Source organism: Lates calcarifer, linkage group LG1 (genome assembly GCF_001640805.2).
Source record: "Lates calcarifer isolate ASB-BC8 linkage group LG1, TLL_Latcal_v3, whole genome shotgun sequence".
Lineage (NCBI taxonomy): Eukaryota > Metazoa > Chordata > Actinopteri > Centropomidae > Lates > Lates calcarifer.
The window spans coordinates 20,357,601-20,429,689 of NC_066833.1; the positions used below are offsets into that span (position 1 = coordinate 20,357,601).

At 38.9% G+C, this 72,089-nt stretch overlaps 3 protein-coding genes across 4 annotated transcripts in view; 2 read left to right on the forward strand and 1 right to left on the reverse strand.

The window, feature by feature from the left end:
* Positions 1–215: 215 nt before the first annotated feature.
* On the forward strand, positions 216–37,882 carry st6gal2a (ST6 beta-galactosamide alpha-2,6-sialyltranferase 2a). Its single transcript, XM_018702453.2, is given in 9 exon segments — positions 216–538; positions 14,687–14,743; positions 14,833–15,923; positions 23,600–23,697; positions 24,437–24,448; positions 24,450–24,539; positions 27,875–28,049; positions 33,901–33,938; positions 33,940–37,882. Coding segments are annotated over 7 exon segments (1,623 nt in total). The 5' UTR covers positions 216–538; positions 14,687–14,743; positions 14,833–14,923; the 3' UTR covers positions 34,150–37,882.
* On the reverse strand, positions 31,065–53,946 carry tmtops2b (teleost multiple tissue opsin 2b). Its single transcript, XM_018702454.2, is given in 5 exon segments — positions 31,065–32,462; positions 37,946–38,158; positions 38,160–38,180; positions 43,323–43,648; positions 53,128–53,946. Coding segments are annotated over 5 exon segments (1,200 nt in total). The 5' UTR covers positions 53,495–53,946; the 3' UTR covers positions 31,065–32,189.
* A 5,155-nt stretch (positions 53,947–59,101) lies between these two features.
* Positions 59,102–72,089, forward strand: part of uxs1 (UDP-glucuronate decarboxylase 1) — a 21,585-nt gene continuing 8,597 nt past the window's right edge. Inside the window, exons 1-9 of one of the 2 annotated variants that reach the window (XM_018702462.2) lie at positions 59,102–59,866; positions 60,816–60,843; positions 61,992–62,040; positions 64,788–64,831; positions 65,897–65,957; positions 67,064–67,244; positions 69,128–69,232; positions 70,221–70,280; positions 70,924–71,045. In XM_018702462.2, the coding sequence (XP_018557978.1) occupies positions 59,776–59,866; positions 60,816–60,843; positions 61,992–62,040; positions 64,788–64,831; positions 65,897–65,957; positions 67,064–67,244; positions 69,128–69,232; positions 70,221–70,280; positions 70,924–71,045 (741 nt within the window). In that variant the 5' untranslated portion in view covers positions 59,102–59,775. Of the gene's footprint in view, positions 59,867–60,815; positions 60,844–61,991; positions 62,041–64,787; positions 64,832–65,896; positions 65,958–66,001; positions 66,429–67,063; positions 67,245–69,127; positions 69,233–70,220; positions 70,281–70,923; positions 71,046–72,089 lie in introns of those variants that run through there. The other variant, XM_018702463.2, reaches the window with a different exon arrangement.

A 72,089-nucleotide genomic window follows, 5' to 3' on the forward strand; every position in this document is an offset into this window, starting at 1 on the left:
GATATGAGATCGGTCCCAATCCTCTCATCTAACTTTCAGAGAGAGAGATTAAATAAAAATGTCCTTTCTCCCTTTTGGGAAATTATCAAATTTTACAGCCTACATATAATTTTATTACGCCCTTCCTTCCTTCTTTCCCTTTGCAAATGACATAGGCTGCTGCCAGGAAGGCATCAAATTTAATATCCCTTTACCTTCTCCCCCTTCTTTCTCATCCCTCCTTTACTTTCTCCCTTTCCTCGACCCCCCCCCGCCGCCTAACAAGCCACCCCGGTGCCTCACTGGGAAAATCAGTCCTCGCTGACTCCGCCCCTCATTTTGAGATGTGGATGCGAGAAAAAGGCCAGCAACAATGTGACAGACAAACACACAGCCCCGCCGCTCTGCTCAGCGTAGTAGTGGATATCTTCACAGTAAAGGGAGCGCAGAGGCGAGCCAAACAGAGCCGCATGCTCGCTGTGCAACAAGGCGAACAGGAGCAAAAATGGACCGCCGGGCAGCAGCAGCAGCATCCACTGAGGACCGACACAGATTTTAGGTAAGGCTTTGTTCGCTTTCCGCAGGATTTCCACACAGATCTGCATTTATTGCTCCGGGGCGCTTTGTGCGGTACACGAAGCAGCAGTCGGGAAGGATGTGCATGCACGATGTTTGATTTAAACGATTTAATAATTTAGATCTTATCGGAGCAAATCGGATGAAAATCTAGCAGAGAATCTTTTGTCCTCGCTGGTACTTCAGCGGATCACCGTGATCATTTAAGGGAGCTTATTGAGACAACTGCTCTTTAAAGGTTTGCACAAAAAATGCTTTAACGAACATGAGGAGCAGTATTGATACATGTAGGAGAGTTCACGGTGTAATGACGCTACACTGTAGGGTGCCTTTTAGTCGTTAAAAAATAAAAATAAAACCGGGTTCCTCCACGCTGAAGAGTTCATTCACAGCTCACACAGTGAAGCCAGGCCTGCACACTGCCCCACAACTTGGGGAGAAGATGCAGAGGTTTATTGTTCACTTGACCCTCAGTGACTGTCCAACAGCCTCATGCACATGGTGTAGCCGCCTGCACACAAAACAGGAAAACCCAGGCCACGAAAAGAGCTCCAGGGGAAGACATATGAAGGCAAAATGAATACTATGATGGCACCGTTATGTGTTCTTTTTAGCCTCCTGGTTCTTCTAGCCTCCTGGTTATCATTATGTCAATTTCTGTAATATTTCATTGATATTTGATAAGGGAAAATTGCATGAAGAGGTCAGCGTCATGATCTACGCTTGTGCACGAAAAGTTCATTGTAGCAGCATTGTTGCATTTTCTGAAAGACTCCTAATTGAAATGAGTTTATTTTGCAACCACCACACTTTCATACCCCACAGTAACCCCGATTCACAGCTGTAGCAGGCTTTTGTTTGCAGCAATTCAATTAGTAACAGCCAGATACCATCTCAGCTTTCCGACCAAGGGCTTTAAATTAAACACAAAAGTGTTAGTTCCCAATCACCTCAGCATCACACGATTGAGAACAGTGAGTGTCAAGGCCACTTAAGTGTTTTTTTTTTTTTGTGTGTGTGTGTGTGGGGGGTTTGGAGTGTGACGTCTTTTGAAGTGCTGCAAGTTCTCTGATATCAATAAAAGGGAAATGGAAGTTTATCACTCTGAACTGTGAGGATTTATATCAATGTGACAGAAGCACGTGATTGAATCACCTTCTAGAAAAGTGGTGGAGGTTGAGAGAAGACCGAATACTCATTACAGTAAGAATACACTCACACTTGCGTTCACACCTCTCTGTAGTCCACTTTAATCAAAGGCAGGCCAGTTCTTTGTGTTGTCTTTCCTGTGCAGCATAAATAGCACAGGGATGAAAACAGAACGCTTCTCTCTAGGTTAACTTGACATTGCATCAGAAAAATGTCATTTTGTTTGTGTGTGCTGCTGCTGAATAATTATTCGCTCTCTGGGTTTCAAAGCGTTTTAGAGGTTGTGATGAGGACAGAAGTTGAACTCATTGGATAGTGTTTTATAACATCTTGAGTTAAGATGAAAATATGCACATTATATAAAAATACAGATGAATTATTTATCTTTTGTTTTTCAGGGCATATTCTTTTATAGTCAGTGAACTATAGATGTTGCTAAACACTTTACCAATACATTATGAATGTGCTAATGCCCACCTGATAAATGTGCATACACACCACCAGTGTGTGAAAGGGTTGTGCGTCTCACAGAATGCCCTCGTTATTCGCTTTTACACATAACTATCTAATTACCATGCCACACTGGCTGGCACCTCTTTGTCTCTGCAGCTGGATGTTTATTGTCTCAAATGGGGCGCACTTGCTCTGCGTGTGCAGACAGAGTACAGGTGTGTAGAGGAGTGGTGTTCTTTGTGCACAGTAACAATATACCACCTTTATTCTACCGTTTTGTGAAACACTGCATGGCAGACCTGGAGCTATTTTCCACATAGATCCTATTTTTGTGTCATTTTTTTTCACCAATCCGATCAATATTGACCAAAACTATTTAAAATGCTTCACCAGAGAGTTACTGACTTTTTGCTCGGCAGCTCGATAGTCTCCAGTTTTGTCCCATGGAGCCCAAGGGTTTCTCCAAAAATGAAAGAGATATTGTCTGCACACTTAAATTTTCCAGCCAGCCAATTTTTTATCTGATGCAGCATTTTGACCCACAAGGTCTTCATAAGGCAAATCTATGTGGTTATGTAAAATAAATCCCATGATTCCCACACATTACTAAGCACAGAAATAACACACGGTATCTCAAAGAAAAGACTGTAGCGCATACAGAACATATTCTCCAAAAATTATTGAGCATGCAGCTCAATATCCTATGTTCATGTTTATTTTGTCATTTTATTGTTAGTATTGTGGAATTGATGTGCACACTGGTGCATGTGGACATGCAACACCAGAGGGATAAAAAAAGCAGCAGGCTAAGTTAGAATTAAAATGGACAGTGCATAACAGTTCTATGAAATCTGTGTGAGAATTTTCATTCACACTTTGTTGCTCATTTGTTCCTGTCCAAACACCACGTCACTCAATGGGATGAAAGGGACATTGATTTCCTTTTTTAAACCACAGAATAACAGAGAGGAAATGCTGCTGTTCTAAAAATAATAACTGATGAAATCCATAATTGCTGTCAGTGATGACCCAATAACAGCGTTAAACTCAAAGATTGACTGACTGCTCTCACAAGCATCAAACCAGTGGAGGGCATTACACTGATTCTGAATGATGCAGAGAAGGTGAAATATGCATTTACTTCAAGTATAGCAAATCGTTGTCATGGGGTGTTAATATTTAGGGGACAAGTCCTTGATGTCTGTTATATGTTGCAAATGGGCTGCGTTAGGAACGACATGTTTTGTTCTATGTACATCATACAGATGTTAGGAAATGACAGTGAACCTGAACCTGATCTTACAGCATTGTGGGAAAATGGAAAATAGATTCCAGTACAGAAAAGAAGGAGTTAGGCTTCAAGGACACATTTCTATGCACTCTAAAGGGGTACAGACTTTCTGTCTCTGTATGACAGAGGCATTGGTCAAGCTGATCATTAGCAGCAAAGCAGTGAAGACCATTTTTTATATTGCACCATTACAGCCTTGAAGGTACTCAGAACAACCACACTGATTTTTACCATAATATGATATTGTATATTGTAAAAATTAGGTTGGAAACTGTTAACTTAAAAGTTAAAGTTTTAAAATATATATATTTTTTCCAATCATTTAATATTGATAACAATTTTTTTTGGCCACTTGTGGGTGCTGGAAAGTTGCGAGCACAACACTGATCTGGCAACGAACTGCTGCTCATTTACATATCTTACAGTTAGAGAGGAACCTGGCATTAATTTTGAGTCATGTTTCCGGTCACCTGCAAATATAAGTAAAACTGAAACCAAGCAGCTAGGTTTCAAATCGGACCTGCAAAAGAGTGAGCCGAAACTAATTTTAAATCTCAGTGAAGCCGAAGGGAGCGGCATGTTAATGTCAGAATTCTCAAACACAAACTACCCCATCCACCTTGTCAGAATTCAGTTCTCATCATTTTAAAATTGCTCATGAAATTTCAAGGCTAAACTTTTGGGTCGATACTTGAGCTTCTTTTCAGTTAGTCCTAGAATTGTCATATAATTTTACAGTTGGCTGCAGTTAGAGGTTAGAGTTTCGTTTTTATCTCTTCCAGACTGTATATGTTGAGATGCAGTACAGAAGAGTGGAGGGACTGCGTGGGCAGGGCACTCTGGGAAGGTGGAGGTGTAATTTCAGATGCACACTAACCGACCAGAGCAGCAGTTATCTGAGCTCAGCCTTCAAAAGCAGGAGTGCAGGAGTCATCAAGACCAGCTGTGCCGCTCACTCCTGGCTGAGTGTGTGAGTGCTCAAAAGGACAGGACTTTCCATGAGAAACACATGGACGTCCATGGTAATTAGCTGTCTTCACAAGATTGTAAACTTCCTGAGTGGAGACGTTGTCTGAGGCACTCGTCTCTGTGTGTGTGTGTGTGTCTGATGTATGGTGCTCCTCTCCTTATGTTATATCCTCTTAAAAAGGGACATGGGATGTTTGAGCAGCTTATTGTGGCATAGCTTTCATAGTTGTGCTGTAAGTCTCTGTCTCTGATAGGCTGCTAATCTCAGTCCATGTTTAGAAGTAAGTGTCCAGAGTTCAGACAGATTATAGAGAGGTTAGGCTGTCTGAAAATGGCTGTAAAGCTGTAGATTAGGGGGCTTGTTCTCTAGGCCGTCAAACATCTTTTTTCCCCCCACAAAAACAGCCAGTGTGTGAAATACTGATATGAATGAATCCTGTCAGCATGTTTCTTAAAGCATTAGCATATGTGTTAACCTGTAAGATTTGCTCTCGTTCTGTGTCTGGACCAGAGAAATGATGTTGGCTTTAGCTACTGGAGTAAAAGAAGCTTCTCAATGCAACTACTTTACTGTAAAATAACAGCTTCAAAATCATTTGGATTTTCAACAGTGCGTCTGTCAATCCCACTCCACACCCTAAGCACCTGTTCTTGCACTATGAAACTTTAGTGAGCGGGCATGCTCTCCTGCAAGAAGCACGTAACTGCGTGATAGTCAGCGGCTAAAACTGCCAGATTCAGGCCCAGCCATTCAAGAGTAATGCCGAACTGTCCATTTATTAAAAAGACTTAGAAGTCAGTAAAAATCTGCATTCATCTCCGATATTCAGCGAGGAAACTTTTAAAATATCAAAATTATGAATGGAGTTTGGTGTGTTACAAGCTGGGCATCATGGGTCATATGTTTCAGTTCAGTGAGTGGGGCTAAGCAGTGGAAACTCTGGTCCAAGCGATTGATAGGCTTTGTTTCCTGCACATGAGAACCACTTAACCACTGCAGAGGCCGCTGTTGCTTAGGAAAAGCTATATATTGTCACTCTGAAACACCTCATTTCCATCTTAATTTCTTCTTTCCTAATCATGGGTGAGCATGAAATTTCAACTCTGGTAAATCTATTACCAGTTCAGAAACTGCGTCAGGGTCACGGCAGGTATGAGAGACCAGTCATAAAGTCTGATGGTACAAGCATTGTTATCTCCATTGAGGAGATAGGGGTCAGATAGTGAAATGATCTTAAAGTGGACTTTATCTACTTTCTCACATCAAACGCCCGCCTGCTGTGGTTGTCAGTGCTCCCGGCTGTATTTATGGGCCATAATGTGAGGTGTAGAGCTGCATTTCCTTCATAGGACCTTGCTGTTGGCAGGCTGTATTTGAGAGGGCTCTGTGCACCATGAAAGCCTGTCATCAAGAACCACTGCCCTGTGTGATTTATCAGAATAGGATGTGCTTAGAAGGTCAGGATGATTCAACTCCTCTCTGTCCTCCTTGTTTTCATTAGATGTCCTTTTCTCTTAAAGTGGAAGTTACTTTTTAAACTAAACATTAGTTTCATTTCTTTTACTTTTAAACTTTTATGTTGAGCAGCCAGTGGACGTCTGATAGCTGATGACTTTCTCTTGTCTGTTACTCAGTCTGAATGAGTCAGAGGCTTGTTTCCTCTCAAGAGCTGTGTCAGTAGAGCTAGTTTTAAATGAAACACGTCCTCTGCTCTGGTAATTACAAGGCACATGAACACTTCTCATGGTGCTCTGATAGAAAGAGAGGGGCTAATTGGTAGTTCACTGACCTTGTCCTGGTTTGTGTGTGTGTGTGTGTGTATCCAGGTGTCTCAGTATTATGGTTTGATTTTCTGCGCTGCTCTGTTCAGAATGAAGGCTCACTGTGTGCATGTGTGGGCACATAGATGCAGGATGTAGACCCTGTTGTCTCGTCTCTGCATTGTGGATCAGGTGTGAATTTGCTGTAGCAGATGGACCGTGACAGGTGTGTGTGAGAGACTTGCACCTCCCTGTGCCTCTCGGCCATTATTGGATGTGGTCGCTCTTTCAGTCCAAGATAAATTAGTGTCTAAGCATGCCTCTGCAGAAACAGACATTTTTGCTCTGCTGATAAAATCATCGCTGTGACAGAGGATAGCAGGGGACAGGACAGACCTAATCTGCCTCAGCGGGGATCAGTCTTTAATGGAGTTAGGACTTTCTGGTCTGACCTTGCTGGACTTGGTATTGCAGCAGCATGAAACCATCCCTCTTGAGTCTGATTCTGCAACCACCTGGAGAGAATCTGGATCAAAGATATCTTTCTCTCTATTTTTAAATTGTTTCACAAAATGAAGAACATGTTTTTTTTTCCCTCTGTTTGTGTTTGTTTAAAGATGAACCAGTTTGCTACTCTTCAGACAGCCATCAAACATCAGATACACCTAATCATGGAAATCCTTGAAAAAACATTTTCTATACTTTTCACCTATAGTGTAGTTTGTTGCATTGCTCCCAAGTGACCAAACAAGAATCAATTATTTTTGTTTTGAAGCCTTGATGATACCAATTCTGTCATCCTGAGTTCAGTTTATGTAGTATCTGACAGTACATAGTCATTATTCATATGTTTATTTTCAGGACTTTTGCTAATACAGTATATGCTTATTGCAGATCAGACACTGTGTACATATTTTGGCTACTGGAACTGATAATTGTTTGGTTTATGAACTGTCAGGAAAATCACAGAGTCCAGTTTTGCATGTATGCCTTGTTTTGTCCAAACAACAGTCCAAAACCTCAGATATTCTGTTTACAGTTACACAAGACAACGAAAATCAGCAAATCCTTCACATCGACTGAAACAGTAAAGCAGTTAAAATGGTTGCAGATCAGTTCCCTGTCAGCTGCATCAGCTCTAATTCAGTTTCTTCTGCTCTGTGGAGAACAGATGTGCTGCTCTGTAGCTCGTAGAAGCTCAGTTTGATGACTTTGATTATGACTATATATTAATTATTATCATTATTTTATTCATTAAAGGAAGTGTGTTGAGAGAAGTGCCGACATCCTGGTTGAGAGTAACACTGGTGCTGACTTGCATTACATTCAAGTCCCTGCAAGTTGATTTGTAGTCAGGCAAAGTTTGGAATGCCTGGCTTTGTTTTTTTTTTTTTTTTTTAAAGTGGCCTGCTGCGTCTCCTTTTAGGTTCCTTTCTTATGAGGAGATGGAACTGAAATTTAACTTCTGTTTCATTCTATTTGTGGCTAAAATGTGCGCTTTGCTTTAGGTTTCAGAGCTGGCCTGTACTTAGCTGTGCATCTATATGCATGCATGCAGTCATGCAATGGCATGCTCCAGTATATGTGATTGGCAGGCAGCTGGATGGCTGGAATGAGCTGTATCGCCTGCAGTGTGTTCTCGGCTCCACATGCGAGGTGCCAGGGGTGAGGAGCTGGTTGATTTACTGCTGGTAGTAAGTCACATTTCCACACAAAGATGGGCAGGCAGAGCAGAAGTACAATAACTACACACACACACACACACATTTGCTCACATGGACAGAGATGCAGTTGTGGATGCAATATTAATTCTGATCTTTGCGTGGGTAAGGCATAACTTTAAAATGACTGACTTTGGAGCAAACATGCATAGACACAAACACAGTCAGTAGAGCGATGTCTGCACTTACATCTGCATGCGTAGCACCACAGCTGAATGTAGGTCACAGAATAAGGCAGATGTGGGGGAAGGAGAGAAGGTGAGCACTGGAAGTGGAAGTGAAGGGAGGAGGAAGCCTTCCATTATGTCATCATGTCAGAGCAGCGGGAGGATTAGGGCATGTTATATAGGGAGGGTTTAACCCCAGATTTTTGAAGCTTTTACCTTGGAAGTAAAGAGCAATAATTCTTACATCCATCCAGAGAAACCAAAGATGTTATATTTACACAAACGTCCTCTCCTCTCCTCTCTCTCCAACTGGCTCAGAAACCACGCTACAAAATAATAAGCAGCAATGGCAAATGTGAAAGAGGGAATGTTGGATAAAACTTGAGTGCTTTACACAAAATAACTCTCCTTTAGCTTCAACGTTGTCCTATCTTTAGCAGCTCATTTATATGGGGTTAGGTAGCCAGCCGTTCAGTCTACTGGCTATTCTTAACAGCTGCACTTTGGGGTTTCAAGATGTGATAAAGTGCACTGAACCTTTTGGAAAGCTCGGACGCTGGTGGTATAATTACACAGGGTGAAGTCTTGTGTCCTACACAGTAATAACCTCATTGCCTCTTGAGGCTAAAGCAGAGTGGACATGCAGCAGGGGGTTCATTAAGTGAGGGAACAGAGATGCAGTTCATTTAGTCTGTGCATATGCTTCTTCAGTTCAGGACTTCAAGTGACTTCTGATGTCCCTGTTACACTCTGTCTTTGCTCTTTTCTGCGGTGTCTCATTTTTTTCTTGCCTGATCCGTAACCACACAAGCTTTTACCTCTAGATTATATGAGAAAGTACGGCGGTATATGCTGCACAGTGAAATATTATGCCTTGTATTGGCGGAGTGTGGAAGGTTCATATTATAGCAGTTACCAAAATGGTCCAAGATCAATATCTGTATAAGTACCTCTGCATTAATGACAGTTTTATAACTGGAATTCCTTTTCTAATATCAGAAATGATATTCATCTGACAGGGATCTTTGAGATGTAGCCCAGCAGAAGTCTGAGACATACAGAAGTTTGACTTTCTCAAAGTCAAGTTTTTGCTATGTATGGAGCAGGGTTGATAAGATCACTTGTATCTGTGTGAGCTCTGTCTAATATATAGCGACTCTAAAGGTGAGATTAAATGCTTATTAGGTTCCTAACAAGTTTACACCTTGTTATCTTGAGATTAATTTACAATCTCTTCAGTGCAAAAACAGGTGTAAAAGCTCTGTGTTAGAATGATCCTTTATTCAAACTCTGTTAAGAAAAGTTAAAGTTTTGCTCATCTGAGGTGGCATTTGTCAAATGTGTGAACTCAGAAGTGAGATTGTGTATATTTACTCAAAAAACAATATGATCCTCTACTTTGAACTGGATTATGTGAATACTTAAGGCCCTGGATAGGACATCTTCACTATCTTCACCTCCTTTGTGTTTGGGCTCAAGCATGAAAACATGATAAGCTTTAGGCAACTAAGGGTTTCGTTTTAGTGGAACAAGATAAGTCGCATGATGTATTGGCTGGTCATATCTATAGACAATTGTGGTTATACCTGATGTCAAAAGCAGGGTGAAAAGTTCTCTTTTACACAACCTAAACAGGGGGTGGCATATCGCCCCATATTCCTGAGCTAAAAATTGTTTGAAAAAAAAAAAGAAGAAAAAGAAGTGAAGTTCATATAACTCTGGGCCCCAGTACTGAAGATGCCTACACACACACACACACACCAGCACCCACTTCTGTTTCAAACTACATCCTGTTTCTAAATTTGTCTACATCACATAATACTTCACTGGAAAGTCACTTCATACATGAATCTGTTTTTGAAATTATACCATGTTGCGTTCACATAATCCTTGGAGACTTGGCCAGCAATTTCAGACAAGTTCACAGATGATTTCAGAAATCTAAAATGTCTCTCCTGACCACACAGTTCACACTTGTATCTGTGGGTCCACAGAGGCTTAGTGGACTTTGTCTGGTTGCCTTTTCTTTAATCTCACAGTAATCTGTTAGTTGGTAGCTGCCAGTTGCTGCTTGAACTGCTGTAAGGTGAATATTAAAAGAAACCGCTTTATTTTCTTTAGATGGAGAACAACTCCACTCTTAAGGGCTCAATATTTTATGAGGAACAAGCCCTTTGGTCAGTGTTTTTCTTTTTTTTCTTTTCGCGAGAACGTGCACACTTAACATCCTATTGCCATGCAGTGTGCAGAGAAGAGAAGGACATCATGTTCTCTTTGCAGAACCAGCCTGGGATTTTTATTCTTGTCTAGATTCCTTCGACTTCTTTGTAAGACTGCTTTCTCTTTTTCTTGCAATGTCAGTGTTAAACACCACTGATTAATCTCTATTACTTTAATCAGACTCTATCCTACTATTGTGAATTGACATCTGTTTTCTGCTTAAATTAAGGGAAGTATTGAGGACATATTCCTGTGAGCAAACCTGCATTTAAGTAGTTTTTTCTGTAAAATTCATGTGGCCTTTACTTCCCTATGTTATTTATTTTCTAATTTATTTCCTACAGAAACCTCAGTTCGGTTATTTTGAAAAAGATTTCTAGATAGCTGTGATTAAAGCATTCATAACGTGGCCTCTCCACCCTGGTTCCTCACCAGGGTATAAAAAGTGCACTAATTTTCAGTGAGATGCAGCACGGCTGTATCCTCTCAAGGGCTGTCCAAGGACTTACCTGGCAAATAGTGGCTCAAGTTCAGAATAGTCACCTCTAGCAATGCCTGCACTATAGACACATTGAGAATATTACAATAGGGAGCAGCAGGTCATGCTGGTTTTATTGTGGAGTCATTTTTGCAGTGTTTAGCTTCATATTCATCAAGTATTTTTGTTTCAAGAAATAAATATTGACAGAAATTTATTTGCTTTTTCATTCTTTTCCCAGTCGCAGTCATAAGTCTACAAAGAACCACATACAAATAAGACCACAAACTATCCAGGAAAGCCCATTTTTTGCACTTTGTGCTCGCAGATGTAGCCTGAGAATGTTTTGCCCTTGAGTTAGTCCTTTCTGTTTATCGTTATAATGTTGAGTTTTCTTTGATTTGTTTTGGAGAAGTGGCCCTTAACCTTTAGAGGTATTTTGGTAGCAGAAGTTTGAGGTGCTTAAACCGTATTTCATTATACTGTGAGGTGAGTCCAGTATTTTGTCCTCCAGCTTGATATTAGACTTTAGTAGACTAAATGTAGATGTAGAAAAGGAGGAAGAATAGTTGACATCTACACATTACATGTGGAAGTTGTGTCATATGACGAAAGAAAAAAGGTCAGTTATACACTGAAAAATTACATAAGGTTTCGGTAACAGCCATGGATCTATTATATTGTGTAGTGGTATTAACATCATGTAACATAGGTGCTGAGTGCTCAAATTGCAAAATGTTGTAAGTTGTTATAGATCCATTAAGTGTATCTGGTACAAATAGGACCATAATCCATGCTGTGCATGTTAAGCTCTCTAACACTGTCTAAGAACATTTTGTCTGTTACACTTCCCTTCTCGGTTGCTGCATCTACACATTTTCCTGTATATTAAATCAGTGATTTTCAAAATCAAATCTTGTCTGTGTTCTTGGCCATTTTATCAACTATGTTTAAGGTGTGCAAGTGTTGAATTATCTGTTAATCAGTTTTTCTTGTATAACATCACCAATCCAATTTCTTCCACCAGAGAATGATTTAAGCAAAAAATCTCAACTTGTACAGTTATGCTCTAACAATTGATTATGGAGAATAATAGTAGCTAGTGCCCAGAAATCCTGGTGTTGGCTGGTACACACAGAGAAGAGAAGGGACCAGATGTACAGTGGGGGAAATAAATATTCAAACACCAGCAGTTTTCTCATTTAACATATTTCCAATGCAGTAATTCACATGAAATTTAGACCAGATATTGGTATTAACTCAATGAAACTACACATTTAAAGAAACTGAAACATTCCAATCCATAAAAAAGTTATGTGCAATAACGTGATTATTTTTTTCTTTCATATTGTCACACTCACATTGCTATGAACTATGGCTAATATAGCTGCTGCCACCCAGAAACAGACGCCTCATCAAGTGGTAAACAAGACCTGATTAGTTAATTTCAACTTTCCTTGCTGCTTTTTTGAGAAAGTAAATCGTGCATAGTCTCTCATTACTGTATATTTACTTTGGATTTAGGTTTTGCTCTTTGAAAGATCTGTGCTTTGTGTTCTGTTAGGCTCCTTTTGTTCCCACTAAGTCATTTAGTCGTCCTTTGCTGTCTGGCAGCCGCGTGGTTTCAATGTTTCCTGTTTTGTACCATTTCTTTGTGTAGCCCTCACAAGACTAGCTCTATCCTCCACCCCCGCCTCTCCATCTGTGCCACACATTTATGTTGTTTCACTGCAGTTGCTGAAGCACAAATCCTGATTGCTGCCAGGTGAGGCAAGATAACTGCACACACACATGCATGACATGCCCCAGGGCGCGCGCACACACACACACACACACACACATCCCACAGTGGGCTTCTGTGGAGCAGTGGTGCATATAGATGGCATTTGCATTGGGTTGTGGTGTATTTTCATGCTTGTTTTCTTTGTTTTTTTGTGCATCCAGGCTTGCTATTATTTCCAGGTGTTAAAAAGCCCATTTTCCACTAAGTAACATTTGACCCCAGCGTAGTAGGCATGTTGAAACTGATACACAGGGGATTACTGTCTGACGACTCATCTCACCTGACTATGGCCTTAAGGCCTAAGGCAGAGCTAGTTTATAGAAAGTAATCAGATGTTGTGTGTGTTTGTGCAGATGTGTGTTTTTCTGAGTCTAGTATTTTCTTTCTCCCATACTGTCTCTTCTCCCTCTGGCCCAGTTGCTCCCTGCTGTTTTCCTCCTGCTTGACCAGGGTCAGTGGATGAGCTTTGGCCTCCTCAGTGGCCCCGGGGCCAAGAGGCCTAGATGTCTGAGTATATGGGGAGAGTGGGAAAGCAGGGGCGTCTGAGATCACTTCTGCTGCACTCTGCAGGACCTGGCAGCTACAGACACAGGAAGCTGTAATTAGGACTAGAGGAGGCTTAACACTCAGGAGCTTTTTTCTTTCTTTTCTCCCATCGCACTCTGCCCAGCTCTCAAGAGAAATGCTCCCACATTAAGAGACCAAAACTCATAATTATGTGTGGATGAGAGGATTGTAGTCCTCTGATGTGAGGCAATTTAATGCTTCATTTATTCACCTTCATTGCTGTGTATTTCACTCTGTAAGCTATCAGTGAGCCCAACATGCTGTACACCAGAGTATTACCAAAGCTGCAGCAAAAATAAGTCAGGCTGATAATGATGTTATATTGTTATAATGTATTTTTTGTGGCACAGCAATGAAATAAACAAAGGTTGTCGGAGCACGTGTTGAGATGAGTCCAGGTTTCCGAAGTAGCGTCTTCCTCACAGTGCATCTCAGAGGAGCAGTGAGACAGCAGTTATTATTGTGGTGACAGCAAAATGTAATCAAAATAAACAGTTGAGAGCAAATGTATCTGTTTTTGTCTAGAGAGTACACAGTACTGTGCAAATATCTCTGGCGCTAAAAGTGAAGTAAGGATGCCTTCAAAAATAATGCCATGAATAGTCTCTGTTTATCAATTAACTTCATACAAAGTGCAGTAAACAGGAAAAAAAAACTTTATTTGGTGTAACTGTCCTTTACCTTTAAAACAGCACCAGTTTTCCTTGGTACACTTGCACACAGTTTTTGAGCAGGTTGTGAAATTAGTCTGTCTCAGTGTCTTCTGTCTCTTTAATCCCAGATGCCTCCTTCATGGTACTGTATGATTGATAAGAACCTACATATATAATGTACATAAACTACATAGAGTAGTGTGTATTGATTATCTCAAAAGAACAGACAGAATAGAATGTCTGTGTAGGCCTGTCAAATCTTTTCTTAATTAATTAGTTCATAGTTTGGTGTATAAAATGTCTGACACTTGTCTGAGCAGCAGTGCAAAACCTTAAGATATCATGTTAGACAAAGGAAAGCAACATACCCACACAATTTAATTAAAAAAATGATTGTATTGATTAAGTAATAGTTTGGATTATCAATCTGTTTTTTTTTTCTTTTTTTTTCATCAGTCACAATCAAGTGTTGATGTGAAAAAGAACCTGATTGCTGTACTGCAGGACAGGCTGAAGTTAGTTAATGATAACCATGTGAACGCACCCATAGAGTCTGCATCACGACATGTTCCCGCGGTCATCAGTCAAACCCTGGAGTGTGTTTATTCTTTAGGGTTCTTCAGATAATTTGTATATTGTGTGATTTTTTTTTTTTTGATGTGACATCTAAACCCAAATGATGGGTCAGTGTTTAATTCTTCTTGAAAATTAAGTGTTGAATATTATATGAAGGAGGCTGTACATTTGATTCCAGTTATTAAATCGACAAAGCTCCTCTTTTATGCAATGAGTGGAAAGCAGTCCAATTCTGCGGGAGGTGTGTGGTGTGTCTATGTGAGCACTGTGTTTTCATGCACACACAGCCTCTTGCATGCATGTGCACTCTTGACTCACTAATTTGTAGCTCTCTTCTTCTCAGGGTCCTGTTATATCCTGGCGGACACATGGACATGAAGAAATAAAAGCATCAGTTGAGGTGAGTGTTTCAAACCTCTGCCACAATAATCCACTTTTTTTTTCTTCATCACCCCGAGCAGCTGCATTTAGAGCTTTGTTCTTTTACAGGCCCTCCAGCTGACCTCTGGGCTAAGCCCTGGCCGTGGGGTTTTGTTGTTGGTGGGCCAGCTGCAACAGGCGTGTATGTGAGTGAGAGGTGATGAAGTCCAGTATGAGGCAGTGGCGGAGGCTAGTCCTGGTGGGAATGCTGGCCTGGGTTCTCCTCTTCCTCGCCCTCCTCTCTTACTTCCTGGACGCTCGTGTGAATGAGCCCCTGACCTCTGCTGGCTCTTTACTCTCCCAGCACCCTGACACCCGTCGCCTGGCCTCCATACAGGCCTCTCATCAACAGCATGCCGTCATGGGCTCCCGACCTGAACTGGCTTTGCCGTTAACGACATCCTACCCTGGAAACGAGCCAGAACCCAAGCCTTCCACCAGTTCTATGACCCCAGAGTCCAGCCTGGAGGTGAGCCACAGCCCCAACAGTGCTCCCTATGCCATCTATGGCAGCCAGGAAGCCAGCCGCCAGGATTACCTGGACCCCCAGAGCTTGGCTGCCTGGTCCTCCTTTGGTACAGAGAACGTGGGTTCTCACTCAGACCCTGCAGTCCAGAGTCGAGAGAGAACATCTCAGATCACTGAGTATCAGAACCATGCCAGACACCTCCACATTGGGGAAGAAGAAGAAGAAGATGGGAGGGAAAATGAAGATGAAGAACTGGGAGACAGAACGAGGAATACAGCAGACAGGAAGGCTGGCGGTGACTCCTCTGATCTGGAGGAATATTACTTCTCGAAGTCAGCCTCTGTGGTGCAGCGGCTGTGGCGGGGCCGCGTGTCCGCCGGCATGCTGAGTCCTCGGCTGCAGCGTGCCATGAAAGACTACGTGAGTGCCAACAAACACCATGTTTCCTTCAAGGGGCATCGCAAGGCTGCCCAGAGTGCCAAGGAGCTGCTGTGTCAAATGAAAGCCCAGGCCCGGCTGAGGACAGTGGACGGGTCAGAGCAGCCCTTCTCCTCGCTTGGCTGGGCTCGTCTTGTGCCATCCCTTCCTTTGGAACAACTGTACAGGCAGCAGGACCGGAGCAGCTTCAAGACCTGTGCAGTGGTCACCTCGGCTGGTGCCATCCTGCGCTCAGGACTGGGCAAAGAGATTGGTGAGTAGAGATATCAGAGAGTTTGAGTAAGAGCTACAAATAGCTACAATTAGCCCTGATAGGAAAACTTGTGTCTGCCGGTCAATATCTGCACTGCTTGAGGCTAAACTTTGCCACATTGTACTCAAGTGAGTTTTTAAACCCATTTATGTTTGCAATGCTTTCATTTATATAACTGTACGACTGTAACATAATAGTTGAACAGTCAGATGAAGGTGAAAGCTTTTGTCAATGTCAGGTGTGACCATAAGGCTACTTCCTTAATGTAGTGCATACCAGTGTTAAAGCAATTTGCAAAAGCACCAGTAAAAAAGATAAGTTCTTTCATTTTGGACCAGCACTAATCACATATTCTTGATCTGTTATGCTTTGTGCGTGGTGGCCCATGAAGACATTGGATTTTAAAGTTCAACAAATATCCATCTGCACCTGCACCTGCTTTGCATTCAATCAGGTTTTATCCTGGCATTTGCTGATTAACTTGTCAAGCTGATTGTAAGCAGGGTTGAGTGTGTGCCTAACAGGCTATACATCTTTGCATTAGAATGTGTGTGCTCTTGGTTTAGAAATGTTGGCAGCTCTTTGGTAAGTGGGGAGAGTGTGAACTCAGTGACAGATGGCTCACAAGAAGAAAGCAGAAACCCCTCTGGTAACCGATCAGGCTTCTTCACATCACACATATCTTCCTTGCTTTTCCTTGTGAATTCAGCTGCTCAGAACAAACAGTAGAATTAATATGGTGGGCTTCAGCTTCATGCATCACCTTTTTTTTTTTTAACATTTCTAAATAGTGACAGGGTTATACAGACACCGGCTGTCCCAGATTGCATTGACCTAGAAAGAGAAGCAGCTCGAACGCAGTTCACAGAAAATCAGATGCATGCAAGAGATCCAAACCTGCATCTACACTTGACCCTGTTGTCACAGTGGAATTAACTTGTACTGCTGTGTCAGTGAAAACATCAGTGCTGCAGGCTTTCAACACTGATGCCTCCACTCACTGTAAGAAAAGTTCCCCTGCTGTGAAGGAATTGTGAGAATTATAAGGTCAGATTTATTTATAAACCTGTAGGTATAAACAGGTTAGCTGCAAAGTTACAGAAAAACAAACTAAACTAAACTAAACAGACTAACTAAACAGCTACAGTGTGTGTGGGCATGTGTGTGTTCAGAGAGAGTACATATATTGTTTAACTCACTGATGGATGTTGGAATTTTTTGTAGTTACACTATTAATACTGAAGTAGGAAGAACAATTGACTAAGTAGCACAGAAAAAAGAGGCAGTCCTCACTTTTGGGCACTCGGCCTCGGATTTAAACTCTGCAGGTGCTTCTAAATCTCTGTTGATGTATCATCATCCCTCATGTTTGTTTTTGGTTTCTGTCCAATAATGTGACCCATATGCACTTGTTCATAAACAAGGGAAGTGAATGTCTTTTCAGCATCATACTTTAATGAGCATTTTCCCAGTTTCCAACATTCATAGCTTTTATAAAAAGCAATTCTAAGAGGGCTTCAGAGTCAATATGTCAAATTGATATTCATGACCATCTCTTCTCTGGGGGCTATCGCACACATCTCTGTGTTAAACAGAAGCAGGATATTGGTTCAGTGTGTCATCATCATGCTATTCAGTTCTTAAAAAAGAGGTTTTTCTTGAGAGGAGATTTAGAGACTTAGTGACTTGATGAATGAGATAATTGTGACAAAGCCGATTAATTATTAAGTGGCCTCACAGTGTTGGAAAAGCTTGACTTTGTTACATTATTTCTCAGGCTTAGCTTCAAACAGAAATCAAACTGCATTGATCTCACTCTGTCTACCTTGTTCTCACACTGCTGTACACAATAGGCTGCACTGAATCAAAACCACCATTATGCAGCTGTGAGTGGTGACAAATCACCTAAAAAAAAAAAAAAATGAATGTGAGAATCACACACCTTCTCTGTGACACTGGCATGGTGAGTGACATTTAGATTATCGGGTTTCTCGGCACTTGCAGCACTGAGTTCACTGTGTGAGGGCTTCCTGACGGAGGTTTGAGTTAGTTAAACGTCTGGATATGAGAGGATGTGAGGCTGCCATCATGTGGTGAATAAAATGAACAGAATCCCCAGTACAACAAAGGGGATTGAGAAAATACTCAGTGTGCACACATTACAGAATTATTCTGTTGGAAGGCCCTGCAACAAATATTCTCTGTATGAAGCTTATATTATTCCTCTGACTGTTTGAGATGTTTTGAGTAAGTATCCTACTAAGGATCCCTCAGTCTGTGTTGATGACGCCTCTGACTCCTGTCCCTTTTTGTTCACGTTATTTCTTCTGCAAATGTCAGGTCATTATTTCATTTCTTTCAAGTGATATAATGTCTTAATCTTTGTCTGTGACGGCTGTGGCTCTGGAGGTAGATCAGGCCGCATGCGTGTGTCAGAGCGTTCTATATACATAGAGCAAGCGCTGTATCAATGTGTGTGTGGATGGGTGAGTGTGACCTATAGTGTAGCGAGTGGTCGATATGACTAGAAAAGTGCTATGTAAGCGCTGTCCATTTACTGTTTACCATTTGTCTGCAACAGTGATTTAGTCTGAATTGGTGCCCTCTAGTGGAAGTATTAAAAAATACACTGTGGATCTGACCTGGAGACACACAGATCAATAAGTTCACTTAGTGTGTGCCAATTTTCAACGGGCTTATTACGCAATAATAACATAAAATGTGAGTGACAGTCATATTAAACATTAACCAGATTTAAAGCTGTATTGGTGTGTTACACCAGTAAAGCTCTAATGTCAGAATAAATGAAAGCATATAATAATTTTGCTAGATCCAAGGTATGGTCTTATCTTTACAGAACTTGCTGCTGGGACTTAGAAGGATATAAATAATATTCATTATTGATGAATCTATTGATTTACTTTTGACTAAAAGACTTTTGACTAGAGCCTTTTTCTTTATAAAATTACAAAGTGCCTCACAGGTAATAAATACAAGGAATCAATCAAAACATGAAACAAATGAAAAAGAAAGAAAATGATATCTATTATCTATAATAATGACAAATATAACATTGTTAAACTAGAATCTATGGAAAATGTTAATAAAAGCTTTTGTATAAAGATGAAAAAAACAACTGATATGACAGCATGCAACAATATGTACAGATCTCTTCCCACCAGGGCCTCGTCTCCTGATATTAAAGGACTCTCAGATTTACAAAGTCACACTACACATTATAAACAGCTCATGTCAGTGTCTGTAGCTTAAATTTCATCAGTCAGAGTTAAAAAATATTAATGGCACCTGAGATCAAGGGCTCCTTAAATACATTTGTAGTTGCCAGAGGGACTCTGAGCGCCTCAGAGCACCTCCCAGAGTTCAAAGGTTCATACTGCCTGAAGAGAGGATTGGAACTTTCTGCCAGGATAGTCCTCATCTTTTCCCTTGTACTCTCTGTAAAAAAAAAAAAAAAAAAAAAAAAAAAAAAAAAAAGGTGGGTCAAGGGCTTTTGGAGGTTTGCCAACTGTTTTACTTGCCACAATCATAGAAAGTTTATTCTTAGATATACAGTTGAGGTGACTGTACCAGGCAGGCAGGTGAAAAGTTAAAACACTCTCAACAGTAGTTTTGTTCCCAATAGTTCTAAAATCTGCTGACTAACACTGAAGCTTAAGTTGCTGGGAGCATCTTTTAAAAATAATATAGCTCTCCTGGGGAGTCCAGAACCACACCAAGGTATTTAAGGTTTTCCACAGTTTCAACATGTTGTTCATCAGGTGAAACTAGCTCTGCTTTCAGATCTTGCTTGGGGCAGATAATTGATTCTTTTGTTGCATTCATTTCTAGCTGCCTGATGCGACACCATGCTTGAAAGGCCTTAAGTGCGAGTCTTCGGTTGAAGGGTCTGTTTTTCTGTAAGTCAACTAAGGCCATGTCATCTGCATTAGTAAAGGATCTGTAGTGTTTTGATCATAAATTGAGTGGTAAAAAGAGGGAAAGAATAATGCCTGTGCCCACACTGAGTACAGCTGACATGCTCCCCTGATGCAGATCCTCTGTGGGCAGCAGGAAAGAAAGCATTCAGAGAACTAACCCCATACTGATGTTGAGATCAATGAGCCTTTTCAGGAGAATATGTGTCTTAATTGAATGAAGAGCTGAGCTGATATCCACAAATAGAACCCTGGCGTTTCCTTTAGGATGCATAAGCTTTGTTGTAACTGTATTAACTAGAGTCAGCACAGCATCTGTGTCTCTGTTGCTCTCACATGTAAACTGGGATGGATCAGGCCTTGTGGCCACAGTGGTGCTTGCTCCATGGTTTTCCACAGCATGGAGGTTATTGCAATAGGCTGAAAATCATTTGGCTTAGTTGCATCTGTCACAAGTCTGATTATTGAGAATGTCCATGGTTTTGGCACAGTGCATATGTCTGAGGGACTGAAATGGCGCGATAGAATAATAGCTGGAGCCACGATTGATACCAGAACAGTGCATTATAATAGTTCAGGTAAAAACAAATGCATTAGCAGATGACAAAAGCAGCCTAATCTTAAAAGATTCTTCGCTGTATTTACTGCTAGACAACTACTGTAGCAGCTTGCTCATGACATCAGCTGCCTCTCCCAGTTTGTATTTGTCAGGCATGGAAACTGACATGCACCCTTTTAGACATAAAAAGATACCTAACTTTGAAGTAACTGAATCATAACTTCAGAAGCAGCTAAACAGAGTCAGATATATTAAGTTGACACTAGCAGTTGTGTCAGCTGCACAAGAGGTCTAACAATCAGCATATCTTGATCTACCTTGATCGATGGACCCTTTGCTTTACATTAATGAATCTCTCTGTGACACAGTATGAGTAATGGTGTTGTAGTACTGCAGTGTAATCACCGCAGTATATTTCACAGGCTTCACTCTACGGCAGTTCTGCCACTGAACTGAACTGAAAATTCTGCTGGTGAAGAGTCAGCCCGAACCTGTTGTAGTCTGTCTTCATGAGTTCCTTCACTCTCTCTCTGTTCCCACAGTCTGCTTACATTCGGAGAAAGCCGATGTTTACTTTCAGCCATTAATATTAACATCTCCCAGCTTGTAAATGTGCTGATCTGTCTGTAATGCATACACAAAGTCAGCAGAAAATTAGAAACCTCTGGTCCTTGTCATTAATACTAAAATACAGGGGAAGCTCGCTCGTGACTTGAGATCAGCTGAATTTATGAATGAATACAGCCTGAATAAGATTTGTGAAACTAGTCACCAAAATGCAAAAGAGTTGAATCAAGCTTCACAGGGACTGTTTGGCTTTTCTGTAAAACCAGTTTTTAAATCCATCCTGAGCTCAAAATGTCAGTGTATGTTATGAAAAGCTGGCGGTTTGCAAGTTTTTAGAGGCTTGGCTAGTTGTTTTTTCAGTTTGGGAAGGATTGCATCGCCAAGAGAAAATAAATGCTTTGAAAACTAAAAGCTTGAGGATAATTCCAATGTATTTGAAACTCCTTTCTGTGAAGGAAAATCTTGTGAGCTGGAGAAAAGGTGATCACCAGGAATTCATGTCTCACGCAGGAGCATTTCTCATAAGCTTTACATTGACTGAGAAAATGATGAACAATACAGAGACAAGTGTGCCAGAGTAGTGCTACACCACACTTCTGAAGATGTCACGTTCAACAGGACGTATATAACCCCAGGTACCACATGGTTACCTCACCTTGCCTTTATAACTATAGATTTGAAGACCCTGTCACTGGGCCACTCAAAGCTTTCCATTGTCACATGTTCTTACCTACTAACTGTCACATGTATCTTGTCCTTTCCTCTACTCAACTTGACTGAAGCTGGATTTAGACAGTACTGTCTGAGTTTAGGTCTTTGTCTGCATCCATATCTATATGACCTTGGTTACCCCAGCAACAGAGAGGAGAAGTGTTTCTAGATGTCCACTATCAGTCATAGCTTGGTCTTTATGACTTGAACATCTGGAATAATGAGACCTAGAAAATAGAAAAACATAAGTCTTTCACTTACTTTCAGAACAGTTATATGGGGTGAGATCTCAAGCTTGTAGTCAGGTAATAATTTCAGTCCGTTGTGAAGAGCTAATTGTCATTATCTACACTTTAATGTATTTTTGAACGTTGACAGTTTGATTCCCTCTCAGAGGAGAAGGTTTAAAAGGAAATATGGGGGAAAAAAGGTTTTTTGATTAAACTGCTCACCTCTCCGCCTCCTGAAAAGGGGGTCACGAGTGAAACATCAGGTGAGTCACAGGCAGACGAGACTGAAAATCACTGGCTACCGGGGGAAAAAAAAAAAAAAAATCACAGAAATGATTTGTCCTGATGTCAACCAACCAAAGTCTGCACAGATTTCCCAACAAGAACACACATAGTAGGCACAAGTATGCCCAGTTATTTAATGGATAATATCAGTAAGAGTAATAAATAAATGCATAAGAAAGTAAAAAAGTAATAAAATGACACTGATTAAATGAAGATACTGAAATAGAGATAAGGAAATGAAATAGATGGAGATTAGAAAGCCATTTATAAAAAACTAAAAAGAAATCATAAAATACCAGTGGTATAAAACACCAATAATGTGAGTTCCTGCTCCAGCTGAATTAGCCTCTGGCTTTATTATGAAAAACATTATCTGCTGGATGTAGGCAAATATCTCTGCTTTAAGAAAACCATTTGAAAACCCATTAGTTTGGTAGCTCTGTAGGGACCAGACGTGTTTACAGGATTACATTGGAACAGGAGGGAAAACTCAATGTCAAGCTTGTGAGCGCACATTTCCTGTAGGTAGTGTTGCTCTGAATGCCAATCAGTGTAACAGTTGAATGGTGGCAGTGATTGAGTATCAGATCAAGAGCTGGAACATCATCTGTAGTGATATCAGATCAGGTCGCTGGAACTAACGGATCGATGAGCAGACGGGCAGACATTACAAGTTTGTAGCCTAATTATTACTATGACCATCCGTCAAGCTGAGGATTTCATGTTGGTGTGTGAAGTGTGAAGAACAAAACTAACAAAATGTGGACTTAGAATAAAGTGTTACTTGGTAAAGCTATCTTTTTTTATCTTTATGTCAGTGGTAGCACATCAGTCACCTCAGCTAACCACTAGAGAGACATTTAGTAATTTCTGTAAGCCTGCTAGACATCATTTTGAGACAATGTATATCAGTGCAGTCACCTTGTTGTCATAGTGATTCCTGCTATAGACACTTTTGATGGTCCTGGGTCATTGATCTGACTATCTACAGAAAGAGAGTTGGGAGGCATTTGAAATTTCTGTAAAACTGAATCAGAATCAGACTTTATTGCCAAGTAAGTTTGCACATACAAGGAATTTGTCTTGGTATATTGGTGCTAAAGAACAGTAACAGTAAAAGAAAAGAGCGAAGAGCAAAAACTGTATTTACAAGGAACATAAATATACATAATTAAAAAGTAAAGTGTGAAGTGTAGAGTGCAAAAATGTTAGGAGTGTGATGTGTGGAGTGTGATGTGGTGACCACATCAAGACCTAGACAAACACTGGCTGCTAGTGAAACATAAAACAATATTCTGGTGTTACATTGAGGCTCAGGTATCTTATTGGACAATATCCATCCGTAGTATTAATATAACTCAAGGTCAGTTCATTACCTTTGCCTTTCAGACACTCATGATGCAGTTTTACGGTTCAATGCTGCACCTACAGAGGGATACGAGAGAGACGTGGGGAACAAAACCACCATCCGCATCATCAACTCGCAGGTGAGCGAGAGTCCGTCCTTGTGTGATGCATAATAATGAATCATTAATAGATACATAATTCAAGGAGCTGTAGCACTCACTGAAACACATGTAGGATGTGGACGTGATGTGGCAAATGATGAAAATCTAAATGATTTATGACTTGGATCCACATCATTTTCTGACACTGTGAATGTTGTTTTATTGATGCTTGGTTTTCATTGTCTGATTTCATTCTTTTTATTTATTTCAGCTTGCACATTTTGCAATTTTAGGTGCATTCTTATATTATTGTATGTTTCTGATATATTATTTATGTTTGCATTTGAGGATGGCTCATGTTTGTTTACGACACATGTTGTCAGCTTCATGATTCCTGAAATACAATTTAAACAAAGCAAGAAATACTAAGCTAGACTGTGGTCTGTCCGGTACATAAGTGCCCTTATAATCACAACTTGATGTGTTTATGGCAAACAAAATATAATGTGCTAATGAGCCTTGGATGTAGATTTTTATTTATTTATTTTTTTAACATTTGGACAGAGCTACGCTAGCTGTTTCCCCCTGTTTCTAGTCTTTATGCTAAGCTAAGCTAATTGACTGCTGCAAATAAGAACGCTTCCCAAGATGTTAAACTATTTGATTCTGCCTGCGCTGCTGGTTCAGTTAAGTTAAATGTTTCCAATACGCCATTTTGTTGGATAATCAAATACATACAACTGGTTTGAATTTGTCACTTTTAACTATCCCTCTGCAGATTCTGGCCAATTCCTAAGCATCGATTCAACACGAGCTCCATCTACAAGAATGTGACTCTGGTGGCCTGGGACCCTGCACCTTACGCTGTTAACTTAAACAAGGTATGTTTTCTCTTTGTATCAAATGAACCACACAACAAGTTCATCAAGCTCTTTGTTGACCTCCGCTGCTTTCACTTTTCTTTTTGTGCTTTAAAAAACAATGAGCAAGAATCAGTTTGAATATCACATCTGGTGTCCTCTCTTTTTAGCCACCATCTCTTCCATCCTCTTCTTGTGTCCCTGTTCTCCTTTTCCTCTCCACATCCTTATGATTGTTATTCAGGGAATGATTTGCTGACATAGTCAATAAGATTCTGCGAGGGTTGAAGCGATCAGGTTAATAGCCTAAAGACCACACGTTGCAATTAAAATCGATTTTAATGCTGCAAGTGGCCTGCTCTCTTAATGATTTAAATTATCTGGACAATTGGAATATTAAAAACTTCCTTGTGTGTTCATATTAACTTTCTTTCACAGGTAAATTGTTTTCTACAGGTTAAATCAGGCTTTAACTTTCTCTGGAGGAGAAGAGTAGAGGTCATTGTAGTGCAAGCTTGTCACATCATTTACATCATTAAATGATGGATTATCACACAATAAAATACGTCTTCATGGAGGTGAAGTCCTTCTATGCCATACTTGGAACAGCTTATTAGTGTCATTCAGTTCATTTCTATACAGCTCTGAGGTGCTTCATGATCCTGAACAACAGACAGACAAAGCTGCACACAAGCACCATGACACAAGACGAAAGAGTTCTTGTAGAGACCGCCAAGTTTTTTTTTTTGTTTTTTTTTTAATTAAAGGAAACAATATGTTTCAGTGATGCCTAACCTTCTACAACACTTTTCTCAGTTAATACCAGTAACTAGTCTGTGGATATGCTGCTTGGAGTGTGTTGTTAATAACCTGTAGTACCTCACAGTCATTCTGTCTCCTGACCTTGATGCTCTCACATAATCTTAATTTATTAATCTTTACTTCAAATTTTCACATCTTCACAGTCATTTGGTTTGTGTTTCACATGATTCCTCATTGTACTTATTTATGTTGTCTAGTTTATTTATTTGCTCAGATTAAGAGATTGTTTTCTGTTCCAGTCTCAGATGAAATGATGAGTCGATTAATGAATGGGTCAGTCGTCTGATATTTGATTGAGCAAAGTTGACCAAAAATTCTCTGTCCCCAGCCTGTCATAACCAGATATTTCTGCTTTTCTCCAGTTTACGTCATTGTTGTATTGTGTAATTTAAAGACATTAAGTTAGATTTTAAAGACCAAACAATGAATCCATGAGAAATGAAAAAAAGACTCAGCAGATTAATCAAAAATGAAATCAATAATCAAACTGTTAACTTGCCTCAAGTAAATACAATGCATGTATTTAGTAATATAAAATGTGTCATATATTGTATGTAATTGATTTGATTGATCATTTAGAGGCAGTCAGAGTCATTCATAAATCATGTTGATTATTATGCATCTGTGGGGAAAAAACATCTTTTCATGCAGCTCTCTTACAAAAACATAATATGGACAATGACTTGAATGTGTAATACTGTTTTATGTCTAAGAAGGATACATTTGACTTGAGATGTTATTTATGTTCACATGTTAGCTGTTCTTTTTAGTAGCTCTGATGAAAGCAAAGTCTGTCCTTCAGTCCATTAGATTTTTTGAGATGTTATTTATCTCTTGAGCCTATTGTAACTGACCTTTTACATACACAACACTCTGATTGTGTCACTCTGCTTATGGCTGGATACCTTGTACTGTACCGTACATATACAGCACGTTTGGTGGGTAAAAAGGCAAAACTACAGAATAAAGTCATCTTGATAATCCACTAGTGCAGAAAAATCAACCAGTAATTTGCATAATTAGAATCTGCCACTTGAAGACAGTGCTGTTCATTACGTTGATGGCCCTCATTGCAAAGATACCTTGCACATATTTTTGAGGTGTTCATAAACATCGGGCAGAGGCATTTTCCAAGTGCAGAACAGACATTTTCAATCATAGTCAGAGCCTGTATACAGCTGTGTTGTTTTGTCAGTGCTTAAATTTCCTGAGTGTTTTGACAGCTCTGGTCTGCTTGTTTTCATTTTCCAATGTCAGATTGTTGAACCAAACTGACTTTCTGATACAGTTTTTCCTGAATATTCTGACTGACTCCAAACCCTTAAACATGAAATAGTCTCTGACAGGGTTTCTTATGCAGATCAAATAGTCATGGGTTTCTAGAAAAAAAAAATTCCATGGGCTCTGGGCACAAATTCACTGAGGGCCTTGACCTATTCAAGGATACATACTGTACATACACTGCTCACATCCTCCCCCAGCGCACCGGACAACGTTTTGTTCTTAGCACAGTATGTTGGTTATTTTGGTATATTACATGAACTATGTTTTAGTTTTATTTTGTTCTAGGCATGCCATGTATAACATACATTATTTATTAAGAACAACAACAAAAAACCTATGTGAATAAAACATCACCCTACTACTAACTGTTAAAGAATAGGTAAATAAGAATCAAATGTAGTACAGAGCCACAGCTACTTTTTCCCTTTTACTGTATTGTTTTCCCATCACAGCTGGCACTGTTTCCACTCAGCTATCACATAAATTGACTACTTTACACGTACAAGCACATAATTACGCTACATTCTTTATTTACATGTAATCTAAATCAGATATTTTCACCAAGCTAAAGACAGTTAAAATGCTCTGCTTTGAATACTAATGTGTTTCATTAACTTGTTAAAAATTCTTTCAATTACATCTACTCCTTTTTATGGCATTGAAAAATCCAAATCTATGAAAATCCATTCCCAGTATATGTGCACTATGGATTTGAAGGTTTTTCATATTGGATTACTATTAACTCCAAACTAGTTGTAATGCCACAATGTTATGCTTTTACGTATATGTGTGAAACTGAGTGTAACTGCCTCCCTTCTTCAGATGAATGTGAAAACTTCTAGTGTCAAACTACATCTACAGCACTGTGCCGATGTTTTATGCACTAAAAATAAAGCAAGGATGCTTTCAAAAATCATTCAGTGAACAGGGTTTATAAATCAAATAACTTCATACAAAGCACAGTATATAAATAGAAAATAAAACTAAATCTAATCAGTATTTGGTGGGACCACCCTTTGCCTTTAAAACAACAGTAGTTCTCACAGGTACATTTCGTCCAGGGATGCGCACAACCTGGTCATCCTTTTGATATTGTGGTGGAAGTGGTCTGGAGAGCGACTTAAATCCTGACTTTCATATTGATTTCATCTTATTGTTTTAAACTGGAGAAGAGTTAAATGAACAAGAATGGGACTCAGTTGTCTGTTGTTTTTTCTCTCCTCCTCTTCCCTCTCTCTCTTTCTGGCCAGTGGTATACCAGTCCAGATTACAACCTGTTTGGTCCGTATGTGGAGCACCGCAAGCTCCATCCCAGCCAGCCATTCTACATCCTTCACCCCAGCTACGTGTGGCGACTCTGGGATGTGATTCAGGGCAACACTCAGGAGAACATCCAGCCCAATCCTCCCTCATCTGGATTCATAGGTCAGTACAAACACATACATGCATACATACAGTTGATATGCATGCAGTTGATGTCTGTTCTATTGCAGTTGCCTCTGGACTCTTATCTTTTCCTTGCCTGCTCCTGATACAAACACACACACACCAAGACATGATTAAATTTTTATCTTCAGTATGCACAGTGACATTATCAGCATGCAGCATAGCTATGCAATGTACTACAAAGAAGCACATCCATACAGGGGCTGGTGGAAACGTGAACACTATAAGCCCATTTTAGAAACTCTCCAGCATGTCACCATCTACGTCATGTTGGCCTCTTACTTCCACTATGATTTTCAGACATTTCAATGTGCTTTGCCCCATCATGCAACATAAAACATTCAATCATGGCAGGAGTCTTTCCTCCAAGAGGCAGAATCTGATGATATTTTCCACTCCTGATGTTGAATGTATACATTCAGGAATATATTTTTAACAACAGAGTAGGATAAGCCTTTGTGTTGTAGTGTCTGTATACTTCTTTTCTCTTGTTCTTAAATAAAAATGACAATTTAAAGAATTTTGTCACTGTGAATGTAATTATCAATGTATTTTGTACAAAATGAGCCACCAACTACACCTAAAAGAGATAGTATGAACTGTACACATTTGATTTCAAGACCTGTTGTTTTTAAAGTCATATTCTCAAGCTATATTACCGTGTACAAGCACTGTCTGTCTTTATATGTCAGCAATTTAGCAAAGAATCTTAATAGCTGTCATGGAATTGGTATAGATATGTTGGAAGAAACCTGAGCACTATATTTGACTTCAGATGCTGTGTCTGCAAAAGTATACAACAATGGCTAATAGCAATGCTGATAGCACTGATTCAGACTATATGTGGATATTTGACAGGAAAAAAACAGAATAATTACTAGGATTATTGTTTACATGTCAGCAGACAGCAGGCTGAGCATCTGTCTTTAAAGAAATCCACCTAACTTAAAACTTTAAAAAATGTCAACAGAAAAACACAGAGGAGAATTTAAAATAAAAAAGCAATCGAACATAGACGGCAGCACAGAGGACAAAGAGGCCACACTTTGATCTGTTGGAGCTACATCAGCCCTTCATCAAACACAGATAAGCGGCTGTGCTGTGTAACAACCAAGGCAGCAGAGTCTTTGTTTGACCTGCAGTGGTTCTTACCTGCAGTACGGCCGGTTTTCTGCTGTTTTCTGTTTGTTGTAATTGCTAGCAGTCAAAAACATAAATCCTGTTGAACTGTAAGGCTTCACTTCCTGCATCCTCGCTCATGAAATTAAAATGTCTTTTGTGTTTACTTACTTATTATGTTTCTCTCATGTTACACTACAAGTGCTGTAAATTAGATGGCTTTCTGATTGATTCAGGTATACAATGTGTATATTTCGAACCAGCTGTGAGAGTCCAGCCATAATAAGGCAGAAACACCACTGTCCCTGCTGCTATTAAAGGCATGTTTATTGTTTGAGGCATTCTCTTTTTAGAAAATGTAAATCCTCTCAATAATTATTAGCTGCCACCTATCACTGTGTTACAAAGGCATAATAATAGGCCTGTGTTTTCTTTCCAAACTTTCACCACATTACACTGCATTCATATGGAAAACGCATTGGTTCAAAGCAACAAGCAACTCAACAAGAGTAAAAAATTTTTTTTTTCCACAGGAAATCAGTAAGTACTAGCCTAGGGTGGAAATTACTCTTTTTAGTGGGTCACATGGCTAAATTCTAAAGGAAGGTTGCCCTGCTCTTTTGTCTTTGCAGTCATTATGGAGAAGAGAGTGTGTTTGTGTGTGTGTGTGTGTGTGTGTGTGTGTGTGTGTGTGTGTGTGGAGGGGGGCACTGTACTTGGCGCAGATGCCATTGAGGGATTTTTTTTCTTTTCTCCTCAGAGGGAATTCTAACACTATCACAAATTGGTCCTTGTCCACCAATATTTCTGTTTTGTTACATTTATGTAGTTTATGGCGATATGCTTCCACTTCTTCAAAAAATAAATCTTGCTCATCTGAACAAATCCAGAATGGATGCACAGTTGAGCACAGTTTTCCACATTGTCTTGGCATGTGCAGGTCTTTTCATCAATTTATTGAGGAAGTTAAAATTTCTTACATGTACTCTCTATCTCTGTTTTTCAGCCTGACTGATGGTAAAGACTGGTGGTAAAGAGTCAGGAATCAGTTGACAGTACAGAGAGTCATAAAGTTCATTTTGTCTTCATAACTTTCCTCACATGAGCCTTCAGCATCTTTTAAAACACAGCAATGCAATCATTCTTTTCCACAGCAATGATATTTATTTAAACAATTAGATCCAACAATAAAGCACAGTATTGTTGGCTATAATATCGTCCCTTTGAGTCAGAAGAAAGAAGAAAGCATCCACATCTATAGTTTGTATCAAACATGCTTAATATCTGCATTATGATTTGTAAACATTCATTAAATTTCAGAATTTCTGTCCCCATTAAGTTTATGTATTCCAATTCCCAATGTTGCATCCTGTTTTTTCTGGTCTATAGCATTGTCAGCGAAGTGGAAACCCGCTAATCTACTCGTCAGCTGTTGTGGCAAACTTGTGCATACGCATTCAAGAAGCTTTTACAAATTTCTTAACGTAGCTCTTTGAGTTTATTGCATCACAGCTATTTCCTCGAGTGGGGTACGTTTTCCCCTCAGCCAACACATTGTGCCCTCTTGGCTGACTATTACTCGTCAGCTGGCCTTGCTGCACATCTTGTCGTGAAGCATCACAGCTTTTCTCCCACTTCAGACTGACCTCTCTCCTCCTGGCACGGGGGAAACCTCTCCTTGTAGTCCCCTTCCCTTAACCTGTCGTGGCTGTAGTGGTCAGCGATTGTCTCACTGGCCCTCTGCCCCCATCCCATGGCCTCCTGTCTCTGTCTGCTATGTCCACAGTTCTTCTTCTTTGCCCCCAGTGAGACTACAGATGTGACCAGTCATTGCTAGAGAGGGTAGAGCTCTTAAGTAACTGTCTCTCTCCATGATATCTGATAGATATTTAATGTACAAAAAAACCCAACAAACTCATGCAACACAAAGTAACCATATCAAAAGACACAAAACTGACACATTCAGATCTAAATTATTAACTTTGTGTACATACAAGTTCAAAGTTGAATGCAGGATATGGTCAGTCAGAGCAGTGTGGAGGTTGGAGTAAGAGTACAGAAAGACAGAAGTAAAATGACAAAACCATCAATCCACTTAGACACAGATTGCAGCACAAATCTATGGTTGACTATCCTTGGTGTTTACAGCAGCACAATGACAAACTGACTGAATAGCAACAGAGAATAGGCACAAAGATTTTCATTTGAAGAAAAAAATGGATGAAAAAAAAAAACATGCTGGATTTTAGTAATCATAATGTATATGAATAAAAATGGAAATGTTCAACCTTCAACTTATTGTAGTTACATTATAGCTGAGTAGAAACAAGAATTTTGAGGAACCATAAAACCCTTGAATATTCCACTTATTTGTAGAGGCAATTTTCCACAACATGTTTACCCTGTTTCTACTGCATACATAAAATAAGCTTAGGTGATAATAAAATTGATAGTTAATTTCATAAAAATGATCAAACATTTGGCAACAATTTGAGGAAGGTCCTCTCCTGTGTCAACATGGCAATGCCCCATAGAGGAAAGTAAGAGAGAAAAGACTATGCTCCTGAATTTGGTAAGGAAAAGCTCGACTGGTCTGCACAGAGCCCTGAACTAAACCCATCAAACACATTTAGGGATGAACTGGAACGTGTGAGTGAGTCAGGCTTATGGGATCAAATACCTGCAGCCAGGTTCCAAAATCTTACAAAAAGCCTTCTCAGAAAGGTGCAGGCTTTTATTGCCACATATTAATGTCCATGCTTCAGGAATGAGTCACATATAAAGGGTAATGATCAGATTTGGCCATATGGTGTGAAACTGTATTTCTAGAGCCATCTCGTTATCTTTCACATGTAAACATGTAAACAAAACCTAAACTGTGAGTGGACACAAGAAAGATTCCGTACAAACACAGACTCACACAAAAAATACATTTAGTGTCTAAATGCATCAGGCTTGGGGCCCACAATTCACTGTAGTTCACATTGCTAAGTGTAGCTATTAAGCAGAGTTATTCATCATGACAGTGTGTCTTGTCCAGTTATTTTGAGTATAGTCAGTCTCAGATGACCCTGGGGGGGCTGTTTGCTTGCTGGCTGGCGTGCTGCAGCACTGGTTGAAGGCATCAGTGGAGATCTGGGCGGTGCAGGCCACCATGTTGCTGTTGACTCTGCGGTTAAGCTGGATCACCGTAGTCTTGGACTGCACTGAGTTGTTGCCGTTCCCCGCCGACTGGTGATCACAGCCAAACAGAATCCGAAAACACCTGTAGAACTGAGATGGAGAGGGAAAGAAGGACAATGTGAAAATAATATTAATACACCACCACCAAACTTTGAAACATCCAGAGTGGACTGGCCTTTGTTTTACACTGCCAGAGAGACTCTATTCAGAGATGCCTTAGTGCACTTTCATGTCCTCAGAGTCAACAAGTAGCGATGCTTGCGAATAGCCCCCAAATGGCCTGTTGCACTGGCAGTAGAGTAGAGAATGTGGCTTCTTACACTTAGTGGCGAGTTTGACCTTGCAGGTCATTTAACACATTAACTGGAAAGGTCTGAGAGCTGTTCCCTGAAATATAAGTGCTTGTAGTTTTTTTTATCTATGTTTCCTGCATATTTGTGAGGGAATGAATCATAGTCCCATCAATTTTTACTTCTGTTGCATCAGAAGTAATTTGTGCAATTCCAGGCAGAACTTTTCAAACACTGACTGCCTGCACTTAAATGGGACATGACTGTTAAAGAGTTAGGGTTGTTTAGGGTTAATTTTTGTGAGGGCACCTTTGTTTTAATGCTTACTTGGTCATTACTTGATTGTGATGATTCTGTGGGCGTACCTAATAAGTGCAGTAAAAATTATCAAATTATAATTATGCAAAGGTACAAACATGTTTAAAACATTTTCATTTCCACTGGTTTTTTTTAGACCTGTGTTGTAAAGGCAAATGAGACATAAAGTAAACAGGTCTAATACAAGTTGCAGTTGATGAGATTTTATTTACAACTGATCTACAGTTGATAATTGTTCCAAAATTAATTTTAGGAAGGATTAAGTATGGATTTTATTAAGAAAACTGTACTTGGATGACTGGCTTCCAGCGCATGCCCACAGCAATGGAGAAAGAGCACAGCTGTGAGCAGAATAACAATAACCAAGGAGAAAATGATGAATAGAAATCATTGGCAGAGTACAAAGCGAAAGTGGAATGAAAAACAAAGGTAACTCGGTGTATGAGGGGGCTGATTTCTCTCTGTTGGCAACATATCAGAGTGTATGTCAGATACCATACAGTGCCTGCTGAGGCAGGAAAATTTACTGTCTTCATATATTATGTATTCAATTCTGTATTTTTATCTTTATCTAAGGGGGGGCGGGGAGTTGCTGAACATGCACTCTGTCTTTTTCAGCACAACTGAACTTCACATTTGCACTTATAATCTTATTTATACTTGAGAACTGCAACGGCTAACCACAGTCCTTGACTTTTGACATTGCTCGGATCCAGTGGAGATTTAATAATAAAAGCTTTTCCCAAGAGAGCACGTGCAGCAGATGCTGAAATTTAGAGGCTTGTAGATGCCACCAACCTTTTTGGCGATGATTTTTTTTAATGCTAACCACAGTTGAGAGTAACAAAAGGTTTTAAAGTGAGTCAGATGATTATTTGAATGTGAATACCTGACCCTCTCTCTCTTTGTTTCCATCACAGGCATCCTCCTGATGATGGCGCTGTGCGAGCAGGTGCACTGTGTATGAGTACATTCCCTCCATGAGGCAGACAGACCTGTGCCACTACCACGAGCGTTATTATGATGCTGCCTGTACACTGGGTGCCTACCATCCCCTCCTGTACGAGAAGAGCCTGATCCAGCGGATCAACACAGGCCCCAAGAGTGACCTCAGGAGGCGGGGACGAGTCACTCTCCCAGGCTTCAGCACCGTCAACTGTGACATCTGAGACATGAGATCTGACTCTCTGAGCCTGAACGTACACACACACACACACATACTCTGGCCTTTTCTGGCTGACTAAGGGAGAGGTGCAATAAAACCACTGGAGACAAGGAGGTTGAAACTTACAAGTTTCAAATTAGACCCATGAAGAACATAAGCCATACCCCTCGAGGGAGGGATCAACGTGAAGGCTTTTGAAAGAACTTGTCTTCATCAAGATGGTTTACTAGACCGGAGACTCCCAGGAAGAGTCTCTAGGATGGTATCGAAAAAGATGTTTCTCTCTGCTTTAGCTGAGCCACGTTAGCTGTGGAGCTGACTAGGGTAGCAACAGATCAATGTTTTTAGATAGTCAAGTGAATTTTCAATAACTGGGATGTGTTTCAGTGGTGTAAAATCAGTGTTTTTCAGTAGTATGGGTGGTTCTCCACTTAAAGGAAATACCACTGTTTACAACGGTGGATATTTGTGATTTTCTTTTTTACTGGTCCAAAGGGTTGTGAATAAGCAAAGAAGTCATCCGTGCTGAATGTCACAAATGCAACACACTTTGACACACACACACACACACACACACACACACACACATTCAATTACTTACATAAAGCAGCAAGATATGTAGTAGAATGCACAGTGTAAAAAAAAGCAGATTTAGCGTCTCAACAGAGAACAAGGTGAAGCTGTCACATTAGTCATATTACTGTACATTTCATTGCTCTGTTGCGGGTGTTCCTGTTTGACATTCCTCTGATATCTTGTGAAATCAGAAGTTGTGTATTTGTCACAAGGGGTTTATTTCACACTACTGATGTTGTTACGCTGAAAACTAATTACTTTCCTGTGCTAGCTAATTCACAACTGCTAGGTTGTGGTACATGCTCACATGTTTTGGATGACTCCTCATTCAGTGTCAAAAAGCCTGTCTCTCAGTAAAAAGCTCACAGGAAGGCACTGCTTGTCCTTTTTAGGAGTAATTCTACCTATAGTAACATTTTTCTTTTGTTTTACAGAGGGTGTAATTAAATCAAAGTAAATGGGGCCAAAATGGATCAACAGAAAACAACAGGTGCTTAGAACAGCCGTAACCCTGTGCCTGGTGGTCGACTGAACACTTTCTTCGGGTTGCCTTGTGACTGTTCAGATACATGCAGTACATACTGTGGCAGGACTGCAGTACCATGGAGTTCAGTTGCCGTGTGAGGTGTGCAGCACTTGATATCGCTGAAGTATATCAGGGGATTCTCAGCTCTGCCTCAGCAATCACCAGCCCCTGTTTTTGACGGTCAGTTTACTCTTAATTGAATGTAATTTTACCACAGCAGTGGAATGGCCAAACCCTTCCTGGATCTCACTACTGCAGTCTAGTCTGCCTATGTGCAGTCCATTGCTAGGGTTATTTCTTTGTCATGTAACAGCATGAAGCTCATTTCCTACAACTATAAATGTCTCATATTTTCTGAATCCTCTGATATTGGTTTGTACCCGTACACAGCTCAGAGTGGAGATGATTATAAAAGAGGAATTTGAACCAGTAATATCATCAGATTTGCTTTGTCTCTGGCTAGGATGATTTTTATGTTTACACTGAGTCAGTGCTACATCTGCAGCAAGCTTTAGATGTATTAGCTCAGTGTGGATAAGAGGGCTGGTGGGGGTGGGGTGGGCTGGGTTTGTTCAGTTGTGTTTTTTTTTTTTTTTTTTTGTTGCTCACATGCAGTCAGAAAAATCTTGCCTATAACAGAGATTTTTATTACTAAATGTGCTATTTTACAAAATGTGCTTGTGCCATTGCTTGTGGTTCAGTATAAGATGTGAAAACTTGTCACAGAGATGTTGCTTTGAATAGTCTTATGGATGTTGAAGAAAATGGTGGCTCTGTCTTGGTAGTAGGACTAGTGGTAGTATGTAGATGATTCTGGGGTTGGTATCATCCAACTGTAACAACTATAACCTACCTTAAAGGGGAGAAACAAGCATTTGACCAAATATTTGGTGCCAATTTTTAATACTTCACAGTAGGGGTGGGCGATATAGATTTAAAAAAAAAAAAAAAACCTTCTATTATGCTATTTTATATTGCAACACTGATATACTGTTTATCATGATTAATGAGTAATTTTCTTTTGAAATTCGATTGAGAAACTATGTATTGATTAAATAACTACCTGATAATAACTAATTCAGTGAATTACATACATGACTAAAGTGTTTCATCACATTGATGCAAAGTTTTGCAAATCAAATATTGCCGGAAAAGCAGTTCTCCTCATTGATGTGCAGCAGCTCCCACAATGCTCCTACGATATTGAAGATGTAGCCGTCTCAGTAGGAAGGGAACAGAAATTGATATTTCTAGCAGCTGACAAATGGTCTCATATATCGCCCAGGCCCACCTGACAGTTTCTGATACTTGATGCTTTGGACACATTTTGTTCAGAATGCAGAACGTACAAAGGTTTGATACCCAGCCCCAGTTTCAAGTTGAATATATGGCATGTTATTTGAAGATTCTTGGAACGAGGACCCCAGTAAGGTCAGCAACCATTAGAAGACTGTAACAGAGGTTTAAAAAATAGACTGAAGAAATCATTTTTAAAACTTAAGGAGATTCCAGTGTTCATTTAAAACCGTGCAGGTTTTTAGCTCTGCGGTAGGTTTTCCTCTTTTTTTTTTTTTTTTGGTTTTTCTTTTTTTTTTTGTTTAGTGCTTGTGATTGTAACACACTGAAGGTGCAGAAACCCTGGACATATTGTACATGTATATTTCTAATAACTTTGATCACTTTCCAGTGCGCAGAGCATGCAAGTCAAGATCAGGGCTAAGAGTCTTAAACTGTCTGTGCTGTACTGTGCTGCAAGTAGACACCATTGTCGTTAATGTTGTGAGAGGCGATTGTACAATAGGATTTTCTTTTTCTTAAGTGGTGTTAAAACAGATTTTAATGCATGCTTGTGGTTAGGGAAATCACATTGAGCTGCAGTGTAGCTATCATGAATTCCCTGGAAGCACTTGAGAGTGCGATGGTTTCTGGTAAATTCATCTTTGCATCTTATATAATATTTTGCCAAATATAGTGCCAAATTCCCTTTTTAATTATGTCTCCACTGGGCAGGTTAAACTCATGACAATGAATTGTCATGAGAATGAATGACAACTTGAGTAATAGCAAGACCTCTTATGTGCTATTGCATCTCTCTGGGACGCTTGAGATGGAATTTAATAGAATTTCGGATCTCCTTCAATACTACAGTTTTACTGCCGGTATTAAATACAGGATGTTGTAGTGAAGCTTGACATTAACTTTATTGTTTGACCAGTGGTAAAGTGATGAGAAAGAGCTTAGAAAACATGTTTGGAGACACTGTTTATTATGTTTTGCTCTCTCAGCCTCTGTCTCTGTGCTCTTTTCTCTTGAGGCCTGTTTTTCACGTCTTGTTTTTATTCAGTATTGCGGGAATTGCTGCACCACATTGTTTTTTCTACATTTCCCTCCTGCAGCTTGCTGCAGCATTCCCAAAATGAGGAAGAGAAAAAGAAGCATCTGTAACTGAACATGGTAAGAGTGAATGTCATTTTTCACTCCCAACAGCCTTAGGGTGTTCTTCTTGACTTTGATTTGTCAGTGAATTCTCCTCTTATTACACTTGAATTAATATTTAAATAGACCATTTGTATGATTTCAGCTGTTGTAATTTGTCTTTTTTTACTGTGTAAATAAAGCTGTTGGTCATGTCAAATTGTCCTTGATTTTAACACAAAGAACAAACAAACAAAAAACAAAACACCTATTGTTGACTCACCTGTTTATTCATAAGGATATAGATGAGGGGGTTGATGACAGTGCTGCTCTTTGCCAGTAGTGAGGGCACCACGCTAGCCACAGGACTAATGATGTTGGGTGGGCCGAATGTTGCCATCATGGCCACAACACCGTAAGGCATCCAGCACAACAGGTAGCAGGCAGCTGTGGTCAGAACCATAAACAATATGTGGTATTCTCTCCTCCGGGCTGCCTGTCTTTCGGATCTTACCCACCTGTGGGTGAGAGTAGGAGAAATGTTTCTATAGTTTATTCTGTTCTGTGTGGAGGTGCTCTCTTCACTTAAATTAGTTTTGATAAACTCCTTAAGGGCCTTAAAACGTGAAAAATATTTATAAGGACTGTAAGCTTTCCTTGTTTGTGCATTCAGGGATGTTCTGAACTCCAAGTATCACTGAATGCAAAAGCTATGTTGCTAATTAAGAGAAGAAAATACACATGCATTTAGTTAGGTTTCCATTTGTTCCTGCCTCTCACCACTCTATCATCATCAATAACAAAAGTGATGGGGGAAAAAAAGTCACTACCTTGCTAATTGTGATGTGCTTATTATTTTTATGTGGTGGTAAAATTGGAAAGGCATAGGCTCTCCAGACAGTAGAAAATCAATTATTTAAAAAAAAAAAAAAAAAAAAAATTTTAATTTAAACAAATTTAAATATAAATGAATACCTGCACGCTGCTATCATGCTCCCATTCTTTTCTTAATTCTACGTAGACATGACAATGTTTGGACTACAACTGGTCTTCCTCAGGCTGAGAGAAAGATTAGACTGTGCAGATTAGTAGCAGTAAACAAATTCAACAAATCTACTTACACAGACTCTTGATTTAAATATATTTATAGCTGTATCTTAATCCTAATCCAATTAAAGTTCTCACTCTTTGGTTGTCATCACACACAGATGGCTCTTCTTTAATCGTAGCCCGTCCTTCACCCTTCTGTTATGTGGATAAATATAGATGAATTGGATTGAAGTGGGGGGAGTTCTCCCAGCTCACTGCATGACACACTCAGATACTCTATGTAGTCCACTGAGCCCAGTACTTGTTAATAACTGTATTTTAGACTCAGGTGCACTTCACACAAATGATCCTCAGTTTTAACGACCACAAGGGTTTTGACTGGAACAGAGCCAGCAGGAGCTCCGCTTGGCTCATGGGTGATATAACTTCAATTGCAGTTACTCATGAAGGACATATTGAATACACTTCTATTCAAGAAACAAGTGTGAAATAAAATTTCACTCTTCTCTTGTAACACTGACGCTTGGGTGAAATGTTTTAATCTGACTGACTGTCACTGATGAGGAAGGGATTTAACATTCATGGATTTCTACTGAGTAATCATTAACCTTGTCTAACCACCAGCTGTCTTTATGCAAGTGCACACTACTAAGTGCTCCCTACACCAGAGCTTATGATATTACTGACTTTACTAAGATCTAATATTCATGTACATGTGAGGGCTTTCACAAGACCGATGATGTTGTGGATCCATTGTTTCGCCAATGTAGAGGAAAACAACCACCACACAAACGCATGGCCCAACACAGGAGAGCTAACTCCTCAGGTCTGGACTCTGCTGTCTATTGCATCTGGAGATCAATAGACATCTGGGAGTAATAGACAACAACAAAGTCCACATCTTGGACAGATGGTTTGAAAGAGGAGTAGAAGAAGCCATCTATGTAAAAGTAGAGAAACCATCCCTCAACAGAGGAGGAGGTCTGAGACACCACCTATCTCCAATTTACAATGCTGCCCTTTCATCCATTCCCAAGGAGACTCAACGATTTGGCCTCTAAGAAAAACAACGATTCACAAATGGCCTCATGTGACTCCAACGACTGTCATTATAACACAATGGGGCACTAACGAAGTCGAAACTAATGTTTTCTACCAACGACTGTCACCCTAACGACTGTCGTTGGCACATGGAGCACAAAGGATCCACGACATCATCGGTCTTGTGAAAGCCCTCACAGAGGTTAAATACCTGGGTCTCCACACCAATTTAGTTGGACCAGTCCCAGCCTGGTCAGGTGCGAGCATGAACTGATGAAGCCTCTTGGATGAGAGGTGAAACGTCTTCCTAGACTACAACTAAGTCCAGTTGCGTTTAAAACTTCCTCGAGATTAGCTGTTAGTTTGATTTTCACAAGCATGCAACAAACTGGAGAGCTGAGGTACAGATGCAGTTTTAAAAAAAGAAATTTTGCTCTGAAAAATATCCCCTTGATTTGTGTGACTCCAACAAATGAAGACATAAAATTAGCTTTGGTAGAACTTTAGGATGCAAAAGTACTGAGGATTTTGTCAACCGGTGAACATTTCTCAAAAAGGAAGGGATCTGTTTTCCAGTCAGTATAAACACTAGAAACATTTTCAGCAAACTTTTAAAAATCAGTGTACATGTGGCACATAGGTATTATTCTAAAATAGTCTTGAAATGATGTGAACTCGGCCTTTACAAAAGATCTAAATAAATATAATCCCTTTAATACTAATGAAATGAATGCACAATGTATGTATGGTGGCTACAATATTGGGAATGCATTGCAGCATTAAACAAGGTGTTTGTGCACGTACTGACTCATTGTAACCATCAAGGCCTGGTCTGATTATAAAGACATAACGCAGGTTTGTGATATATTCTTTATTTTACATAAAGAAACTGCTTTCTGTCTTGTTTGTTTAAATAGCTGAAGCCTGGCTGCTTCTTGACACAACCAGAAAATGAATTTCTCATTCATTCTCTACGTCAACTGGTTGTATCACAGTCTACAAAACACTCCCAGTGTGTGACTGTCAACTGAAAGCAGTGGGTGTATGTGACATATGACACACATCCAGATCCCTCTCAGTCTATTTCAGCTTTTCACAGATTTCTTTTCTGCTAATGTGACCCACACAGTGGTAACCGTAGGTGAAGAGCATTTTGCAAAAGCTGCTTATTGACACTGAGGGGGTCAGTCCAAACAGATAAAAAGATTTATTTAGGAAAGAGCCTGTAAGAGCCCAGCAACATTTTCCTTCTTAAGGGCAGAGGTTGTATATTATGCCTCTGTGTTTGTGTGTACATGTCATATTCTAATAATCTTTATGTGTAGATCACTTTAAAAACCGAGGTCCAAACTGTAAAGTGTGAAAAAAAACCCAGAAAACAATGGATTATAATGACAATTATAATGACATGAAACAAGAAGACATTTAAGTGGCTTACACTTTCTCTGAATGCTATGATAATCCCCTGCCCTGTTAACTCACTCTGCTCTCAGGATTAAACAATCTAAATCACTGGGAGTTCAAAGGATTTATCTTGCTTAAGGCAAGTGAAGTCACTCCCTAAAATTCAACAGACCCCCAGTGCACCAGTCACTGCCAGGGATACTTTAGATCTACATGACAGTGATCGATGAAAAGACGTCTAAAAAGTCCAGCTCTATAACCTCTCGCTGTCCCTAGAGCTGGATCCACTTACACTATTAAGATAGTATCATTTTTGCTGTGCTCAGTGCAGTCTCTGGGCTCTTTTGTGGGCAACTATTACAAGCTACTGCTTTTATTTCATGTATTTAAAAATACGTAGTGCCTCTTTTTCCATCATATGGTGTATCTGCATCTGTTATCTGTGGCTAGTAAGAGCAAGAACCTCCTCTTTAATGTTTCCACATTGGTTTCCACAAAGTGCATAGTGCAGACTGTGCAGGAACAGCAACATCTGTATTACTCTTTTAATGTGTCCCGTTATTTTGCATAATAAATCAGCTGGAAAAAAAAATCACTATTTAGAGAAGATTCAGTAAAATTGAAAGCACTAATGATTTCCTGTACTTTGTTGTCAGATTTTGCACAATCCCATGAAGGGGTGCAATTAAAATTCACAAATTTTAATCAAAATGGACAAAGAAGCACAGATACAGTATCTCACCAGCTACAAACATCTGTGTGTGTCTGTGAACATCTTCTAGCTGCTCTGCATTCTGGTCTAATAGCTGAGAGAGGAAACCATAGGTCTAACATTTCTCTGATGGATATCTCTTTGATTTATAGACTGTCATCCAAACCTGACATTTACTGTTGATGTATTTAGTCAAGTAAGTTCTTCAATCAAACTTCATTGTAGCTGTGCTGAAAGTTTTAGTTGATGTCACATCATCACATCATGTTATCTGTCAGCTTCTCTCACCTCTGCCTGAGAGATGTCTGAGATGGATGTGAGCATCCCAGGATTTCATTATGATTGACGGGGAGCCATTGACCTTTCCAATGTGGCACCACATGGGTTGGACATGTCCAGCTGGTACATTTCAATGGTTTCTCAGGTATACTACATTATCAGGTGTGTTGCAAACTTGAATGGATGGAACAAACCCTACATCTGGGTTGCTTGTGCCAATTTTGGAATACATCACCTTACCTCACCATAAAGGAGCTGTTTCTGTGGTCCAAGCAGGATGGAACAGGGAAGCTGTATTTCTATGTTCTTCTCTTGCTATTCTCTGCCCCCTCCCCCCTTTCTCAACCTAACTGGTCGAGGCGATGACTGGTCTGCTTGAGGTTTCTGCTTCTTAAAAGTTTTTCCTTGCCACTGTCTCCTAATGCTTGTTCATGGTGGGAACTGTTGGGTCTCTCTCTGTAAATACTTATTTTAAAGAGTATGGTACAAATCTATAAATAATATATAAATAAAACTGAATTGAATTGAATTTCATGGTCCTCAAGAAGACCAAAATATTGCTGAAAATGCCTCATCCTCAGCCTCTAGGGGCAGATGTGAATGAGAGGCCATGTCTCTACCAGTTAGAGCTTTGGCACACAAAGATCTGGACCATGGTGGTGCAATTTCCTGAGGGTCTGCAAGCCTTTTCACTTATTTTATATAAGCTCATTAAATACTACATGTTATGGTTTGCTTTTCTCAGGTAGAGATTTGTTTATATGACCCCTCGGCTCTGCCTTTGGCATGCAGAGTCGTCAAGGGGTGAAACCTATGAGAAATAAGTTGAATATTATAATTCTGCTTCTATGAACACAGGAAGAGTCTACTGTCCTGGCACCCAACTGGGCACTGAAATTCAGTGATACAGTACTACAGATGTCTTGAAACATTTTTTTAACCTTAAAAAGTGGACACCATTGGACTCAAATGGAAGTGATATGAATTCAAAGTATTCACCTGATATTCTCTGTGAAAAAGCAAATTTCATCTATTTAAGCCAAGCCTACAATGTTTAATACTTAAAAGGTAGATTTTAATGGAGGGCACATTCAAGCACTTTGTGGTACTGCCCTCAACATCTGACAGGAAAACAGCAAAAACACAAGCACACACACATACACATACACACTACCTGTTTGACTGCCCAGAGCAGCCTGCTATAGCAGTAGATCATCACCAGGACAGGTATACCCAAGCAGAAAATGAAGAGACAGATGATGTAGGCATGCGACTGGGCCGTCTGAGCAGTCCAAGATACAGAGCAACTTGTTCCTGCCCCTTCAATGCCATAGCTGCTCCAGCCCAGTAGGGGGGGCACTGTCCAGAACAAGGAGTACAGCCAAGAGCCCCCGACAGCCAGCAGGGGCTTGTGGAAGCTTGGTCCACGCTTGTTGTATACAGTCAGAGTGCTATAGCGGTCATAGGAGAGGATCACCAGAGAGATCAGCGACACAATACCTGAAAAAGACAGCGAGGTGGAAGAGTGAGAGTGGGTAGCTAAGTTATCTGACTAACCAAGACATTTAACAGAAACAAAAACATATAACAAAGCGCCACCAGAAATATGGCACTTTAACATTACAAATAAATAAATAAATAAAAATAAATCAAAAAATAAAATAAAATAGAATTAAATTAAAAATAAAAAAAATACTTTCTTCTAGGAATAAAATAACATGAGTCTGCAGCCACACTAGCAGTTCTGTGAGCTTTGAGCTAAGTGTTAACATCTGTATGTTAACATGTTTAAAATGACAAAGGACAAAACTAAAATGCTGACGTTTTCGCAAGTATAATGTGTACCATGCCCAACATTTTAGCTTGGCAGGAATTTGATCAAAAACAACAAAGTCAAGGGATCATCACAGTGATAACAATTGTTTCTGACGGGTGCATAAATGTGTGATCCAGATTTCATGACAGACATTACAATCTGACAAATAACTGTGACAAAAAGTCAGGGTATCACCAAAGTCAGCTGCATCAACTGTGACTGTCTGTACAAAACATCACTGCAATCCATCTGTTAGTTGTTGAGATATTTCAGTTCACAGACTGTGCCATCTCTAGAGCCACTGCATTAGTGTATTACATAAACTGTATTAATTCTCTGCTTTGTTTGGGGCTTCTCATCTATTTTACTTCCCAAGCCAACTCACTGTGCGATGTTAGATGTGTGTGACAGTGACATTCAAGTGTCTTAATGTACCTGATCTAACATAAAGTCAATCAGGATTTAGATGTTGATAGATTATCACACTGCATGACTTAACAAACAACCACTCCTAAGCCACCAGCTGATTTCTTCATTTGAAACGTTTCTTTACTGACACTTCATTTAATAATTGATCATTGAGTAATTAATTGAATTTGATTCACCAGTGCCAAATATATGCAGCAGCAATTCTCATTATCAGGAAGCTCCAAAGAGACAGAATATAGCAAGAGAGGAGTAAACTGTGGGTATACTGATACTATATACAATGTTATGATTCATCTCAGGGATCTCTTGTTCACTCCCCTGGACCTACCATACCTTCTCTTATCATTCCTGTCTCTGCCCTGTTTAGTTTGGCATCAGTCTCCTGCCACTCTCAATCTCCCCACCAGATGTCCCTAGACTTTCTTTCTGTCTCTATATCCTCCATTTGCAATCACCTGAGCTTCCCTGCCCACCTGTGCCTGCCACCTGCATGTCCATATGTCTGCAAGTAAGTCTTTGTATTTATGATCAGTTCCACCACCAAAGTTCCTTCACTGTACGTGCCTGCCTTTGTGTCTGCATCTGGGTTGTCCCTGCCTGAGTTGCTACCCTCAGTTGTGACATAGAAGTCCTGTTTCTGTGCACACTGTCGGTGTTTTCACCACTGTGCTGGTTTGAGGGGAAAACCCCAGCAATCTATCAGAAATGCAGAGTCAGGACATTTAAACATTAATGCCTGCATTTCATTAGATTGTGATTCTCAAGAAAAAACTAGTCCATCCAACCATTTTATTGCAAAACCCTGTTCATTTATCCTGAGTACAACGCATGCTGATCATGTCACAGAGTGTCGTGTCATTTGAAGTGCATCGATTGACATGTATGTCAATATATGTAGTACATACAGAAGCAGAAATGTGCTGATCTGGGCAGTGAAATTACTGCATGCTCTAAAAAAACTAAAGCACAAAAGCCTGCAATAACGTGTTCACTACACTGCCTGTGTGTTTAGCTGCTTTGCTGAAATTAGAGTTAATTTAGAGCACGCTTTACTGGTGATGTTTTGCCTGAGGACAACCAGCCTCAGGCAAAACATCACCAGTAAAGTAAAAAGATAATGTAATATAATTTCTACCTTTGTTCGTTCCATTTTTAACAAGCAGTAAAAAAAAAAAAAAAAGATAGTACGTGGGCTACCTCAAATACAAACTACAATATGTCATGTATTGTCTAAGGCTTACATTGTTTAGACCTCTCCAGCTCTGGAGTGCACTAACAATTAAAAAGATGTTGGAATAAAATCCAAGATTTGTTAAATTGTTTTAATTCTGGAATTTGTTATCGTCGGATGATAATATAGATTGATTTTGAACTACTGGGCTGATTGTGATGGTAATGCAAATACACTTAATTTCTCAGTTACAATGATTGTTTCTCTGCGTTCTTTATCTGTAGCTTAGTGGAGCTGTAATCCCCTCTGTGGAATGTCACTGGTTCCCATACACTGAACTAGCTCTTGTTATGAGTCCTCTGGCTGTGAGGTCTATATTGTGTTTCTGTACTATAGATTAGTCAGAACATAGCAAACTGATAGCTTAGAGCAGTTACCATTTATTTATTTATTTCTAAAGAATTAAAACTCCTTGGCCAAATCCAACCTTGTGATCCACCTGTCACTATGCATATCTTCCTCTCTGTAGCCGTTGACCCCTCTCATTTTCTCCCATTTCATGGCATCATGATGTTACCAATATTTGCCACTATAACTCAACAAAAACAAGGAAGGACTAGTGACAAAACCTTTGTACTGGAGTGGTCATAACGTGATGGTAATGTGGAGTTCAAAATATTGCATCTGGCATTTAAGGAATGGTGAGTTAGAAGGCATAAAATCCTGGACCTCTTGAAAAGAAATACACACCGCTTTTGAAACCAGACAGACAGACCATTCGAAGCATGACAAATAAAATGCTTGAAAGCCTCTTTTTTACTGTTTCTAATATAGAGTGAGGATTAAAATAAGCTCTCAGGGCAAGAACTGAATTTTTAGAGGGCAATATATTCCACCTAATAGAGAAATGCATGCTTATGTTCTAAAAAGGATAAAACAGTCTATAAAGTAGGCCGTCACACAGTATACTGACATGTAGGAGGAAACACATGAAGGAAACTTCGGAAGGAAACGAAAACAGAGGCACAAAGAGAACAGAGGCACAAAGAGAACAGACAAATGCCACACATAAAAGCCCCACCTTCTCTTCAAACCTTGTTGATGTGAGCCACCAGAAATCACACCTACACTTACACAAAAGAGTGTTGGAGAGGTGTTGCCTCTCCAGCAGAAGCTTCACCATAAAACCTTAATTTTGCAGAAAACTAAATCTATAAGGAGTGTAATGAGATCAGCTCAGAAAAAGACAGATCTTTCCAACATTTTTTCTACTTTCAGATATCAGCTTGTGATATATTCCATCAATCATATGGTCATATTCCATATGCACTGGGTTTCTGTAGTTTGCTTACGCTGCTCCAGAAGCTGACTGAGCAGAACAGAGTGGACTCATCCGGAGCTAAAACAGCCTGTTTCAGACAGAGGCTGAACTGAGGGGGTGCAGGGATTCATGCAAAGCTACTGTAGTGTAACATTCAAGAATAAAAACATAGAGCTATAAAGTTAGCATAATGTCCCACTTGGTACTTCATAATACACAAGTTCCTGAAAACCTAGTATACCTAAGTATACCCAGCTCACTTGCGGAATTGTGAACTCATGTAGGTTCACAACACTTGGGTGGTGATTGGAATTTAATCATCCAATCAGTATACCAATCAGTATAGGATAAGTCTGATGACTTTTTCTTTTTGTCATCAACTAATTCCATGAGAAGACCAAAACCTGTGTTACCTGTATAGGCAAAGTCCAACAAAGCTTATTCCTCTGTGCCATAAACCTCCATTTTGGACTACTCTGTTTTTGTTGTTCATTACAAAGAGCATTTGCACTAGAGTTTATTTTTCTACTGTTGCATTTGCTCTGTAATGTCCTAAATGTATATTATTCCATGGCTGAAAATAATCCCTATCAAATTGACTGTTTACTCCTGTTTGAGTGACATTAAACTGCAGTGCCAAACTGCATTAGGAAATTACTTAACCCTTGGACTTTTCATGGGATTTGTTGACAGTAAGAAGAATATCCGATGATCCCAGTCCTTTAAGGGGGCAGTAGATCAGATAATGCTTGTTACATTTGTTACAAGTGACTGAGGAGCCCACACAAGTCAACCATGATTCAGCAAATTTATTTTGCACGCGCACACACATACACACACAAAACAAACAAACAACAAAAAAAACAACAACAACCTGGAAATCAGACAGTCTGTAGTGTGGTGTATGCTTGAGTGAGTCAGGCATGAGCATGTGGTAGCCAAGTAGGGAGAGAGAGAGAGAGAGAGAGAGAGAGAGAGAGAGAGAGAGAGAGAGACTGGCCATGTCTGCTCTTTATATATATTATAGGTCCAGTCAGGACCAGATAACAAACAACTGACTGAAAGCCCATCCCAGCTCCACCCATGGGTGTCCTACAAAGATAAACTCAGAGAAGGTAATCACACGACAAACAAACATACTATCTGACATTACTATCTGCTGGTTTAGATGTTTGCATTTAAGAATCAGTGTCAAGGACATGTAACATACTTTGCTGTTTGCATACCGGAGGAGACTAACGTAGCCAAGGATTCTTTCTTATTGATTAGTTTAGGAGAGGATCCTGTTCTGGGTTCATTTAATGTCATACATACACTATTCCTCCAAAAGACAAAATAATGCAGTGCCCCTGTCTTAGAGCAACCCAGAAAATAAAGAATGGTGCAAAGGGGGATGTTTTAATGTATGGAGGAAAAAGATCAGTCAAACCATAATGTAGAAAAATCTTAAGCTAAAAAAAAAAAAAAAAAAGATTCTGGTTCAGGTTCACTCCACCTGTTTCACTCTGAAGGATGATTAGGCCATAGAAATTAACACCTGCAGTCTCATTAAAAATGAAGATTATAGGATTTTACACTCATAACGCCATTACAGCATTTTTTTAAATATCTTGATGTGTTTCTAACTCACAATGCCAAAAGCCTACTTCAACAGATCATTCACCAGCTGGAGATGAGCTAGAATACCATTACACAATAGTGATAATCAGAGTTATAATCATCACAAAAAAATAGGGATAGTGATAATCATCACTATTGACAGGCAGCACTAATCCTGGAATTGGTTTATCTGGAATGAATATGGATTTAGTCTGAATATTATTGAACTTCATATTAACCTTTGAAAAATACAGAGATTTAAATTTTTCATCCTGTTCTTAACCATCTAATTGGAAGACACGTTGCACAGCTAAAACATTGCTGATGGCTTTCCTGATTTAAGAGCAAGGATTTTAACATGTGAACCTCATAATGCTTGCGATAAATATACCAATTCAAGATTAGAATACAACTAGGAAACACTTTTTAACATTTAACATTCCAATTACTTGTAATGTTTGTGGGTTAATCTCTCTGGTGGGACATAATAGCTAATTACCACTAAACATGTTGCTCTAGTCAATTTTTTTGTGAAAACCATCTGTTTCTCTGATTCAGTGTAATGAAAAACAGCGAGCACACTTCCACTGATTAACTCTTTCATTTTACTCTCATGTATCATTAGTGTTCTTTGTCTGGCTGGAAAAGATAGGAATTGATTATTTGCATTTGAAGCAGCATTTTTTCTGCCTTAGTGTCGCTCTCGCTCTAAGATAAACCCAACAGACAATCTAAAGGCAACCAAACAGTCTATTTGTTGTTCTGAGCTTAGCCTCACTGAAATAATTTTTTATGAAACAATCTGTGACTTACAGGTTTAACGGCCTAGAAGTGCATGAGCCTTACTCCCTACCCTCATATATTATGTTCTGCATAGTGCCCACAATGGAAGCAGGTCACGTCTGAGCCAACACGTGTACTTGTCGTCAACATCCCTCACAAGCAATGAAAGAGTGTGGACCCTGGAGTTAAAAGCCCCTTTCAGACATACACCGTAATCTAACATGTTTGCACAATATTTTACAAGGATGCCAGCTCACTCTGCTTACTTCAGACCTTACAACACACTATATTAGGCTGGGCCTACACACAGCAGTACTTGTATGCTACTGTGTGCAGTATTAACAATATGATGTTTAGCAGGAATAATATTTCCCATGGATACACCATCTTGAATATGTCATGGCATGACTAGTACCAAAGTTATTACAAATTATCCTGCTGTGTGTCAAAGGCAGCACTCAGAAAACATTTGTAAAGCTACAGTGAACTACATTTATAAATTGAGCGAATGAACATGACTCATCCTAAATAATGTTGGTGTCGGGCAATTGATCTTCAAAAGGTAAAGAGACAGGAAAGGTGATTTGCAGAAAGATGAGAGATGACGCTGAGGCTGAAAATGAGATATCTAGAGTATCCAAAGGGAATTTCTATGTTTTAAGTGCTCACTGCAATATGAATGTCATCCTTTGCGAGCTTTTTAAAAAAATTAGATTGTTGTTTGAAACTTGCCTCGGTGGCGCAACACCAATTAGTGCTCAATCATGGTATTACATATGATGGTGAGTTTGTGCTCTAGGAAGGACATGTAGAAGCAGTCCCTCTTTTATCTCATCTGAAGGAGAGACAACAGGGTGGAAGGGATACAGTATTTATAGAAGGAATAAATAATCCAAGTCAGACATTAATATGCTTGTTTGTTGTTTAACCAGAGCCCTTTGTCATTATACACATTAAAACGTAAGCATGCATCCAATGGAAATGTGAAAGTCACAGTCTTTTAACAAGGCCATTGCTGGGGAGAACAAGCTGTACTGAACAAGGTGAGTGTGCTGGATGTTTGTGAACATGTAAGCACTGTAAATACTTATTTCATGTATAGCACAACAATTGTAAATGACACACAATTGTCTGTGAATGTTTTTTTTGTGTGTTTACATTTGCACATTACAAACTGTACAGTATTTTGATCCATAGACATCACGTCAAACAAGAATAGAAGAAAAGAAAAAGAGAAATGATAATAACTAAGACACATGGACAGAGGAGTATCCGATTGAATGTTTGTCTAACATGAAGGCTGAGAGATGGACGTATACATGTAGATTATATCTCTATTATATCTCCTGAATTTAATGAGCTTATTTGAGAAATCAGAGTCTTGTCAATGCATATGTCATCAGCTTTTCAGAGTTTCTTGTCAAGTCTGCAGGTGAACAACAACATGGAATACATCTAAGCTACATTCAATACTATACCAAACAAAGAAAAAACTGTGCACCACTGGCACAGAAGGGAAGCCTGGGAGGGGAACAAAATCAAAGTCAAAATAAACACCGAGTGACGTCCAAAACACAGTAGGAATTATTTCAGTTCAATGGAAATTCCTCCACATCAAATTCTCTTTTTTTGGTGAGGCATGACAAAACACAGGAAGTGAATAAACAGAGGTAAACATAAGAAAACAAACAGACAAACAAGATATTACTGTCAAAGGATATGGCAACAGAGGGGTGAATTAACATGGCACAATTACTATTCTGTCAGTCACAGTATGAATGTATAGTGGATGACTAAAGATTGGCTGTCAAAACAAACAAGAAGTATATTGTTCTAGTTTTTTTAAAAAAAAGAGACTGAGAGAGCTATCTGTTGTGTTTGCTGTAATGTGCTTGGGACTGGAATCATATTGAGTGTTCTGCACTATATGTTGACTTAGTAGTAGCTACTGAGTATGTACCTGAGTCTATAATGGAACAGACACAATTAGCATTTGAGTCAAGCAGAGTAACCAGTACATGCATTTGCCTGAATGGTCTCAGCTCAGTGCATTGATTTGGAAACTTGTACCCACCAACATAATTAAAAGTAAGTTACAATTAGAACTTGTGAAGTGAATTTGTAACAGCAAATTAAGGTTGTAATGCTTCTGTCACAGTTACAGTTTATAGTTGGTCTAAATGCTGACTAGGCCACAGTTGATCAGGATTTGGCAATACATTCAGTACTTGTTAGTAGGATAAATACACTGTTGTTTTTGTCTTTGCATGGGATTTGTTGATTTGTTGAGAAACATATAGAATATACCCAGGAGATTTGTATCTTAAGTGAAGTTATCTAACCATACTAAGAGTAAGACAGAACAAGTGCCTTTCCAGCTCCAAGAAGTGATAAGATTCACTTTTGACATGTCTGTCTTTCATCTAATGAGTCACTTTGTCTTTCTTTTTTCCAAAGGTTGAAGGTTATGTGATTAAGCAACAAGCAGCAAGACATTATGAAGGTTAGTGCATCCAATTTCTTAAATTATTACGCACCATCTCCTGGTGGATGAACTGAACAATAAAATGCAAGCCCTCCATCCTGAACGACTGTATAGGTTGTTTGTCCCACCCATGGGAGCATCTCCAGAAATAGCCCTGAATTGTCATCATGGTTACAATAATAAATGTGTGCATATAAAACGGACCCAGTTTGATTAGGTTCAGGCACAAAAACCTGCATTCTCCACCAATTTTTATTGTAAATTTCACATTGTGGACTAATAAGGATTATCTTATCTTATCTTATCTTATCTTCTGGTCTTCTGTCTGGTCTACCCAGACCATTCAGCAATTGCAGTAAGGCAAAAAAAAAAAAAAAAAAAAAGGAAAAAAATCATATTGTTTCTTTTTAAAGAGGCTTATAAGAGGCCATAAAAAGGGTAATGCAGGTACTGATCTGACTGCAGTCCCTGTTCTGTGGATGATTTTGTATTTGGTGAAAAAGGCAACAGTGCAGAGTAGAACTAGACCAATAAATTGGCTGGGATGATATATCAGCCAGTGTTATTAGAGATATATGGTTTTGTTATATTTGTCGCTTGATAAATCACAAAAAATTTCAGTTCAGAAATGCCAACTGCAGGTTTCTCGTCATTTAGTGAATTACATAGTAATTAATTTAGTACACATTACATAGTTTGTCCACTAGAGAGCAGTGATAAGTTGATTTTTCAATTGTACAAAGTCCCTCAGTATGTTACTCAAAATTCTTCAAAAACTAATTATTTTAAAATAAACATGACAGACATCAATATCAAGAATCTTTGTTTCTGTTGTATGCCCGTTGTCCAGCTCAGAGCAACTGTCACATCAGCAGCAACAAGCGTAAATGTTTGTTTGAATGTTGCTCGGACACCACTTGTCCTTTAGTACTGCCATCTGCCAGCAAACGAGCAACAGAATAATCTGATCACCAGTCACATTATTTTCCCAAATGAATATTTACAAATGTAATTTGTGTCAATCACCCCTGCAAACTCTTTAAACAGATGGTGTAAGGAGAGACTGCCATACTCTGCTGTAAACAACGTAAATGCATCTAATCCTCATCAGTCCCCACAGTCAGTGATATACTGCAGCTCGTAATCTGTAGCACATAACTAGATTTGGGGAAAATAAAATCGATGGAGATTTTCCCTGCTATTTAAACCGAGAAAGCCTTTCCTACAAATCTCAGGCTGCTCAGGTTGTATCTTTTCTACTTTTCTTACATATATAGATGTAGATATAGATATACATATCTCTCTGACTAAAACATAGCAGCTGGAATAATGTTGACAGGCATCTGTAAAGTGTCAAAAAATGTAAAGAACATACCAAAGCAGGAGTTGATGAAGCCGTACCAGTTGCAGCCGCTGCGCCCCAGCAGCCACTTTCCGCGGAGACTGGAGGCGAAACTGAGCGTGGTGCCAAACAAACACACCAGCATGTCACTGACACTGATGTTCAGCAACATCATGTTAACCGGTGTCCGCAGCTTCTTAAATTTGCAAAACAGAAGCAGGACAACAAAGTTGTTAAGAAAGCCGAAAGTCATGATGAAGCCCAGCACCACGGACAGCACGATGAAGCCCGTCGGGGAGAGTTTCCCTCTGCCCGCCGGCGTGTCCACCAGCTCCCGGTCATCGCTCAGGTTGAAGCTGTAATTCAGACTCTCCTGACCAGAAAACATCCTGCGGTCCATTCATCGGCGCTTGTCTTCACTCTGGAGCCGTTGTGGGTTCTTCACATTGCTAAGCTGCAAAGTTTATGAAAAGCAGCTTCCTTTAGTCTTATTCCATGCCGTCTATCCCTTTAGAAACGCGATAAATTCATGTTTTGTTCAAAACGCACGTTCCTGCACTGATGTTGAGAGCATGTAGCTGCTAATTCCTTCCTATAAAACTGACACAGACACAGATGCGAAAAAACATATTTTAAAGTGCCACCTGTTACCTTAACGCATCGTGCAAGTGAGCGCACCAGCTTCTCTTCTCACCTTAAAATGTTAAGTGTTATTATTCATCCCGGTTTACACAAGACTCACCCTTTTACATCTGTTTATATTATGTTTGGGAAGTCTGGCGTCTCGAAGTTGCTACTTTTGAATAAATTGTATTCCGTGTGCGCAGAGGAGACTCATTCAAGCTGAGCGATGTTGCTGTAAGTGCACTCTGCTCCTCTATCCAGCATCTTTTAAAGGCGACTCATACGTCATGAGGCATTGAGATGACAGGGGCCACGGGGGAGGTGTGCATGTTCCTGGGTGTAGCTGCTTCAATTGAACCTTCATTTATTCAATCTCTTTCTTTTTTACTTTTTTTTTTTTCCCGACAGCAGAGTACATATTCGATTTAAATGCTGCCATCATCACCTGGACTGAAATTGCTGTGCAATTATCACGGGGTTAGATTGTACCTTGGCTGCACATTTTCTCTCTGAAATCCATCTGCAATAATTGTAATATCTGCCATGTAGCTCAAGCCATGACCAGCTTTAGAAGCCGAAAAGGGTTTGAGCAATATTAAAATAGTAACTGAAAGAGCTACGTTGAGTAGAAACAACGTTATCAAGGCCACGAGTGCATGTTCCTTTCACAGATAATTCTCATTAGCATCTGCTCTGAAAATTTAAATGTATTGTATTAATAACAACAGTATTTACTTTACCTGCTGTCTGTCTTTTATTTTGGCACTGCATTTATGCACACTGAATGCTAATTCCTCATACACAGTAATTCCTCACAGTATGTGTAAAATGATTTGTTGCTTAAACTTAATTAGTTTAATAAATTAGCTCATAGATTGTAGCAAATAGAAAATCTGTAAACACTAAAAGCTCTCCTGAGAGCTTTGATGGATAAGTTGTTTGGACTGAAAGTAGAAAAAGGGAGGCTGTGTAGCTGTGTGCATGTTGCTACAGGTAATGATGACAATTACAGACAAAATTCCAGCTTGAGTCATTCATTCATGATTGTGATGCCGTACAATTATGGTATTCACAATATATGTCTGTGAAGGTTCTCAGTCATCCAAGCCATGGTAGTGCTGAAGTTGAAGGCACAATTGTGCCTTATTCACAATGTAGTCAGCAAAGTCCTCTTGCCAGATGACCTATTGTGTTGCTGCAAACAAAGAGCCAGGATCTGTTTTTTTGTTGAACTATTTCTGCAACTTTTTGAAACTGAGAAATCCAACAAGCACAATGACTTCATGTTGGTTGGAATGCGTCTCTCAAGGCCTCCCTTTGTCACACTTCACACAACCATCACTTTTTGTGTATAAAACTCAGTGCAACACTGTGAGGAGAGACTAAAAGGTCATTAACTTAATATCTGTATGGACAATGTCTTAACATCTTAGCAGCCTTGCTGACCATTTTCGAAGGAATGAAGTAGGAATGAAATACTTTTGCTCACTATTTCCTCTTTTAGGAATATAATTCAAAGCAACAATGTAAGGCAATTTAAAGCGGGGCACACATCCTTTGAACAACGAGTATCTTTTGATTGTACTTCAAAGGGCTTTAAAGGCACAATTTGAATATGTTGTAATGAGAACTGCAAGCTAAGCACAACCTAATAGTGCAGCAATGGAACATAACCTGCTGCGGTCACTACTTTCCAAGCCTGTCGGAGAGGCTATGATGGCCGTCATGTGACAAAATGGCATCAATTACCACATCAAGTAATTTGTCAAGTGACAAGTATATAGCTATTCAATTTCATTGTACTTAACAGTACAGTGACAATAAAAGCCTATTCTAAAGCTATATTTCACAACAAAAGATAGTTTGCCAGCAACAATTTTCCTGTTCTTCCTCTAAAAGCCTTACATCAACATAAAAACATGAAAGGCACTTGGTTTGTCTGTTCTGGGCTACTGTAGAAACATGGCAGCGCAACATGGCAGACTCTGTGGAAGAGGACTTGCTCCATATGTAGAGCATTAACATTCTACATTAATCTCACAAAGCACAAAATTAGGTGGTACTGCTGTGTCTTTGAACTTTGCAATATCTTGGTATATCACAATATTTTTTTCATATTAAGAGAAACATGTATGTGGCATGCAACAGATCACAGTGCAGTATGTAACACTAGGCAAAATGGGATCTTGTCTGTTGCCTCTTATTGTCTCTTAAGTCCACACCACTGGTTTAACATGGTACTTTTAATGTCTCCACCTGCTGTTGTTCTACACTATCATTGTTAGGTACATGTTATAATATAACAGTCTAGTAAGCATGTACATACTTCTCCCAGCACCTCTTATTAGCAGTGACAGTAATATGTCTACCAGCAGTGATGGGAGGGGTCATAATTGGCCTTTGTCACAGCAGACATTGTAATTATCATAATAGAAAAAGCATAGATATACTCATAACATTAGCAATGGCTCTGTTCTATTGTATGGTAGTATGTAGATATTGCAGATAGTATAGTATAAAATGATGACACTGATAAGAAGCAGTTAAATAGAATTCAAACATCATTAGTTTTATTATTTACACCAGTGCTTTCCTCACTGTCAAAATGTCTGCTGAGAAAAAGGCCCATTGAAAAAAGAAAGAAAGCATTCAAAAGGAATCATTATAGAGGAAAAATACATTTCTTTGGTGAATACAAGGTGCTTGGCAAATGTCAATCAACACATCAAGCCAAGTGGTGGATTGACAGGCTGACATTGTCATCAATTCTATCAAAATGTACCTGTTTCATTACGATACACTGGGAGATCCAGGTGTTTATAGGCGCATGATGTCCAGTTCTTTTGATCATAACTATATTTTTACTCTGTGTTGTCCAATTCAGCTCTGGTATTCAGTTTCTCAGGTTTCTACTTTTGAAAATGTAGCAGGGCCACAAATTATTTTCTGTTTTGGGTGTTTTCATACTAATCCCCACGATTAACAGTTGTTAGATGGTCCATCTTCCCCTGACAAATGAGTTGTTCTGGAAACAATCTCTGAAAATTATATAAGCACATTAAAACAAGCAAATAAAAAATAAACAAAGCAAAGAAAGACAAGATAATGTCTCATAAATGCCTATGTTAATAAAAAAAAAAATGGTGTCCCTGTTGTTCTCACATCTAATTTGCATTCAGCAATTTTCTACTTCATTGATCAAGGGATGTTATTTGATGTGAGCAACTTGCTATTAGAAGATGATACAGCAAATTTGCTTTTTCATTTCCATCAGCTCCAGAGACTACATAAAACCTTCTCATGTGAAATTTTAAAAAACGTTTTAAAAAAATAATCATGCTGTGATTATGTAGCTTCCAATGGGTTTTATTTTGTTCGGTGGACTTTACTGGATTTTGTGAGCATGTTTTATAATCTTGAAATATAACATCAATGAATTGTGCTATTCAAGACCTGAACAACTGGATTATTCCCATCTGAGAGCTTATATCTGTATCATTCTTACTAAGCTTGAAGTTCAAAGCTAGTCAGGAAATGAAATGAGCACTGTGACTTGTCCTCTGACCATATCTATCCAGTTTTCCTCCTAATGGTGTGTTTTGTAGATTGAAGTAATGTTTGAACGTCACGTGTGAGTCTCACTTAATCTTAGGATTATGCATTTGTTTGTGTTGGTCAAGTCACCATCTGATGCATTTACAGTCAGCTGGGAGTTAAATCATAAGAATGTTTACACAGTATGTTGTGTCTATATTTATTTGTGTGCTTTCTAACAGAGAGTGTGGTCCTTGACTCCCTCTCAAAAACTTCACATAAAGCTAACTAAAGTCAGAAAATGTTGTTCAGTTTTCCATTTTAATTCATCAGCAAAACCGACACAGTCCTTTTTAGGATATCCTATGCCTGTTCTTATTTGTCATAAAGCTGCGTGTGCATGTAATTCTGTTGTCAATTCAGAACTCCCTAGAGCCTCCAACTCTTAATATTGACTTGACAAACTGTCTTAGAAGATAATTTAAAGTTAAATCCACCCGTTATTTGGCTATTAACGTGACTTAAGGGAGGCTGAGTGTAAAAAAAAAATCAATTTGGTAACCTTTTCATCCTTCTTTATTTTTCTGTTTATTAAGCTGTATCAAGACATGCTATTCTTTCTCTCTCTTTATTATTACAGTTGTTGTTGTTACCATTATTACTATTATTATTTGACAAAAGTGTATATTTTACCATTTTGTTAAACATGTGTAAAACATGTGATGTGATGTGAAATGCCTAATGACATCAAAAGTCCTTCTGTCTGTAAGATGTCAATGGAAATTAAATTGTAGTACAGAAGATCTGCAAGCTAACTGTGATATTATTAAGGACAACAGTGATGGGAGGCACTTTTAGATCTTTTACTCAAGTACTGATACAACAGATCAGTTTACAGAGAAAGTAAAACTCCTGCATTTTAAATCTACTGAAATAAAAGTACATAATTATTATCAGCAAAATTTACTAACTTTTAACTAAACTTTTTAATTTGAAAATACCACAAGTAAAAGTAATCATAAAATGTCTCCTGTGATATATGATGCTGATACATTTAGATGGTTAATACAATAAATCTGAAGGGTTATGACCTTATTGTGTAATATTTTTTGTGAAATATTGAATAATTTTACCTCATGTTATTTATATGAAATCATGTAAAAAGTTAGAGGAAATTTCTAATTGGTGACATCTGAAAAATGAGAGGGGTCCCAAACAAGATACTGTTTTTAAGAGGTCACAAAAGGGCCAAAAAGGTTATAGAGTAAAACTGAAGTAAAAAGGAACATAAAATGAACATAATCATGTAAAGTACCAAGAGAAAAACTGTACAGTGCTTCAGATAATGTCTAGTTATTTTCCACCAATTAAGTAGCTACAATGCTTGTCACTGAGATTCTCAGGGAGACAATCTCATTATGTGGCAGTCCTAAAAAATCCAGGTCTCTCTGGTTGTCTTACTCTAAATAAGTGCAAGGACATACAGTACTCATTCAGAAAATGCAAACATATATTTCCAGACAAAACGTTTACAGTGCCAAACAGGGTTCAGTGGCTGAAATGGGAAAATCAACAAAGTAAGTTCACTGCACCATGGAAAGTTTCGTGTGGTTGGAATGAATGAGTCTTTATGTCAGTGTCGAGCATAGACGATTCTGGAAAAAAAAAAAAAAACAACAACATAAATATAATACAGAGTTGCTACTACAATTTTATATTAAAGTGCTAAAACTACAAATGGCAATGGTCTCGGCAAAGGCCAAAGTAAAATAAAACAATTATGATTATTATTAAAGGGCTCTCCAAGTCAGATGAGCGTCACACTGTTGCTACAGGAAAAGTCAGGCTCCTAAATCGAGCTCCGAGTTATCGCTCATTTGATATTCCTCGGCCCAAGTAAGATGAGAGAAGCAAACTCCGACATGTGTGCTGCGTTTAACTGAGCACCTGTTGTATTTCCCCAGCACTTTGTAGAGTAATTTTCGATAAGGCTTAAGTCGCATGTGTTATTTTTCAGCAGCCATTATGAACGGAAGAAAACTGCGCTGCCAGTTTTGTCGCTTGCTAGGTGAACGTTGCTAATTGCTAATGTGTTGCTAACGGCTAACAGTGTGTGATTTAAGGCGTTAAGGCAGTTTGCAAATGTATCTTTAAGATATCCGCCTGAGAAAGAAATGATATCTAATATTTGCATAATTGGGGGGTAAATGGCGCTGATAAATAAATGTATATATAGTTGTTAATGTTGACACGCAGTGTAGCTTGCTACCTGATACTGTTTGATACCTGTACAGTGTGTACGCTGCTAGCCACGTAAACTGCTCCTGCTTGTGTTGACGTAGCAGGAGCAGCTAGCTCGGCTGTCCTGTGTAGCTAGTTACATTTTAGTGTGGGTGCTAAGTCATTGCCAGCCTGTCGAATAAAATCAGAACATCTTAAAGACCGAACTCCACCGAGGACATGAGCAATTTTAACTCAGAATGCTATAGCTGGACTTAAACGTGTTGCTCGTTGCTTTCCTGGATGATGAAGCGGGTCATCTGGCTGTTATCAGGATTAAACAGAAGAATGATGAAACTACTTTTTGCCCTCGCTTTGATCGCTTACATTGCCTGTAAGTAGACAAATCTCTGCATTTGAATGTATCGTACCTGTTAAACTGTCATAATCCCTGTGACAGTTTGTTTGTTTTAGACCATGACACCCAAACTGTAAACTTCTGTGAGTAGTTTAAGGTGACACTGCATCATCTTAAATGGTCAACCCTCCACAGTGCACTTTTCAAGACTGGTTAGACATAATTTGAAAACAAACAAGAAATAAAGTCATCTCAAGTTGAACCGCTGTCCTGTAAAAATAAATGAAATCTTTATTATGGAGTTACATGGGGGCCCATTTTCATTAGGGAGAGAGACAGTTTTATGTGGTGAAGTGACAGAGAGAATTTTGACTTTTCATTTTCAACTGAAGATCTTGTGTTTCCGAGGAACTCTCTTGATAAAAGAGAATTGATTGCAAACACATGTTTGCACTGATTCACTTAATTGATTCATAATCAATCATAATCACAATAAGCAATAATGCTAAACATTCACAGGTTTCGTGAGGATTCGTTGTTTTTTCTGTCACTTATAATTGTAAATTGAATAGGTTTAATCTGTTGTTTTGATAATGAAAAGTATTTTCAAGATACCAGTTTGACTATTGAAAATTTTGATGGACAATCAAAATTTATTGCAGCTCCATCGTATTAGATGTGAAGTAAAATAACATTGTTGTTCATTGTAATAAATCCCCAAACTACAAATTTTGTCCATTAGAGCATCTGGACTCTGTATGGTTAATGTTTGTAAGAAACCAAAGACATTGATGGGTGAGACCAATGCCAAGACCAGTTGTAGGAAAGAAAAAGGAGACAACTGTCAAAACATCTTTTCCTCAGTTGGCTCTCTTTGCCGTCTTTGTTAGACTAATATTGCTGAATGTGACATTGCCCTGTATTTCCCATGCATTTCATTCATGATGCTGCCATTTTTATGATAAGTTTTCTCTCTCTCTTCCAGCTGTCTGGGGAACATTTACGAACATGAGGTACAATGATTTATTTCTGTATTACCTAACTGCCTCAGTCTCAGTTGAGAAGCTGAAAAAAGTAGTTTCTGTTAATTTAAGCTTCAAAATATTTTTAAGACAAATTTGTAATTTCTCTCTTGTGTGTGAGAGGTAAAATGCCATGTCAAAACTAAATAATGTGAAAAATATATAATTAAAATTAAATTATAATTAATGTACTATATAATTAAAGTGCTGCAGGAATTATTATTCTTTGTCTAAAGATCACAACTTTATCTTTTCTTTTTATTTTGAAATGCTGTGTGAATTCATGCAATGATTGTGCTGATTAAGTGCATATTATTGATGTGCAATATGAATTTGTCAACCACTTTTATACCAGGGTAGCTATCCCTTATATATCTCTGGTCGTGATAGGCCAGTATTGACAGTGTTACAAACCAGTGAGCTGGATGGCAGTATTTTATTTTATGTAATGTTTTTTATCAATATTGTGTTGAATTACCTTGATTAGCTGAATTGACTAAAAACAGATGTTCCTCTCTGGTTAGTTTATCAGTAAACTGAAAATCACCTGTTTCAAAGTATACTGTTATTATACTGTTTTATAAAACATATACCATAATAGAGGATTTTATTCATATATCCAGACAGATAGATAGATAGATAGATAGATAGATAGATAGATAGATAGATAATTTATTAATCCTGAAGGAAATTTAAGGCATCCAGTAGCTCAAGAAAAGTACACAAGTAGTAAGTACACAACACACACTGCACCCACATATAGCAACAGACACACATCTCACAGGTCATAACAAACATGTAGCAATGTAAAGACAACCCACAAGTACCTACATATAACAGATACACAATCCGCATATAACAGATTACGCAACCGACATTTAACAAGAGCATACTCCATATATCACCCACATAAAAGTGCAAATAATGATAAATAATAGTAATAAAATATATTAAAAATATGAAATAAGAATCTAAGGTAATGGTTGGGGGGGTGCAAAGGGCTAATAATCCTATTGGATGGGTGGCGGTGGTGGGTCCTGTGGTGCTACACAGGAAGCTTGAATTCAGCAGCTGTCTGGTGGTGTGATGATGGCTCATGTCATCCCCCTCTCCTTGTCTTTGTTTCTCTCTTACCATAGATCAATACAAGAACATGCGGAGATGAACATTGAGCAGAGAATTGATGAGGTGAGTTTGATTAAAAATTTTAGTTAAAATTTCACCTTGTTGATCTGCTGTCACAGGTCCAATGAGCTCTGCTTTAAGTTATCAGATGGTTTTTCACTTTAACATTTATATTGTGCATTTCCTAGAATACCCTCTTGTAAAGACATACATGTGAGGACATTATATGGTGCATGTGCTCCACTGCCTTAGCCTAACATAGATTTTTGAATTGTTTTACATAATCCTGGCCTGAATCGCTGTGTGGCTTCAGTCTTTGCTTGGCTGCCTTGCCAACCAATCCTGCTCCTAAAAAAGAAAAAAATAAATTTGATGAATTTTTAAGATGGCATTGCTGTGGAAAATGCTAACTTCATGTCTTTCTATACCTTTGATTTTTTTCACATTTATCAAAGTGCATATTAGTTCACAGCTAATAGTAATGTCACATTAACTCCACTTCTATACATCACTCCTTTTCTGTCTGGTTGCTTTCTGCTTGCTGTGCGTTGTTGTTATTAGCACTGTGCTAAGAGTGGATGTGATCCAAAGATTATTTAACTTAGGACCACAGTTATTTATCATAAAAATTATTTAACTGTCACCAAATGCTAAAAACTGGCCTTTTTTTTGCAGGTTAAAGAAATAACTAATTAATGGGCAACCACACTTCAAGTAAATGCAAACAAGCACAGCATGATGAGTTTTTAAAAAGTTTTTAACTATAAATCTTGGTCTTCATGATGAAAAAGTAGTTTTTATATCAAGTTTTCCTTCATTGACCGCATCCAGCAAAGTAAATGACACCTGATGTCAGCATATTCATTTTTTTATGTAACAGAGAACCCATGCATTCATTCGCATACACACATTGCAGCTGAAAAGTCAAATTATAATTACCTCAGTATTGGATCAAAATGTTTGCTTATCATCTGTCACCTGTGCTCACTTTTGTAATCAGGTTGACCTTAGAGTTTAAAGAGTAGGCTTGCCTGTGAAATCACATTCCTGGTAATCTTAAAGGCAGTGCTCTGCTTCTCTGAAATCATTTTGATGTACAAACTATAATGATGACTCTACATCATGATAATGACAAGAAATATAGTTTGCAAATGGAACTGTTAATTTATGTACACAGTGAAATTAGGAAACGACTGAGAATGGCAGTTTTTACATCAGTGCTCATCTGCATAACTTTAAAGGAAGCTATCATTGCCAACTCCAACAGCATATACAAGGACAGTTATTATGATATTTTTTTTTCCTCAAGTAAAGGTTTGGGTTGAATAACCTTGTTAATCTAAACTGCAAAAATAGATTACTATTGGTGTAGGAATGTTATATTTCTGCTGTCTGTGCAAATTTAGGTTCTCATTGGGTCATGTTACTCCCGCACACCCTCTTACCCATTATAGACATAACACAGTATACACCGATCAGCCAATATGGTATTCTGCTGGGAAACATTGGGTCCTGACGTTTATTTAGATATTATTTTGACATGTACCACCCACTAAATGTTGTACACCAAGCACACCCCCCAGGGGCTTTCCCCAGCAGGACAGTGCTCCCACCACACCATAAATACTGCTCAGAAGAGCCTAAGGTGTTGACCTGGCCTCCAAACTCCCCAAATCCCTATCTGATTTAGCATCTGTGGGATGCACCAGAACAAGCCAGATCCACAGAGGCCTCACCCCACCCCTCCAAAGGATCTGCTCCCAGTGTCCCAGTGCCAGAAATCACAGATACCCTCAGAGGTATCATGTCCATGCCCCAACGGGTCAGAGCTGTTTTGGCAACATGAGGGGGACCTACGCAATATTAGGCAGGTCCTGCAGCTGTGTCAAAGTAACATCCAGAAGAATGTCAGGACTCTCTCTCCAGATGGTGCCATCCCAAGGATCAAACATTGCCTTGGGTCTGTAAATTCTTCTGTAAATCCAACTTAAATAACCTTGGGGTTATCTTGGACAGTTTTCTGTCTTTAGACAATTTTGTCAAGCAGCTGACTCAATCTGCAAACCTAAGGAACATTGCTAAGTTGAGATCTATTATTTCCAATCTAGAATTGGAGCAAATAATTCATGTTTTTATCTTTTATTGTCTGGATTATTGCACCTCCCTTTTTAACTGTCTTAACAAATCATTTTTAATTCGGCTGCAGTCTGTCCAGACTTCAGCTGCATGTCTTGAAATTAATTCCAGAAAGAGATCTTGTTTTATTGTTTTAACTTTTAAAGCATTGAATCTGTCACCTGTCAGTAGTTTTAATGTTGTGGTTGATCAGCGTATGTGCTTGTACATGATGTTACAGGCTCCATTGCACTTCACTGTTCATGCTGCTATGGCATTATAGTCAGTGAGGGAGTCACAGTGACTTTTTAAGGTAATTTCTGTCATATGGGTGTGGAAAGTGGCAAGATTCTTTAAACATCAATTGCAGAGTATCAGTGGAAGCCGTGGAAATCTTTTTTGACCTGGTCTAATGGTAAAGTTTGGGTGTCTTTTTTACTCCCTATGTAATATCACTTTTCTCTCTGTTTGAAGGTGGATTTGTTGGATCTCTTTCCATGAAATTCGTATGTTTGTGGTTAAGGACTACTTAAATGAATGAACAAGAAAATAACATGAACTTTACACGAACAGTATATTAAAGTGCTGCTGTGGTAACTTTGCCTTCAAGATGCTCTGTAAGATCTATTTAATATTTACTAAGCATTGACTTGTACTCTCAACTCACTTATCTCTCACTTTACATCTCACTTTAGGCTGTGGCTCCTCTCCGAGAGAAGATTCGTGATCTTGAACAAAGGTGTGTACCTGAGGGTTTTTTTTCCTTTGCATTCTCAAAGCACACTCAAATTTAATTCCGTTTAATCAAATGTAATTTTTGAGACTGATTGACAAGGCTTTCCTCCCCAGTAACCACATGTTTCAAAAGGGATACAACAAACAATATTGGACATCATATGTGGTTGTGAGTTTGTGACCTCTGTATAGCAAGCTATCCATAAATAAAGCCAATAATGACTGTTCTGTTGACTGACAAATGTATTCTGCTTTGAGGATTTAATTATTTGTGCTTGAATGCTAGTGAGCGCTTGTATAGATGCATTTGTGCACCCAAATGAATCCCATGTCCCTGTGTGCCTCTTTCTATAAATATACAATATGTCACAGGATCAAAAGAACCTTTGAAAGGGTCCATGTAATCCTCCTGAAAAGCCACTGTAGGGTGTTACAAGTGAATGGCGTAAACCATTGTGCATGCACATGCATATTAGTGAATGAAGCCCCTGATTTTCTGTTCTGTTGTACCTAATGATTAAGGACAAATTGTGCTTTCAGAGGGTGAGATGTGTTTTGACACCTTGAATGCTGACGAGGCAGATACTGATTTGAAGTTAGACAGTTTTGAGGTCTGGTTGATTACATCTTGGAGGTTAATTTTAGAGGTTTGACTAGCATTCCCATCAGGTGTGAGAATATTTTACTTGGAAAAATAATGTCAGATCTTGGAATGTGGCAAAATCAAAGGTAATCTCAAGACTGATTTTTAAAAAAATATCATGCAGCCATTGCTAACACTTAAGTCTGTGTTATTATGTTAAAGATTAAAGAGTATACAGTAAGACACCTTGTTGCTTCAGTGCTTGCTAATCAGAAAGACAGTAGTTCCCTAAGGCAAATCATTTTGCTAATGGTGCATGTTGTGAGAGCAGAACCTTCAGAAAAACGCAGTGAAACCCCCATTTATTTATTATTCAAGCGCTGTATCTATAGTTAGCTCATATTGTATTAATGTGCTGTTTAATTTCTCATGCAGCATTTTTTCCCAGATGTTCATTACTAAGGAAATTTGTCTTCTCTCCCCCAGTTTTTCTCAGAAATACCCACCTGTCAAATTCCTGTCAGAAAAGGATCGGAAGAGAATTTTGGTATGCAACAATCAACCCAGTTTCAGATGCACAATCACATTCAAGATAACTACGATACTGCAGCCACTTTGTCAGCACTTTTATTCTTGTCCTTGGGCAACGCAATCTGTGCCTGTCCAAGGAGGTAACCTCTGGGCAAGAAAGTTCTTCAGATGTCCTTTAAAACACTTGCAGTTGTTTTCACACAATTCAAAAGGAAATTCCTGGTATATACAAACTATACTAGAGATGTGACTCTGTGGATGGCAACGCTGGGCAGTCTGTCTCTCTGTCTATCACTTTTTGGTTCAAACTGAAAAATCTCAACATTTTCCCAATGGATTGGCATAAAATTTTGTGCAGATATTCATGGCCCCTGGACTGTGAATCCCGCTGACTTTGTTGTTCCCCTGTTTATCAAACGGCACCATGAGATTGACATTTTTGGGTTAGATGTCTCAACAACTATGGGATGGATTGCCATAAAATTTGGTATGAGCATGTTCCTCTTAATGATAAACTGTAATAATGAATTACTTAAATGAAATTACTTAACTTTTCATCAAGCACTAGCAGCAGGTCCAAATTATTATGTATTCAGTACTTTGGTTTATAATCAGATACCTGCAAATCTAATGACACTCCCATTTATACGAGGGGGCTTCAAAAAGTTTGTGGCAAAATGACAGTTGGAAAAAACGGTTTAAGTTATGATGTTTATTTTTGCGTTGCAACATGCATTTAAGGGTTCATATTAGAACATGTTGTGACATGTTAGTATGAGAACGTACAGGTGCATTGAAATCAAAATCCCTGCATATGATTTTTAGCTATGTACTTTTTCCACAAACTTTTTGAAGCTCCCCTCGTACTTTGTGTTTCATGCTAATTAGGTAATAATAGCATTCTAACATGCTAAACTTAGATTGGGAACACTGTAAATTTTATTAAGCATTACCTGCTAAACATCAGCATGTCAGCATTAGCAAACTAACATTATTACACAGCCTGTGAGAGGCTGTTTGATTGTTTTATAATTGCTTGTTGCTTGTAAATAAACCCTCGGAAAGACTAGACATGACGGTGATATTGCTGAAGAAGTAACAACTGATGTGTTCTTCCACCAGATTACTGGAGGTGCTGGTTTCGTGGGTTCCCACCTGACTGACAAACTGATGATGGATGGCCATGAGGTAACTGTGGTGGACAACTTCTTCACAGGGAGGAAAAGAAATGTGGAACACTGGATTGGCCATGAAAACTTTGAGCTCATCAATCATGATGTTGTGGAGCCACTTTATATTGAAGGTAAGCAAGAGAGTAAACACTGGGGTTGATGAAATGGTTTTTACTTACTGTAGATTTCAAGAAATCAGCTCTCCCTAGTAGAAGCAAAGCTGGAGATGGTGTTTTGTTAACTTTCTAACCCTTGGTTCCTAACCATGCTTCTTATATACATGATGAACAAGAAATCCTGAGCTGTAGAAAGCTATCAGCCATCTGCTCACTTAAGTATACAAGGTATGGCTATTAAATAATGAGACTCTGCTTATAAGGATAAAACCATGTGGTGAGTCACAGTGACACAGTCACACTTAGTGTTATATATTAAAAGTTTGGTATTTACACACAACTGCTGTAAGTTTCCCATAAGTGATGTCTTTAGTTCACTGCTAGCTACTGATTGAAGTGCATGCGTTTTTGCTAAGCCGTTGGAAAACGATTAGCTTAAAAGTTGAGCAACGCATTAACTTGAAATTTTTGGTGAAATTGAACAAAACAGCAGCCGAATCAAAATTTCTGACTCCTGATCAAAAGAAAAAGCAGTTTCTGGCCCAAAAACAAACACAGTACACAGTACTTGATCACCCTCCCTATTCGCCTGTTCTAGCACCATGTGACTTTTTCCTTTTTCCTAAGATCAAATCTGTGCCAAAGGAGCATGTTTTGAGTCTGTGTCAGAAGTTAAGAAAAGAACAACAGAGGTTCCGAGACAACTGTCCGAAGAATACCTACTGCACTGCTTTGATCAGTGGAAGACCCGAATGCAGCAGTGTGTTGCTGCAGAAGAGGAAGAGGATTATGCTGAAGGAGAAAGACACTGAAAAATGTTTATGTTCAATAAAATTGTATTACAGCATCAGTCTCGTTATTTAATAGCCATATCTCGTACACGGTCACCTCACAGTATAGTTTCCCAGTGCTATGACATTAGGAATATCCTGGGCCTGATCCACTTCTGATCTTTTGTTTGTTTACATTTGTTATACCTGCTGTAAAAATACCCTGTTGAGCTCAAGACACTACAGGTGGATGAGGGGGGTGCAAGTGTGGTTTATGGAATGCTGTATGAGCCGCAGTGGCAGCAGTTTTCAGATCAGTGCAAGAGCAGGAGTGGTAGAGCAAAAGAGCGAGGAGAGGACTGATGGCTCAGATAACCCCAACCAACTGCAAATAGTGCATTAAAGATCTGTTGTAGTGAATATATTGTGTCTTTGAGTGAATGTGGCAGCCTTTGAAGATATCACAGACTTCACTCCAGTTTATGGTAATGCCCCATTAGAATAATGCAGTGCATAGACAGTGCTGGCGATGCACAGATTTTATACAATTGATATTCAGAGAGAAGTTGGAACTAGTTATGAAAGTTGGGAATCAACAGGTTAAGCTTTGAAAGACATGAAAGAATCAGAGAAAGAAGAAAATGGAAGATGATGAAGAGTGGTAGAGAATGTGTCAGAGGTGGTTGAGGAAAGGAGGAACAGGGCAATTCAATTTTGTATAAAGCTCTGCGTCACCATGCACACCTCTTTATGTCTGTCATTGAGTAAACCAAGAGAGAAGGTTTGTATTTCATTGCTCTGAACTGTATCAAAGTATAGAAGAATTGGCTTTCCTCATGAGTGGCCATGGGACTCAATAGATGGACACATGGTTTGGCTCAGCACTTCAGGTTGAATGTACTGTATTAATCCAACATTTTTGAAATTTTGTTTTCTCATTATGCTGCACAGCTGTGTATGTACAACTCCAAGGCTGGTTGTCAATAATACAAGGTCAAGGTTCCAGAAAGCTACAGCATTTAGAAAATGAATCACAGGAATATCTTTCAGTTGTGCTATCATCATATCTTTGTGGAACAAATGTTTGTTTCAAGATGACTTGACTTATGTTTATCCTGTTTTTCACAGTGGACCAAATCTATCACCTGGCTTCTCCGGCCTCTCCTCCCAACTACATGTACAATCCCATCAAAACTCTCAAGACCAACACCATTGGCACTCTTAACATGCTTGGTGAGTGTGTAGGTGCATGCTACTGTTCATATAATGGTACGATAGGTCTCAGAAACAAGGCCTTATATGAAATGTTCTTGTTCTTAAGAGTAATATGATAAATTGTTGTATATCATTTCTAATGCACAAAAAAATAAAACCAGTTTAATAAACCACAAAATACAAAAAGTGAATAAGATGGTTTCAAATTGTTGAAGAAATTCTTTGGTTATTTGACATTTTGTCTGTAAAAATATGTTGTCGCTCTTCCCCTTGTAGCTTTTGTCCATGCCAACTGTTTATAGTCTCAGTATCCAGCAAAAAAACTTTATCCTTGAAATGGGAGTTAAAACCACATGTCTCGTTTTGTCAGGATGCTGGCAGACTCTTCAAAATTGGGCAGCAGGATCCTATATTTAGATCTGTTGTGAGAAGTGGAGACATGCTTCCATCTCACTAACAATACTCATGAAGCTTTCAAGTGCAAAATAAACTTTAGAAATTAAATACTCTTCTTCATATTTTATAAAATAAACACTACCTCTTGTGTACCAGATAGAGCCATTGTCAAAGAGTCCATTAATAGATAGATGAAGTGAACAGTGTTACAGATTCTGTGTCGGAAAAGGGCCACTGAGATGGTTGAGATTCCAACCATGAGCCACAATGTCCCAGGTTCAGTTCTTGTTACATTTCATTTTATTTCGTTTCATTTCATTGTTTCAGAATTACTGATAACAATTATTGATTCTATATTCACATAAAATATTGGCAAACCACTGTATGAATATTGACATAAACTTAGATTATATTCAGGGCATTGTGAAGGAAAAGGGGGAAAAAAGCAAGCACTGCTCATATTTTCAAGGAAGAAAAATTCAGCAGACTTGGGCTGTGGGACAATATGCTGTCTTACTTCTTTGTAATCTTTGTAATCTTAAGGCCACTGTTTGATCTCCTTTGTTTCTTGCAAAAGAAGACTGTTCTGATTGTGTTGTTTGTCTCTCAGGTCTAGCCAAACGTGTGGGCGCCAGACTTCTCCTGGCTTCTACCTCTGAGGTTTATGGAGGTAAGAAAGATACCTCCCACTCATATTTAAGTGTGAATTGGTGTTGGTTCTGCTTTCCAGTGATTTTGAGAGCAAATGGTTATCTTCATGGACATTTTTATACTCAAGGGATGTGTAGCAACATTATGTTTGAACAGAAATGTATTTCTATGAACCATCAAGCAGCTCTCAGGAACACGCAGTTTAGAATGCTATAGAAACTATGTCCCATGCCATTGTTTTTTAATTGAAAATGCCTTGTGTGTCTTTTTTGTTTCCTCTTTTGTTTTTTAAATAACTGATATTAATCATGTACTAAACCTTTCATAAACAAGGCCCACGCTACATTTTTGACACAATATTTCTTAATAATTTTAACAGGCCAGCTGTCTGCTTATCCAATCACAGGTGTACAACTGCAGCTGAACTCCTGAAATCTAATCAGTGTATATCATTAAACCTAACTCTGAAAGTGAATGAGTATTGTCCCAGTTGAGGTGTTGTGGTGACAGACATGCAGGGAATACGTTCATACGCGTGTCAGTTTTGCAAGATAGGAAGCATGCTATTCCAAATCAGTCTTGTTTGATTCTCTATATGGAAAACTGAATTCATTGGCTTTAAAAAAATTGTCTGAAATGATTCTGAAATTTTTATGTTCCAGATCCAGAGGTACACCCGCAAAATGAGGAGTACTGGGGGCATGTGAACCCTATTGGACCTCGAGCTTGCTACGATGAGGGGAAACGTGTGGCAGAGACAATGTGTTATGCCTACATGAAACAGGTAACATCACTGTAATTACAGCACGTAAACAACAGCAGGCTTGTGCAGAAAAACTTATTTGTTGCATTTTAGAGACACTGAATTTTATGTGTAGGATTTCTCAGTTGTAAATACCTCTTGATACTATAAAGCAGAGTCTCTGGATGAGAAGACATGAAATTACCACCAGTATCTTAAGTGTATAGTTTGTTTAGTTGGGATAAAATCATTTTAAAATGAAGTTTCAAGAACTTGAGTTGTTTTATCTCAGCTCTATACAATATTATATTGTAATATTATATATTATCAGTAAGAAAATATATTAATGATGTCAGAATAAAAAAATAGGATGTGCAGCTGTGCTGCTAAGTGGCTGTTTTTCAGAGGATTGTTTGGTATCAGTAACGACATGGCAGTGAATCTTGTGTTGAGTCTGAAAAATTCGGTAAAGCTCTTGAAAATTTCATGCATGTTTCCCTAAACACCCAAATGATGTTACGACTTTTTGATCATTTTTTCCCTGATATGACATGATTGATGTCAGCCTTTGATGATCAGATATGATTGACTGCTCTTGCATTTCCTTCAGGCGAGTGGTATTTATTATCTGCCTCGTCTTCTGCTCCTCCTCAGCTGCCCATTATTTTTTTCACACTTGCTGGGAGAATTCTTGGAAATGGCAGGTTTTCAATACCCAACTGTCAGTTGTTTGTGCAGAGGGAGAAGAATATCACACATCACATCTATTGCCCAGTCATGTAATCAAAATTCATTAACATTTAAAAAGTGATGAGTGTAGGTTATGCAGTGGATATATCAGTGGATCTCTGATTGCCAGTTGACATGATACTTCTAAACAAAATTTTACTAACAAAGTCAGGTGATGATAACATACAGGAAAAGCGCTGTTTCATTAGATTGAGGTGCTTCCTTCCCCATTTTTTATAATTAGAACCTGTGTAATATGTACTGTTAGGATTTTATCTTTACTGATATTTAAACTGTTTTCATTCATATTGGTACTCTTACTCATACTACTCTATAATTTTGTGGTTTTGTTGCTGG